The sequence below is a fragment of the Hylobates moloch genome, unplaced genomic scaffold, assembly GCF_009828535.3.
Source record: "Hylobates moloch isolate HMO894 unplaced genomic scaffold, HMol_V3 SCAFFOLD_39, whole genome shotgun sequence".
NCBI classification, from domain to species: Eukaryota; Metazoa; Chordata; class Mammalia; order Primates; family Hylobatidae; genus Hylobates; species Hylobates moloch.
The window spans coordinates 276,114-348,202 of NW_026652314.1; the positions used below are offsets into that span (position 1 = coordinate 276,114).

A 72,089-nucleotide genomic window follows, 5' to 3' on the forward strand; every position below is an offset into this window, starting at 1 on the left:
TGTGAATTAGGGAAGTTGCTTAACCTCTCTGAGCCTCAGGATCGCCATCTGCAAAACCAAAGGGCTGATGGCAACATCTTCTTCTCAGGACTCATGGAAAATTAAACAAGGGCTGCTTCCAAAGATGTCTGTGCAGGGCGGAAACTCAGCAGAGGGTCGTGTCCATTTCACACCCTTCCAAGGGCTGCAGCCTAAATGTGGTCTCCAGCCATGGGAGAGGATGACAGCTGCCCTTCTGTGGCAGGCCTTGGAGTAAAACTCCCAAACCATCCCCGGCCAGCAGAGGCTGCCCAGCCCAGCCCCTCCAGCAGGGCGGCTCCATAGACTCCAGGGCAATAGGGCCCAGAGGCTGTCCCTGTCCACTTCTGCTGCACCAAGCTGGCTCTGGGAGGGGCTGGTGACTGAGAAAGACACCACAGACACAAGTTTGATTTTTCATTAAATCCTCTAAATATTGTGAAAGGAAAATAAATCTCGGGACCCCAAAATCACTAAACCAAAGGATAAAGTCAAGCTGGGGACTGCTTAGGGCAAACCTGCCTCCCATTCTATTGCTAAAAAAAAAGATAGCTACTAAGATTCAAAAGCTACATACCTCCCTCACAAGGAATTTCCTTCTGGACAAATGACAGAACTCAAAGTCATCCCTCTGCTCGCTGAGATAAATGCATATCTGATTGCCTCCTTTGGAAAGGCTCATCAGAAACTCAAAAGAGTTTCACCGGGCGCTGTGGCTCACGCTTGTAATCCCAGCACTTTGGGAAGCGCAGGTGGGTGGATCATGAGGTCAGGAGATCGAGACCATCCTGGCCAACATGGTGAAACCCCGTCTGCACTAAAAAAATCCAAAAAAATTAGCCAGGCATGGTGGCGGGCACTTGTAGTCCCAGCTACTTGGGAGGCTGAGGCAGGAGAATGGCGTGAACCCGGGAGGCGGAGCTTGCAGTAAGCCGAGATTGCACCACCGCACTCCAGCCTGGGCGACAGAGCAAGACTCCGTCTCAAAAAAAAAAAATGCAACCTTTTGTCTCTTACATACCTATGGCCTAGAAGCCCCTCCCTGCTTAGAGTTGTCCCGCCTTTCTGGACAGAACCGATGTACATCTTACACATATTGATTGCTGTCTCATGTCTCCCTAAAATGTATATGATATGGTTTGGTTGTGTCCCCACCCAAATCTCATCTTGAATTGTAGCTCTCATAGTTCTCAAGTGTTGTGGGAGGGACCCAGTGGGAGATGATTGAATCATGGAGGTGTTTTCCCCCATACTGTTCTCGTGGGAGTGAGTAAGTCTCACGAGATCTGACGGTTTTAGAAGGGGTTTCCCTTTTTGCTTGGCTCTCATTTCTCTCTTTGCCTAACACCATGTATGACATGCCTTTCTCCTTCCACCATGATTGTGAGGCCTCCCTAGCCATGTGGAACTGTGTGAGTCCATTAAACCTCTTTTTCTTTATAAATTGCCCAGACTCGGGTATGTCTTTATTGGCAGCATGAAAACAGTCTAATACATGTATAAAACCAAGCTGTGCCCTGACCACCATAGGCACATGTCATCAGGACCTCCTGAGGTTGTGTCATGGTCATGCGTCCGTAATGTTGGCAAAATAAACTTCCTAAATTGACTGAGACCTGTCTCAGATATTTGGGGTTCACCATGTCAAAGGTGATGCTTTGTGGAAAATGTAGGTTGGCATTATGGAGAATCTAGAAAACATATACAAAGTCAAACATATTTTGAAAAGCTTATGATCAACCCCACACTGTGAATGATGGAGTCTTTTTCTCCATCCTCCACCTCTGACTTTGGCTCACTGGTTGATGATATCTTACTGTACATACTGCTTTGTATCCTGACTTTGAGCCTACCATTATACAGTCATAAGCCCAAGGAAATGGTCTCACTATTTCCCAGTTTTACTGACGAAGGTATTCAGGCTCTAAATAAGTTGGCCAAGGTCATAGAGGTCAAGTTCTTATGGAAGAGTCACTTGTAGCCTTTCCACCGGCTGCTGATGGTGATCTCCACTTCTGAGAAACAACCACAAATAATAACAAAAGAACTATTAACCCTTGGCCTTCAAAGAGCACTTTATTCTCTGAGAAGTACTTTTATTACTGTTATTTCTTATTTCTTCCTGTCCTTCAAACACCCCTGCAAGACAGACAGGAAGGCTACCAGTATTTTCAATTTGTAAATGAGGATCCAAGAAGTGAATGACTGGGCCATAGCCACAGAGGTGGAGGCGGAATAAAAGACACAGACTATGCCCTCTGCATGTCCCACTGGCTTCTCAGATGGCGCTGGGCTACCCCCCAGGGCTTAGGTAGAGTGAAGAAGAGATGAAAGTTAAGATGAGGCAAACAGGAGGTGAGAGAGAAGTTCTGTCAGGAAATTCAGAGGAGGGCTGCAGAAAACTCATCTTTGCCCGCAATGCCTACTCCAGCCGGATGTCGACACGGAGGGCTCCCCACCAACATTCTGACAGATCCTGAGCTACAAGCTTCCAGAATATTAGCAGCTGAGCTCCTCTCCCTCGGGCCAAATATGCCACCAAAAAGCTGTTTCCCAGGTGATTGATCGTAGGTTAGAACCCTAATCAAGCTCCAATTCAATTTAACCGCTGGTGATTTGAGCACAGTGCTCTGAGCTTCCATTTAAATGCAAGGGGAATGGACTTTTGGAGTGACAGCTTCAGGGGAGGCTTTCTTCCCACGCCTAGATGGAGCAGAAGCTCACACTGTGCACCCAGCAATGAACTGGGACCCTGTTGGAGGCACCTGACTCGGGCTTCTGGATTCTGTCAGGAGGCAGATGTGCCATTACCAAGAGGCCAGGCATTAGAAAGTGCTCAGCACGGTTCTCACAGGGCAAAGGCAGCCCCCTGCTCAACTCACTCATACCCGAGGAGATGTGAAGCAAAGGTCACAGAAGGCCCAAGGTACTCCTGGCACCCCTAGACCCCAAAATACAAAAGGCCAACAGCGCCATCAGGCACACACGCTCTCTCTCTGCCCCTTCGTCTCCCTCTGTCTCTTCCACTCTGTCTCTCTTTGTGTCTCTACCTCTTTCTCTCTGTCTCTCTGTTTCTATCTCTTGGTCTCTCTCTGTTTCTGTCTCTATATATTTATCTCTGTATCTGTCTCTATCTCTCTGTGTTTGTGTCTCTATTTCTCTCTCTGAATCTCCACCTCTATCTCTCCACATCTCTATCTCTGCCTCTCCCTCTGTGTCTCTATCTTTCTCTCTGTCTCTATCTCCTCCCAAGGGGGAGGAGCTCAGCTGCTAATATTCTGGAAGCTTGTAGCTCAGGATCTGTCAGAATGTTGGTGGGGAGCCCTCTGTGTTGATATCCGGCTGGAGTAGGCATTGCGGGCAAAGATGAGTTTTCTGCAGCCCTCTCTCTGTCTGTTTCTGTTTCTCTCTGTCTATCTCTTTCTCTGTCTCTTTCTATCTCTGTCTCCATCTCTCTTATCCCTCTGTGCCTTTCTGTCTCTGTCTCTATCTCTGTCTCTTTGTCTCTCTGTCTCTATTTCTGTTTCTGTCTCTCTATCTCTGTCTCTCTGTCTCTGTCTCTCTCTGTCCCTGTCTCTCCGTCTGTCTTTCAGTCTCTGTCACTGTCTCTCATATGCTGAGGAGTATTTATGCTATGTGGGCATTTGCAAGGAGCTTTTGAGTCTGAGTTATCATCTGGGATTTCTATCAGGCTCCATCTGCTTCCAGAACTGTGTGCAAACAGTAACATCCAAAGCTCAGAAAAGAGAGGACATAAAACATTTTCATTTGTTCTGACCAGAAAAGCCATATGATCTAGAATGTGTGAAAGAAAGTCAGAAAAAATAAGGGAAAACAGATTGTCAGTGCTGGTCATAGCCCACAAGAGTCTCTCAGACCCAAACAACGTGGCCCAGACGTACATAAAACAAGCCCACAACATATGCCTGTGTCCAACAGCACAGCTTTCTGAGCCACTCCTCCTTGTCTACTGGAAAAGCAAACGAACCTGGTTGAAATCCCGGCTCTACAGCTTTCTACTGTGTCATCTTGAGCAAATTCTTAACTTTTCTGAGCCTCAGTTACCTCCACTGCAAAATAGGACTAGTAATTTCTACTATGTAGGAGTATCATGAAGATTAAACCCTTTAAAAGCCTCTAGCATGGTGTCTACCATGTCACAAGGGTTCAGTAAATGGTAATGGTGATGGCTGTTGTGGTGGTGGTGATGGTGGCAAAGATGATGGCACTGAAGGTGGTAATGAGAGTGAAGGTGGTAATGGTGGCAGTGGTGGTGGTGGAGGGATGTGGTGATGGGAAGTATGGAAGAGGAGATTAAGATGGTGCTGGTGGAGGTGGTAGTTGCAGTAGCAGCACCAGCATTTTAGGAAGGCCAGGCATATCAGTGACAAACTGCTCCTGCTTTTCAGATGCATTTCTCCCTAAAAGACTTCCAGAATCACCACTATGCATTCCAATGCTGCTATGATTGGATATTTGACCCTCCAAACCTCATGTTGAAATTTCATCCCTGATGTTGGAGGTGGGGCCTAGTAGGAGGTGTTTGATCACGGGGTAGATCTCTCATGAACAGCATGTGCCATCCTCATAGTAACAAGTGAGAGTTCCTGCTCTATTAGGCCGCACAAGAGTCCCCTTGAGAGCTGGTTGTTAAAACAAGCCTGGCACCGTTTCCCTTGCTCTTGCTTCCTCTCTCATCATGTGATCTGTACACACCAGCTCCCCCTTCACCTTCTGCCTTGAGTGGTAGCTTCCTGAGGCCCTCACCAGAAGCAGATGCCTATGCCATGCTTCTTGTGCAGCCTGCAGAACCGTGAGCCAAATAAACCTCTTTTCTTCATAAATTACCCAGCTTCAAGTTGAACAATGAGAACACATGGACACAGGGAGGGGAACATCACACACTAGGGCTTGTCAGGGGGTGGGGGGCGTGGGGAGGGAGAGCGTTAGGACAAATAATTGAATGCATGCAGGATTTAAAAGCTAGATGACGCGTTGATGGGTGCAGCAAACCACCATGGCACATGTATACCTATGTAACAAACCTGCATGTTCTGCACATATATCCCAGAACTTAAAGTAAAATAATTTTTTTAAAAAATCACCCAGCTTCAGGTATTCCTTTAGAGCAACACAAACAGACTAACACAAATCCCTTCAGCCTAACTCAGACAATAGCTGGTTATGAGTCATTTCAACACAGCAAACGCTGAGCCAGGTCTGGGCTAAGGCCTGGGAGTGCCATCATGAAAAAAACATGTGCATTCTTTTGCCTTTCTCTTGACTCTTTCACTTCCTGCCTCCTAAGTACTCAGCTTTCTAAGCACAGAGAGGCTTTTTTACCAGCTGCTATGGTTTGAATGTTCATGTGTTGGAAACTTAATCCCCAATACAACAGTGTGAGAAGTGGGACCTTCAAGAGATGTTTAGATCGTGAGGGCTCTGGTCTCATGAATGGATTAATATCATTATCATGGCAGCGGGATAGTTATCTCAGGAGTGGGCTTGTTATAAAAGTTAGTTTTGCCCCCCTTGCTCTCTTACTCTCCCTCTCTTGTCTTTCTGCTTTCCACCATGGGATGAGGCAGCACAAAGGCCCTCATCAGATGCCAGTGCTATGCTCTTGGACTTACCCTCCTCCAGAAACATGAGCTACATAAACTTATTTATAAATTACCCAGTCTGTGGTATTCTATTATTGCAACACAAAATGGACAAAGACACCTGCTCTCCCTTCTTCCTCCCCATCTCCCTTTCTGCCCTGAAGACCTGATTTCTTGTTCGCTGTTGTACGTGAGATCTTACACTAGGGAAACCCAAAATGAACAACAAAAATACTGATTTTTCTTCAATATAAGCCAAGAACTTCTTCCTGCCTTGCCCTAAACTGACCTTGATGAATCTCCTCAACATTCAGAGAACAAACTCTTTTTAAAAGGTGAGCCTTGGCTCGGCCCGGTGGCTCACGCCTGTAATCCCAACACTTTGGGAGGCCAAGGCGGGCAGATCACTTGAGGTCAGGAGTTCGAGACCAGCCTGGCCAATAAGATGAAACCCCACCTGTACTAAAAGTACAAAAATTAGCCGGGCATGGTGGCACACGCCTGTAGTCCCAGCTACTCAGAGGCCTGAGGCAGAAGAATTGCTTGAACCCGGGAGGCAAAAGTTGCAGAGAGCCAAGATTGCATCACTGCACTCCAGCCTGGGCACCAAGAGCGACACTCCATCTCAAAAGAAAAAAAAAGAAAAAGAGGTGAGCCTCATAATTATAAACTCAAATTGGATTTAGAACAGCAGAGCCAAGAACTGAGTGACAAATTTTAAAAGGCAATATTGACTCAAAGCTAATTTTACCCTTATGCACACTGAAGGCTCTTGAGAGACAGAGAGATGTGTCCTGTCAAATTTTGCATAAAACACATTTTTCTATGGAGATTTCAATAACAATGATGTAAGTGAAGGAAACAGCAGATCTGGAGTCAAAGCTCTGGGGTCAGGTCCAGGTCCTTTTAGTAGCAACTCATTCAATCTCCCCAAGCCTCCATTTTCATATCTTCAAATTAGGGATAATTCCCCATGATGTAGAATGGATTGGTTTTTAAATGGTGAAGAGCTCTGCAAATGTGAGCATTTTTTTATTCTTCTGGTTTATTTGTACATCTTTCCAGAACGACCAACTTTCATTCTTCAGGCAGGGCTGTGGCTCCCCACTGTCCCTGTACAATGTCTTTTAGTCTATCTCCTTCTGTTTTCAAGCCCCTTCCTAAAAACTCAAGTGGTAATGAGGTCTGTGAAAAACTCCCTTGAATATTGAATCAGGGTCGGGGTAGGACCACACACTGCATCAGATTGTAGCCTATAATAACGGAAACTTCTGTAGATTGAGGTTGAGGGGCTAGAAAATATTTTGCTGGGGAATTTGCATACATATGTATCTTCCTGGGCTTGGCAGTCTCTTCCTGGGAAACTTTCCCACACAACAGGGAATGAAATGATTTTTTAAATCTACTCTGCACTTTTCCAACAATTCCATTCCCATTCCCATGAGCCTGGGAATTTTTAAGAGGCAAGGTGAGGAAAGCAACCTGCGAGAGATTGAAATACGCCAACTGAGCCTTATTTAGAGAACATCGCTGTACTGCAGCATGAAGGGCGATGCCTGGTATGTCACAACAATTCGAGAAATATTGGGGATAGCTGATGGCTGGGAGCCTGAGAGCCTGCACCTGTTCTTCCCTTTTCCTACAATTCTTTCTACTTATCCCTGGGTCACTTTTTTTTTTTTCCAGCAAAAACTGAACTCGGTTTCTTTTTTCTGGGAAGCCTTCCCCTACCATCACCCTGTACTCCCACCTCCTCTGAATGGTCCCAGGCAACTTGGACATAATCTGTAGACCCCTTTCATACTTTACTGGAATCACTGATTCAGTGGCATCCACTCCATTAGTCTGTGAGCTGCTTTAAAGCAAAGACTGTACTTTCTTTTTTTTTTTTTGAGACGGAGTCTCGCTCTGTCGCCTAGGCTGGAGTGCAGTGGCGCAATCTCGGCTCACTGCAAGCTCCGCCTCCCGGGTTCACGCCATTCTCCTGCCTCAGCCTCTCCGAGTAGCTGGGACTACAGGCGCCCGCCACCACGCCTGGCTAATTTTTTGTATTTGTAGTAGAGACGGGGTTTCACCGTGGTCTCGATCTCCTGACCTCGTGATCTGCCCGCCTCGGCCTCCCAAAGTGCTGGGATTACAAGTGTGAGCCACTGCACCCGGCCTAAGACTGTACTTTCTTTTGTGTATCTTCACATCTCTAAACCCAAGAAAATTGGCATGAACCTATTAATTGACATCAAGAGCTCATTTGGAATGTATTCTCCCAGAGTTCTAACTTTACAAGCTACAATTATATCAATGAAGAAATAAGCCAAAATCATGTGGAATCCCAGAAATCAGTGGTGATAAGGACACAGATAACAAAAGAACTTCTTCCACTCACCCAGGGCCTTAAAAACAATGAGCATCAAGAAGAATGACTATGTGGCCTCCTAAGAATTGGTGCTTATGCCAGAGCCTCTTCTGTGACTTCCCCAGCAGCGGGGTGGGCTGGCTGCTGTGGAGCCAACCTGGCTGAAAGACACCTGGCTTCCTTCTTTGATTCACTCCTGAGACCTGACATGTGAGAAAACTTCAGGGTCCTCCACAATGCAAAGGGGGTACTCATCCTTCACCCCTGTCTGTCTCTCACCACTTTCCAAAACATCGACTTTATTTTATTTTTAACCATGGGAAAATATCCTAAGCTTCTCATAGCCAGGTGGTGCTCCCAGAATCTTCCCCACGTTCCACCACATGTCTGCCCCGTCACTGTTAAAGTTGGGTCTGCTTGCGAGCCAAGAAATTCTCATGAATCCCAAACCAGAAAACTTGTTTCTAACACATCTTTCAGGGTTCTTGGTGCCATGTTTTCAAATCCCAACATGTAGCTGATTAGACAAACGGCGCTTCGCCTTCTTGCTAAGCAGCAGATGTCATCTGCTGACTGAAGGGAGAGTCTTTTAAAACTCATGGCACATATTAACATAGCAGAGAAAAGTGACTACACTTGCCTTCACTCAGAGAATGTAGCTGGACAGCTCCCCTGAGAAGTGTCTCACCCGGGTTTGATGCAGCCTTGCAAATAACTTCACAGCCACTTGTCCAAGGCACTGCTGGATGCTGAATAAAGGATAAAGAATTATTCCACAGAAAGCCAGACAGGGGCTTGAAAAAGCCATTGACAAAAAAGAATATACATGGCTGATATTATAGAATTGAACCATTCGTTTTGGAAAATGTACAAGTCAAAAAGCACATTTATCCACTCACTGCAGGTGGGAATGTGAAATGCTAACTTTCTGACAGATTACTTAGAAATACTGAGTTACTTAGAAATATTAAATCTGCAAAATGGGGCGGGCACGGTGGCTCATGCTTGTAATCCCAGCACTTTGGGAGGCCAAGGCAGACAGATCATTTGAGGTCAGGAGTTCAAGACCAGCCTGGCCAACATGGTGAAACCTCATCTCTACCAAAAATACAAAAAAAATTAGCGGGGCATGGTGATGTGTGCCTATAATCCCAGCTACTCAGGAGGCTGAGGCAGGAGAATCACTTGAACCTGGGAGGCAGAGGTTGCAGTGAGCAGAGATCTCGCCACTGCACCCTGGCCTGGGTGACAGAGCAAGACTCCATCTCAAAAAAAAAAAAAAAAAAATCCGCAAAATGTACCCACCCTTTGAGTCAGTAGTTCCACTTCTAGGAATCTATTCCAAGGAAATGATCAATGATTATGGTTGTGATAGACGCACAAGGGTCTATACTGCTACATTGTTTGAATAGGAAGAATCTAGAACCAATATAGTTGAACAATATGAACATAAGAATTTATAATATGTACATATGATTGAAAATTATAGAATACCATGCAGCTCTGAAAAGCCATTCTACACAATAGGGTTTGGCAAACAGTTTCAAGTGCCAGAGGGTGAATATTTTAGGCTTTGTGGGCCACAAGCCAAAATCAAGGATATTATGTGTAATACTTATAATAATGAGAGGAAACAAATTTCCACACATTTTTTGGACAAATTAAAAATACAAGAATGATTAATTACAACTTTTTGTAATACAGGTCAACCAGTGAGAATAATCAAATTCTTTCTGGACTAACAATATGTTGATGAATTGGAGTTCAAAGTCAGTTTTCTTTACCATCAAATTGATTTCAAATGTTTGTCTGTAAAAAAACAGCTGGCAGACCAAATGAAAACATACAACAGATCAGATTTGGCCCAGATCTCTGCTGTAAAGAAATACTTGCTCACATGGAAGAACGTTCACGAAATATTGTTGTGCAGAATCTGAAACAGTATAAGCAGTGTGTATAGCAGTCCTTTGTACTATTCTCCTAATATCTCCAGTTCTCTGCCTTTCTAGGCACAGAGTAGAAGTGCATGTCCCAGCCTCTTTGTGACCACATGCGACCACATGACTAGTTCTAGCCAATTTTCTCACTGTGGAAACAACCCATGTTATTCTAAGGCCACAGATTGGGAGAAAATATTCGCAAATCACATATCTGGCTTCTATCCAGAATATATTCTTTACAGTCTCAAACTCAGTAAGAAAACAAACAACACAGTTTTTTTTAATTAGCAAAAGATTTAAATAGACATTTCACCAAAGAAGACATATGGATGGCAAATAAGCATGTGAAAAGACACTCAGTGTTATTAATCATTAGGAAAATGCAAATGAAAGCTACAACCGGATACCATTTTGCACCTATTAGAATAGCTTACATTAAAAACAAAAGAACTGACAATACAAATACCAAGTGTTGGGAAGGAAAAGAAGGCAGGAGAACTCCCACATATTCTTGGTGAAAATGTAAAACAGTACAGCTGATTTGGAAAAGTGTGGCAGATTCTTATAAAATTAAATATACCATATGATTCAACGATCTTGCCCAATATATTTGCTCAAAAGATATAAAAATCTATGTTCACACGAAGACCTATATGTGAATGTTTATGGCAGCTTTATTTGTGATCATCAAAAACTGGCAACAACCCAAATGTCCTTCAGCTGGGGAACAGATCAACAAATTGCGGTACATCCATGTAATGGAATGCTACTCAGCCAGCAAAAGGAATGCAATTATTGAGACATACAATCACACGGATGAATCGTGAACATAATTTCTAAATGAAAGTAGTCAGACTCAAAAGGTTAAATATTGTATGATTCCATTTATATTACCTTGTAGAAAAGGCAAAACTATAGAGACAGAGAGCAGATGGCTGCCAGGAGCTGGGTGTAGCAGGAGTGGACGACCACAAAGGGGCAGCATGCAGCGTAGCGCAGGGCGTTGGTAGACGCTCCTTTGTCTTGATTGTGGTACAGTCGCATGATTATGCATTTGTCAAAACATAAAAAACTATACACCAAAGAAAGTGAGCTGTACTGTATGGAAAATACAAAACAGATTTTTTTTCAGTGTTTGATGCCGATTCTAGAAGGAAGGAAGGAAGGAAGGAAGGGAGGGAGGGAGGCAAGGAGGGAGGGAGGCAGGGAGGGAAGAGGGAAGGAAGGGGAAAGGAGGGAGTAAGGTAAGGAAAGGAGGAAGGGAGGGAGGGAGAGAGGGAGGGAGGGAAGGGAGAAAGGAAGGAAGGAAGGAAGGAAGGAAGGAAGGAAGGAAGGATGGATGAAGGGGAAAGGAGGGAGTAAGGGAAGGAAGGGAGGGAGGGAGAGAGGGAGGGAGGGATAGGAGGAAGAGAGGGAAGGAGGGAAGGGAGGAAGGAAGGGAGGAAGGAAGGAAGGAAAAGGGAAAGAAGGGAGAGAGGGAGGAAAGGAGGGAAAAGAAAAGAAGAGAGGGAAGGAGGGAAGAGGGGAAGCAGCAAAAGAAAGAAGGGCTGAAGGGTGGAAGAGAGAGAAAGACCACTGCATGGGCCATGTTGATGAGCAGCTCAGCCCTGCTTAGCCTTGAGATCTAGCCTGGCTGCTGCCCCTCCTTGGGCCCAGTGTGGGAGTGAGCAGAAGCACAGGCTGCAACTTGGAAGCTGATGGAGCATCACTTGCTGGTGAGGCCTTCAGGCAAAGGGAAGCCTGAAGTTACTGGAACGGCCCAGCGAGTGCCTTCAGTGCAGACCTGCAAAGGCATCTCCTGGCACCTGCCTCTGCGCTTTGCACACCCTGGTCAAGCAGCTCACTACATCTGCAGGCAGAGGTTCTGCCACATCCACCAATTCAATTCTTTTGGGCCCAATCCCGCACAGAAGCAAATGGAAGTCAGAGAAAGAGGTCAAAAGCTCGTCGCAGATTCAGCAGCCTGCACTGAACGCCTCACTGAGCCCAGGCTGAGCACAGGGTGCTCCTGCCCACCGTTTTGCCCAGTAATCTCATTCCTGAGCCACATATTTGAAGGCCACATATCCTAGTTGTCATTCTGCAGATTAAATGAGACGAAGTGCAATGTCTAACACCAAGTATCAGCAGACAAATGAATGCTGACATGTGGCTTTTGTTCCTCCCCTTGATCCTAAGGTCGGCATTCTGGACTGGTAGCTCTGGTTGAAGGTGGAAGGTAAAGCAATCAACCAATGTTTCATGAGCACCTGTACAGATGAACGTCCTGCCACCGTCTGTGAAGTGCAACCGGGTGCTCCCTCACCCCACCACTCCCAGATCCCACAGGATCAAAGAGGCTGTGTGCTGCCAAGAACAAGCCTTCAGCAGAAGCTTGATTCTGCAGAGAACCAGATCTTCGGCTCCCTGGGGAAGGGGGTGGGTCTTACTCACCTGGGGTCCCAGCGAGCTTGGCAGCAAGCACAGGGTTGGGTCCTATCTGGTGAAGAATGAATGAATGAATGAATGAAATCACACATGCACTATCACCTGTATCTATTCATACCAAAAGCAAATGATCAAAATCAGTCAATAAAGCATAGAAAACAAGGTATATCCTAGTGCAGGGCTTAATGGGCCAGCTGGTGGCCAGTCAGACTTGAGATCAAATCCCGCCCTGCTGCTCGCTGGCTGGGAGGAGCTGGACAAGCAATTTCCTCTCTGGGAGCCATTTCTTCATTAGTACAATAGGGGAGCATGTGAGATCTCCCTCATAGGGTTGCCGTGGGAATTAAATGAAGTAATTCATGTAAAGCACTTAGGACAATGCCAGGAACAAAGTGAGTATCAATGAATGGTAGCTATCATTATCACTGTCATCATCGTTATCACTATTCAGCTGTGGCAGAAGAACAGAGCCACAAAAGTTGAAGCGGTGAAGTGGATGCTGCCTGCTCTGAAGCCCGGACTCTACTGACAGACTTCATGAAAGAGGCCAAATTAACAGGTCCTCTTATGGTGTCTCCATCTCTGTGATAACAAGGAAGGGCAGGGGACAGACCATCGTAATGGTTCTTTTTTTTTTTTTCCTCCTATACCTCCCAGAATGGAAGACAACAGCAACATCAAACAGCCCCTGACTGCCGTGTCTTGCATGTTGTCCCTGGCACCCTGTGTGTGCTGTTGCTGTTTGTGCTCTGTTTGCTTATTTCTCCATCACTCTCCTGGGCAAAACTGATCCCCTCATCAGCAGCTGGGAGACAACCGGCTATGATCTCACGCCTTTGGAAGGTCAGCTCAAGAGGCAGCATCTTCCTAGCAACAGTTGCCAGGGAAGATTATGAGGGTGGACTCCACTCCCAGGGGAGAGGAAGACATGGAGGGGTAAATAATTGGCATTTGTTTAAATGGAGGGGGGCGGGAGGTGGGAGGTGGGAGGGCTTGCCACTGTGAAGGGGATATGCAATCTCCCCGGGTAGTGTGCCTCTCATTCCCTCTGTTAGAAGTTCTGGCTGGCCTTTTTGTCTTAAAGTATTAAGCCGAAAATTATTCAGTCCAAAGATTCTTAACCTTGTCAGACCCAACATCCCATTTTATGAAATGTTCATGACAATAATTCACAACATCCATTTGGCTATTCTTAAATGAAACTATAGACATATAAGCTGCCTAAGTACATAATTTTTTTTTTTTGAGACAGAGTCTCTCTCTGTCGCCTAGGCTGGAGTGCAGTGGCACGATCTCCGCTCACTGCAAGCTCCACCTCCCGGGTTCACGCCATTCTCCTGCCTCAGCCTCCCAAATAGCTGGGACTACAGGCGCCCGCCACCACGCCTGGCAAGTTTTTTGTATTTTTAGTAGAGATGAAGTTTCACTATGTTAGCCAGGATGGTCTCGATCTCCTGACCTTGTGATACGCCTACCTCAGCCTCCCAAAGTACTGGGATTACAGGTGTGAGCCACCATGCCTGGCATAAGTACATAACTTTTAAAACCAATATAATGCCCTGTAATATAAATGAGAAGTAAAGTAATACATAATACAATGAAAGTCCAGTATGTTTTCCATTTGTTCACTAATACACCTGGAAAACATAACGAATACATCAGGTGCTTACACTATGTATTCATATGTATGGTATGTTATCTACATTGGTCTTTTTTTTTTCTTCTGCCCCTCCTCTACATCTGCACTTTCTAGTAGACATTAGAGACTAAGTAATTTATAAAGAAAAGAGGTTAAATTGGCTTATGATTCTGCAGGCTGTACAGGGAGCGTAACACTGGCTTATGTTTCTGGGGAGAACTCAGGAAGCTTCCAATCATGGCAGAAGGTGAAGGAGGAGCAGGCGTCTCACATGGCAAAAGCAGGATCAAGGGGCAGGGGAGGTGCCATACAATTTTAAACAACCAGATCTAGATCACTAGAATAGCACCAGCGGATAGTGCTAAATCGCTCATGCAAAATCCACCCCCATTAGCCAGTCACCTCCTACCAGGCTTCACCTCCAGCACTGGGGATTACAATTCAACATGAGATTGTGGGCAGGGACACAGATACAAACCACATTAGTGACAGACATGAATCACCAGGAATCCAGTGGTTAGAAGTGCAGTGTTAGAGCACGATATCAGCACTTCAAACCCTAAGAAGGGTGTTGTCATCAGTGATGTGATTTCCCAAAATGTGAGCAATTCTTGGTAAAGCTAAAAGCAAAATAAAGTACACACTTTCTTCCATTTGCATAGTACTTACCTTCCTCGAAAACTCAGTGTATATTAAAACCATGAAACAGTGGATTGAGTTTATATGTAAAACAGAGTGGGATTTGAGGCCTTGCTCATTACAACAAGTTTTGTACCCATTGAATGACCAGCAGAGAAATGTCAGTGGGACATAGCTCAGGATGCCTTGTGCCCCACAGGGTCCCATGACTCTCTGGTCCCCACCAACTAATGCCAGTAGAACCCTGCCTCATTGCTGTGACGGTCAAAAATGTCCCCACGGCTGGGCACAGTGGCTCACACCTGTAATCCCAGCACTTTGGGAGGCCGAGGCGAGCAGATCACGAGGTCAGGAGTTTGAGAGCAGCCTGACCAACATGGTGAAACCCTGTCTCTTATAAAATTACAAAATTAGCAAGGGATGGTGGCGCACACCTGTAATCCCAGCTACTCAGGAGGCTGAGGCAGGAGAATGGCTTGAACGCGGGAGGCAGAGGTTGCAGTGAGCCAAGATCATGCCATTGCACTCCAGCCTGGGCGACAGAGAGAGACTCTGACCCAGAAAAAAAAAAAAAATGTCCCCACAAATTTCCCAAATGTTTCCTATGAGTACCAGTGGTCTAGTTCAATCCTCTCAATTTAAGGGTGGATAAACTGAGGTTCAGAAGAAAAAAAGTGGCTTGTTCAAGAGAAAGCCAAGATGAGAACCAGAGTCTTCTAATGTCCAGGTTGGGGATTGAACAACTAACTGAAATTTTGTGAATCATCCCTCACTCCCTGGATGTGGAGACATGACGCTATGATCACATGATGCCAATATTCATGGCTCTATTTATTATCTCCTCCTCTGTCCATTTTCAAGGTCAACAGTCCTTCTGATGGCCAGTAATTTCTGGCCATGTACTAAGTTATGAGCTGTTCTGAACCTCTGCTTTTGGCAGAAACACATTGTTTTTTAGAGAAACATGTCCTTTCTCCACTTTGGTGCTTGTGTTGTTTGGGATGGCTCAACAATACAGTCTGTTGATGCTGGGCCAGTGAAGGAGGAGAGGCTAAAGGCCACTGTGAAGAGTTTTGATTTCACTGTATGTGCAAAGGAAAGGTTTCAAGGACAAGAGTTTTATCACCTGGTTTGCCTTTTTAAAAATTATTAAAGGCCGGCCCGGCGAGGTGGCTCACACCTATAATCCCAGCACTTCGGGAGGCCGAGGCAGGCAGATCATGCGGTCGGGAGATTGAGATCATCCTGGCTAACACAGTGAAACCCTGTCTCTACTAAAAATACAAAAAAAAAAAATTAGCTGGGCATGGTGGCGGGCGTCTGTAGTCCCAGCTACTCAGGAGGCAGAGGCAGAAGAATGGCGTGAACCCAGGAGGCAGAGCTTGCAGTGAGCCGAGATCGCACCACTGCACTCCAGCCTGGGTGACAAAGCAAGACTCCGTCTCAAAAAAAAAAAAAAAAAAAAAATTAAAGGTCATGTGTTAATTAATAGTATCATTTTTAGGAGAGACATTAATTGATTGACACATGTTCAAAGGCAATGTCCAGAATGTGAAATTGAAGAAGGAATTAATGAATTTTAGAAGTATAATCAAAGGCAACCAAAAATTTTTACTTTTTCCTTCAAAAGCTAAGTGTAGTGTAGCGCCCCCCGTAGTCTAAGTTAGAGAAGAATACTCACTGCCTGTTTTTCCTTCTGTGCTCAGCGAGCCCTAACTGTACTCCCCAGTTTCACACTCCTTGAGGCTCAGCGAGTTCCTGCTTCACCTCCTTAGCTCAGCTGCAAAGTTACAAGGTTGATACAGAAACATGGTCTCCCAGGCATGTGGAACATGTAGTACATAAAGGTAAAAGACGGATCAACTGCCTTCATTCTCGATTCTGTAAGTACGCTTCCTGCATCACGTAGCTCCCGGCCACTGACTGCTTAAAAGGTGGCTGCTGTCTTTATCCAGGGCTCAGACTTTCCTGGACGCTAGTCCTACGAGCCAGGTGATCACCTTTTAATAAAGACCTTTCCTGAACTCACTCTGTTCGGTCTCTCCCATCTTTGATTGTCCCGCAACAAAATAACTGTGAACTAGATACCCAAGAAAGAAGAGACAGCTGAGTTTGTCTGGTGGGGAGGGGGCTGTGATGGTAAGATGACTTCAGACGTGGAGGTGCCCATGAAACAGCCACATGGAGATGCCCAGCGGGCCTTGAGCAAAGTGGTCCGAACTTTGGAACAGAGGGGTTGAGCTGAAAGCCCAGCCCTGGGGATGATAACCAAGGAAAGAAGCGTTGGCCACCACAGGATTAAGTTTAATCGCCCCTAAAACCATGTGCTAAATAAGAAGAAAGGAAAAAAAAAAAAAAAACAGATTAAAGATAGAACCCTCAGGAAAGTCCATGTTTTAGTGGCAAATAGAGACAAAATGCCAAGAAAGGACACTGAGAAAGAACAAACAGGAGATAAAGGAAGAGAGTGTTGTCGAAACAAACTAGCCACTGAGGACTAGGCCCCATGCTAAGACATTCACAACACACACCATCTCATTTAATCCTCACAATAGACCAAGAGCTCATGCCTGGAATCCCAGCACTTTGGGAGGCTGAGTTGGGCAGATCGCTTGAGCCCAGGAGTTTGAGACCACCTTTGGCAAAATACCAAAACCCCATCTCTACAAAAAAAATACAAAAATAAGGCAGGCGTGGTGGCACGTGCCTATAGTCCCAGCTACTAGGGAGACTGAGGCTGGAGGATCACTTGAGCATGGGAGGTCCAAGCTGCAGTGAACCAAGATGGCGCCACTGCACTCCAGCCTGGGCAACAGAGGGAGACCCTGTCTCAAAAATCACCGTCATCATCATCATCATCCCCGCAACAACTCTGACAGCAAGGTAATATTTTGGTCCCCCAATTTATCCTTCAGGAAACCACAGAAAAGAAAGGTTAGGTTACTTGTCCACGAATACACAGCTAGTAAGAGGTCAAACTAGAATTTGAAACCAAGTTGTCTGACTACAAAGACTACATGTTGACCTCCTGTTGGATTAAAGAAAAATAAGAACTAAAAATTGTGCCTTGGATTTAGCATTCATAACAAAATGCTTGGAAAAAGCCAGGTTTCGGCTCACACAGTTGAGTTGGGGGCTGTGACTCCCGCCCCCGGCAAGCATGGCGCAGGACTCAGAAGGACAGCAGGCTCCGTCGATCTCCATCAGCGATTCACAGCCTCCTGCCGTCCTCAGCACAAGCGTGAAGATGGAACATTTCTCATTATGGATTACATTATCTTCTCAATAAAGCAAAAATTGCCCCCCAAAATAGATCTTCCCAGACAAGTGAGTAAATGGACGAACTAAGAAAACATGTGTCCAGTCTATTATACAGAGCAAATGAATCTGATTTTAAAATGTGGAAAGCAAAAAATTGATTATATCACTGACATTGGTCGTTTCTCGCTCTTACCCTTAGCAATCTGGTCATCCAGACGACACAACAATTCCTACACTCTTAGGAAGAGTTTTCTGACAGGCAGCAAGAGATGAGCTCCAACTCCACCCCACAAAAGAAAACCAAGCTTGAAATAACGGAGCCAAGCCATCCCACGAGAACAGTTTCCTGCCATTTGAATGAAACTCTCCTTATAGAGAATAGATGATGTTTGTTGTTTGTCCTGGACTTCGAGGGATACTTAGCTTTGCCAGTCTCCTCCAACAGAGGAAAACTCCAGTTATGCTCAAAATCAAAACAACGATAGCCCTCTTGAGGTTGTGGTGATGGGGATTAAGAGACTGGAGAGGCCGGGCACAGTGGCTCACGCCAGTAATCCCAGCACTGCGGGAGGCCGATGCCGGTGCATCACGAGGTCAGGAGTTCAAAACTAGCCTGGCCAAGATGGTGAAACCCCGTCTCTACCCAAAATACACAAATTAGCCAGGCGCAGTGGTGGGCGCCTGTAATCCCAGTTACTTGGAAGGCTGAGGCAGGAGAATTGCTTGAACCCAGGAGGTGGAGGTTGCAGTGAGCCAAGATCACACCACTGCACTCTAGCCTGGGTGACAGAGCAAGACTCCGTCTCAAAAAAAAAAGAAAAGAAAGAACGGAGAACAGCCGGGGAGGTAGGAATGGAACCTCCTCTTTTCATGGCTGTCCTCAACACTGCAGCCCTTGCCTCACTTTGCAGCCAGCTGTGGGGAGCTGGGGAGGGCTGGTCCCACCTAGGGGTTGAGATATGGAGAGGAGCCCACTGGCCCTCGGGGACTCCAGCTTTAGAGGATTCAGCTATATACACAGAGCTCTGCATTGATTGAATGCCCAGGGGGCTTTGGTGGAGGCCTTTACAAGTATGTGCCTTGGAGGGAAGAAACGGGACACTGGGAGGGGACCACCAACTCTGCTGTGGCTGAGGGTCAGGAAAGGCCACTGAAGCCGTGACACTGAGCTGAGTCTTGACAGATAAGTGTCCCCAAGCAGATCAAGGCGACCAGGCCACATTCAGGCAGAGGGAGGCGTAGAACAAAGCCTGAATGTGGCAAACACTCGGAAACACTAGCCAGTGGTCACTCACCAACCTTAGCATGCAGCCAAGTCACCCATGGAACCTGACTCAAATGAAAGGGCTGGTTCTCCAGCCCAGCCAACAAAAAAATTCCAGTTCCCTAGGTCTGGAGAGGGGTTTGGGAATATGCATGTTTAACTACCATCCCAGGTAATGTTTATGCAGGTGGTCCCCAGAAGGAGCTGAGGAACATCACTTAGTGGGTGTACGGGCTGGCTCCCAAACGAAGAAGGCAGAGGCGTGAAATAAGCAAAGAGAGATAAACAGGGCCTTTTATTCCTGGAGGCTGAGAGATCAGGGCACAGACTGCCTTTTAGAAAGACCACTCTGAACAGTGGCAGCCTCTCCCACCAAAATATCAGCCCTTGGGAGTCTGTTTTTGCTGCCACTGTCTTGCTCCCTGAGTGTTCAGCACATAGTGGGTACACAGAAAGTATTTCTGGAATGAATGAATGAGTGAGTGAATGGATGTGCTTTGTTTGTTTGTTTGTTTGTTTTGAGATGGAGTCTCGCTCTGTTGCCCAGGCTGGAGTGCAGTGGCTCGATCTCGGCTCACTGCAAGCTCTGCCTCCTGGGTTCACGCCATTCTCCTGCCTCAGCCTCCCGAGTAGCTGGGACTTACAGGCACCTGCCACCACGCCCAGCTAATTTTTTGTATTTTTTTAGTAGAGACGGGGTTTCATCATGTTAGCCAGGATGGTCTCGATCTCCTGACCTCGTGATCCACCCGCCTCAGCCTCCCAAAGTGCTGGGATTAAAGGCGTGAGCAACCGCGCCCGGCCAAGTGAATGAATGGAGGAATAAATCAGTGAATAGTGGCAAGATAGAGGATGGAGGGAGGGTGGGGGGCTCTTACTGCAGCCCTGAGTGTGGGTAAGGACCTTTCTATGCCAGGGGAATGGGGCTAGAAAGAAGAGGCAGAATTTGTCATCATCTGGCATATTCGAGGCCATACAGGCCTCACAGTGCTTCTTGGAGGTGTTTCTATATTTCTGGCAAATTCAGAAATGTCTACAAGACCAAAGCAGTCGTGAGATATAATCAGGATTGAAAGGCATTCCAAAGCTTGTCCCCAACCCCGACCCAGCCCTGGGAAATATTATTCTTCAAGCACAGACAGCTGGGCAGTGGGATGCGGACTCTGCGTTCTCCAGACCAGAACACACCCAGGCCAGGTGGACATATTTGCGGCTCCTTCCAGCCAGAGGTTTCATTCTGGGTTTGGCAGTCATTTTGGGGTTTCTGTGTCCTAGAGACGTTGAACTCTGTACTTAATTTAGGTTTAATAGGCAGCTATTATGTTAAATAGAGACCAGCTGAACTGATTATTTAAGACATAGTTATGGTCATTTAACAACTATGCGGTTTGACTGCTACATCTCAAGAAAGGTTTTCCAGCCCCCGGCTATGATTACCATTTTGGTAACTGTCCTTACCTAGCCGCTGCTTGCCTGAGGGCCCGGAAGCTCCCCAGCCTCTTTCCCTGGTCCCCAGACTGGTCTCTTTGCCGAGTGTCGGAGTGTCCATGGAGGTCCGGGAACTGGAGCTGAGGCTACGAATGGCTGTGCAGGAGGGCGTGGCCCTGCAGGCAGGGTGCCTGCCAACCACCTGTCCACATGGCTCTGGATTTGTCTCTCAATGGGAGTATGGCTTTGCTGGAGAGCTCAGAGGCCACAGCTGAGCCCAGGAGGGGACGAAGTCACTTGGAACCCCTCTAGGAGAAGAGTCTGTGTGTAAGAAAGAAATTGGGAAGAAAACTATAAGGGTACAAATTCGCTAGAAGTTTCCCTAGTGCAAGGTTACTTAAAGGAACATCGGACCAGTGCGGATGCGACCTGTTCTAACTGGCCCACAAATTGAGGATAAGAATTCAGGAACTTGCATAGTACTTTCAACTTGCCGCAGTAGCTAAGCATCACATGAGCGTGCCCAGCTCACTGAACAGGGCGTAGACCAGTGTGCACATTGAACTCACAGCAGAGGCCCTCCTAGCTGCAACTAGTCATGTGTGAGGACTATACAACTGTCCACTAAGGACTGGAAATGTTAAAGCTGGTCTTCTGGCTCAGATGCTTTAAGAACCACAGCTTAAGTGCAGTATCTCTCACCTCATTTGCTTCCCCACGCAGCCTGCACACTTTGAGCACATAGCAGGACTTTTTAAATCTTCCTTATGTACGTTTAGAAATGCTTATAATGGGCCGGGCGCAGTGGCTCATGCCTGTAATCCCAGCACTTTGGGAGGCTGAGATGGTTGGATCACAATGTCAGGAGATCGAGACCATCCTGGCTAACACGGCGAAACCCCGTCTCTACTAAAAATACAAAAAAATTAGCCGGGCGTGGTGGCGGGCGCCTGTAGTCCCAGCTACTCGGGAGGCGGAGGCAGGAGGATGGCGTGAACCCAGGAGGCGGAGCTTGCAGTGAGCCGAGATCACGCCACTGCACTCCAGCCTGGGAGACAGAGCGAGACTCCATCTCAAAAAAAAAAGAAATACCTAAGACTGGGTAATTTATAGAGAAAAGAATTTTAATTGGCCACAGCTCTGCAGGCTGTACAGGAATCATATTAGCTTCTGCTTCTGGAGAGACTTCAGGAAGCTACCAGTCATGGTGGAAGGCAAAGGGGGAGCTTTCTTCTCACATGGCTGGAGCAGGAGCAAGAGAGAGAGATGGGGGAGATGCCACACCCTTTTAAACAACCAGATTCCGTGAGAACTCACTCACTGTTGCGAGAATAGCACAAAGGGGATGGTGCTAAACCATTCACGAGAAATCCACCCTCATGATCCAATCACCTCCCACCAGGCCCCACCTCCAACACTGGGGATTACAACGGAGCATGAGGTTTGGATGGGGACACAGATCCAAACCATATCAAGGCCACAGGACTAATGGCATTTACTGGCCAGGAGGCAGAGATGTCACGTCTTCATGCACAAACTGTTCTGCACAACTTTCAAATGTACTTACAGACATTACATGCTTATAGGTCAGGCATGGTGGCTGACCTAGATAATATGGGCAGGCCTGGTGTAATCAGTTGAAAGGTCTTAAGGGCAGAATAGAGGCTTCCCTGAAATAGAAGAAATTCTTCCTGGGGATAGCATCAACTTGTGCTGGAAAGTTTCTGCTGCCCTTCCTTCCTGCCCTGTGGACTTTGGACTTGACTGGCCAATCCCAGAATCAGGCAAGCCAATTCCTTGCTGTAAATTTTTTTGGAGATGCATACATACATATTTTTTAAGATAGAAAGAGTTTTAGTTTTTAAGTGCCTGTAATCCCAGCACTTCAGGAGGCCAAGGCGAGCAGATCACTTGAGGTCAGAAGTTCGAGACCAGCCTGGCCAACATGATGAAACCTCATCTCTACTAAAAATACAAAAAAATAGCTGAGTGTGAGCAGCAAAAATTAATTTCTCACAACTCTAGAGGCTGGGAAGTCCAAGATCAAGGCACCGGCAAATTCAGTGTCTTGTGGGGTTTAGGGTCTGCTTTCTGGTTCATAGATGGTGTCTTCTTGCTGCATCCTCATGTAGTAGAAGGGGTAAGGCAGCTCCCTGGAGCCTCTTTTATAAGGCACTAATCTCATTTATGACGGCTCTTGCGCTTGTGACCTAATCACCTTCCAAAGGCCCCACTGCCTAATACCATTACTTTGGGGATTAGTTTCAACATGTGAATTTGGGGGAGATGCAAGCATTCAGTCCATAGTGCTGTCTTTCTCCTTGTAGGCAGTTTATAGGCACATCTTGGTCAACTTTATATCCCCAGGACCTCGAATGTGGCCTGGCTCACTGGTGTTAATAGAATGATTTGCTCCCTCAGGAAGACATACAATTTGAAGATGCTCCACCTACGTGGCTTTCCTATTCTATACATTAACAATGTATGACTTCTTTGTTTATCCAGGATGTCATATATTCCTTCCCTAGAAGTAGCTTCAGCTTGGGAATTATGAGTCAGCTGTCCCTTTACAAAACAACCCAGGAGACCCAGACAGTAGAAGGGGTGATGAGAATCTGCCGGGAGGGAGCAACACTCTTTGTAGCCTACTCAGATCGGTTCCTTAGAGATTTTCTGACATAGGACTGGAAGTTTCGTGTGACTGTGAGCTTTTCCACTTAGGGACTACCCACTGCCATTTCCTGTAGGACTTTGCTTATTGGAATTTCAGGATTCACTCGGAATACACAGAAAGCGGATTCTTCCTTTTGTCCACCCACCACCACGAGGATCCTTCTTGGAGCTTGGCTGGGAGAACCCCCTGGTTTCCAGTGTGGCCCAGCCCCGTGAGCCAGTGTGTCAAGTGCCCCCGCTCCACGTGGCTGACTTTATACCCTTGGAGGAAGCTGAAACATCTCTAAGAACTAAAATAGAAAATCCTGGAGCGAATGACAGAGGGAAAGGGGCAGATGTGAATGTGTCTGCTTCCAAAACAGAGGGCACAAGAAGGAGATGACTTCCCCTGAGCTCTTTAAATTATATTTTACAGTCAGAAATTTATTTTTAATCCCGACTCAGTGCATAAACACACATATTGTGATGGTCAGTTTTACGTGTCAACATCAAACACTAAGCTGGGTGTAGCTGGGAAGGTATTCTGGAGATGTGATTTAAAGTCTATAGTGAGTTGACTTTCAGTAAAGAAGATTATCCTAGATAATATGGGCAGGCCTGGTGTAATCAGTTGAAAGGTCTTAAGAGCAGAATAGAGGCTTCCCTGAAATAGAAGAAATTCTCCCTGGGGATCAACTTGTGCTGGAAAGTTTCTGCTGCCCTTCCTTCCTGCCCTGTGGACTCTGGACTTGACTGGCCAATCCCAGAATCAGGCAAGCCAATTCCTTGCTGCAAATTTTTTTGGAGATGCATACATACATATTTTTTAAAATAGAAACAGTTTTAGGCTGGGTGTGGTGGCTCATGCCTTTAATCCCAGCACTTTGGGAGGCTGATGCAGGCAGATCACTTGAGGTCAGGAGTTCAAGACCAGCCTGGCCAACATGGTGAAACCCCATCTCTACTAAAAATACAAAAATCAGCTGGGCATGGTAGCACACACCTGTAATCCCAGCTACTTGGGAGGCTGAGGCAGGAGAATCGCTTGAACCCGGGAGGTGGAGGTTGCAGTGAGCCGAGATCATGCCACTGCACTCCAGCCTGGGCAACAGAGAGAGACTCTATCTCAAAAAAAAAAAGTTTTATATATGATTATTTATTCATTTATATTTCCTACTGGTTCTGTTTCCCTGGTGGAACCTTAACTGATACACAACTAGCAAAAGATGCTCCAGACAATATTAACCTTTCCTATGTACAACAAACTTCTATATAGTCAATGCGGGACAGTCTTCTAAATCAGTTTTTTTCCCTAGTAAAGGGTTATCAGCTGCAGTTTAAAAACCATACAGTGATAGTGAAACTTCTCGCACACACTCCACTGGAAGGTCTGAGCATGAAACAAGTCTGCATGGACACCCTTCTAAGAGGAATCCTTGAGGGACAGTGCACCCAGACTGTACCTAATGGCCCTGCCCACGTGCTGCTGAGCAAGTGTCTCTAGGCCAGATCCTGGAGGAATTTGGACGCCTGCCGCAGAAGAGGGGGAGAGGAAGGGTGTCAGAGCAGTAACCCTGGGGTCCTCTAAGAGACACAGAGAGGAAGGTGGAGGCATTGATGGGCTCCCCAAGAGGCCAGATCACTGGAGGACAGGCTGTTCCTTTCCAGGAGCAGAGAACAAGCCAAGAAAACTCTTGGCAGAAACCCAGTTGGAGACAGCAACATGGAGCCATGGGACAAGGTTTTGGCAGTGAGAACAATGTGGTTTTCATCGTTTTGAGACAGTAACTCAAAAGGACCTCACCTGCTGGGTTGATGGACTCAGGGCAAGCAACTTCGGTGGATCACATGCACCCAGAATGGGGGTGACCATCCTAAGAACATTTATGGGAAAAGAAAGCTGACGGTTTTAGTTTACCATGAGCTCAATCTGAACCAAGCATGTTTTTTTTTTAAAAAAAAAAGGAAAAAAAAACCTCTCATTAAATACCATGAATAACAAAAACCTATTGTATCACCAGGCTCAATTGCAAATAGCATGAAACACTCTACCTAGTTTACACAGAAAGACTTAATACAGTGACCTACGTCCTTGCAAAGCTGATGGAATGGCTGTAGAGCAGGCTCAGAGCTAAGCTTCCAGGAATGACTCCCAAATGACAAGCTGCTGCCTTGGTCCTGATTGAGAAGCCAGGTAATGAGGAGGCTGCTGTCTTGCCTGCTGGGACCAGGGCCACCAGACAACCTGCTCTAACTCCCTCACCTCCCCAGTGCTGGGACCTCTGCTGCGGTTGTCACAGGAAAACCCAACACTTCCTTGAGCACACAGAAGCAGTGGAAACAGTTTCACTTAATGCTGTTCACCCTCTCCTTCCACATCTCATGAGACATGTCTTCTTTGGGGAAGCCAGGCCACGGACAAGAGACAAAGATGCAAGGGACTGTGGGAAGTGGAGGCTGCAGTCTCCAGTGGGGAGCACGGCAGGTCTCTCTGCAGGATCTGTCCCACCCCCTCTTCCCACTTGCACATCTAGGAACACAGAGAAAGCAAGCAAACCAACCAAAACACCCAGACACTCACAGTACTGAAAGTTTAGTACTCACAGCTGACCTGCTAAAATCTTGGAATAAATGTAAGAAACCACTTTATTTTTATCCCTGAACCTTTTCTCTACCCACCTGCTCATCATCAGCACAGAGTTAAATGGCTTTAAAGGAAGACTGCCTAGGTTTGAATCCTGGTCTCGCCATTTGTAGCTGTGTGACCTTGAAAAAATTATTAACCTCTCTGTGCTTCAGTTCCTTTTCTGGAAAAAAAAAAAAAGTAAACTGCATAGAAAAAAAAGATAATTTCACCGATCTATATAAGTGAGTTAATACATATAAAACTCATAGCATGGTGCCCAGCATGTAGTAACACTAATTGTTAGCTATTGCTGTGATAAATTCTATGCCCATTCAAGACCAGAACTCACAGTCGCTAAAGGGCAGGAATTAATGTCAGACTGGTATGAGAGGGTGGTGGCAACAATATTAGCACTGCCATGCAAAGGACACACATACCTGTATCATGAGACAGAGTAGATTGGTGGTTACCAGGTGCTGGGAAGGGGAGGAGGAAGGAAGGACGAAGGGAGAGAAAGAATATGAATGTATTAGTCGCCACTGAACTGTAGGCTTAAGAATGGTAAAGATGGTAAATTTTTTAAAAAACATTTAGTAAAAAAATTATTTGGGACTATGTTGTATTTACAAACCAATTTTGTACAAATCATATCTTTATATGAGTCATCCTCGTTTTTTTAAAAAGTTGGGTTTATGGAGAAAACTTATGAGCAGAGAAGTGGGAAAGCACATAGAATCCTGTGAACTGTCATTGTCCCCGGCTCAGGCCAGCTGTGGCTGGACTGCAGGCCCCACGGCCAAAGCTCCAGGCAAGAAGAAAACGTCCCCGTTAAGCTCCACATTTTATGAGGCCATGGGGCAGCTACAGACACCTGATTATGTAACAAGTGAAGCTCTTGACCAGGATAGAAGAGGCACCCTAAAATGTAAAGGCCGGCACCAGCCGGTTCTGCCAATGATCTAACTCAGACCTGCTGCGCCAGCCCATGACTCTGCTGCTGAAAGGGAGGAGGAAGTAAGCCGTCTACCTCTCAGTCCGTTCCCTGGCTTGTGGGAGGTATTAACTACGAGTTCCTCCATAGGCTCCTGCTGACACCAGGATTAATGGTTTCCGAAGCATTCCATCACATCCGGGAGGGAGGTGCCAATAGGGCCCCCTCACTTATGTCGGATGGAAGGTGGCCACGTCTAACGTCATGAGCAGTCTGGGCAGAGCATATTCATAACTGGAAAAAGAAGAGTTCTTCATATATCCCCTCTGCCCTTTAACCTCTTCCCCCGGGACAGACATGTTCACGTCTTTCCAACTGAGGTCTCTCTCTCCCCTCTGGGGCTGAGCCAGATGGTCTCTCCTTTCTCCAGGGTGATGACTTCCATAAGGATCCAGGTGCCAGCATTTGTCATGGTAAGTGATGCTGGGGGCAGAAGAGGGGAGTAGAAAACAACCCAAAGCAAAGTCAGGATCCAAGTTCATGTCTATTCAGAAATCCTTAATCTGGGCACTATGAACCAGCACATGACATAACATGAATTTCCATCAATCCAGAGAACAAAGTGTGTACAAAAAGGAGAGAGGAGAGAGAGAGAGAGAGAGAGAGAGAGAAGGAAATGGTTTTATTTATTTATTTATTTATTGAGATGGAGTTTTGCTCTGTTGCCCAGGCTGGAGTACAGTGCCGTGATCTTGGCTCACTGCAACCTCCGCCTCCCGAGTTCCTGCGTCAGCCTCCTAAGTAGCTGGTATTACAGGGGCCTGCCACCATGCCTGGCTAATTTTTGTAGGGATGGGGTTTTGCCATGTTGGCCAGGCTGTTCTCAAACTCCTGACCTCAAGTGATCCGCCCACCTTGGCCTCCCAAAGTGCTGGGATTACAGGCGTGAGCCACCGCGCCCAACAAAATGATTCCTCTTTCAGTATGTCCAGCTCAAAAGAAAGGAGAGGAGTAGACTGCTGCTCCTCATGTTCTCTTTGTTCCCCATCTCTGCCTCCTGGGTGCCAAGGAGCTCAGACAGACAGACAGACAGACAAACAGGCAGACAGGGCGAGGCTATGCAGAACTCATAAATAGCTGAAGCCAGTCTGACCAGCAAGCCCTGTGTAAGTTGTCACTGGAGACACAAATTACTAAGTTTGTCTCAAAGAGAAGCACAAACGCTAGGCACAGTGGCTCATACCTGTAATCCCAGCACTTTGGGAGGCCGAGGCAGTCGGATCACCTGAGGTCAGGAGTTGGAGACCAGCCTGGCCAACATGGGGAAACCCCGTCTCTACTAAAAATACAAAAATTAGCCAGGTGTGGTGGCGCACCTGTAACCGCAGCTATTTGGGAGGCTGAGTTAGGAGAATTGCTTGAACCTGGGAGGCAAGGGTTGCAGCGAGCTGAGATCACGCCACTGCACTCCAGCCTGGGCAACAGAGTGAGACTCTGTCTCAAAAAAAAAAAAAAAAGAGAGAGAGAGAGAAGCACAAAAATTTGTGTTGACTAACAGGAATGAAAGAAAGCAAACCAGGTTTAAAGAACTGCCTCCCCTGCAAAAGGCTTTTGAGTCAGATTGTTGTCACAGCACATTCTTTCAAAGGTTCATGGAACAGATTATTCTCATATTATAAAAACTGTTCCAAAGTGTGGAAAAAGATGGAATACAATCCAATTTATTTTATCAATCTAGCGCAGTACTAATAACAAAACATTAAAAAGGACATAGCAAAAAAAGAATAAATCCATTTCAATAACAGGCTACAAAGATCCTAATTAAATTATAATTAAGTCCTAGCATTCTGAATTTGATGGCTCCTCAAAAGACATTGACAGCTTTAGCGAGACACAGTGGGCTGCATGCGCTCCTGCCATTTGCCACGGCGAGAATGCATGTGTTTCCTCTGGACCCAACGACACCTGTGAGGGTGGCTGGGATCTTTCCCTAGGGGGCAGCCCACTGGGCAGGGAAACCCCAGCAGCAGGAGGACAGATCTGAGGCTATAGGAGAGTTATCGAGAGAGTCGAAAAATCTTGTAAATAATGCTGTAATAAACATGGGAGCGTAGATATCTATGATTTTATACTGATTTCAATTCCTTTGGATATATACCCAGAAGTGGGGGTGCTGGATCCTATGGTAGTTCTGGTTTTAGTTTTTTCAGGAACCTCCATATTCTTTTCCATAGTGGCTTTACTAATTTACATTCCCACCAACAGTGGGCAAGGATTCCCGTTTCTCCACATCCTCAACAACACTTATCTTTTATCTTTAGATAAAGAATCAACCTAAGTGTCCATCAGAGGACTGGATTTTTAAAATGTGGTATATATGCACAATGGAATACTATTCAGCCGTTAAAAAGAAGAACATTCTGTCATTCGCAACAACATAGATGAACCTGGAGGACATTATGCGAAGTAAAATAAGCCAGGCAAAGAAAGACAAATACTGCATGATGTCTTGATACGTGGAATGTGAAAAAGTTGAACTCATAGAAGTAGAGAGTATAATGGTTACCAGGGGCTGGAGGGGCAGGGTGGGAACGGGGAGATGTTGGTCAAAGAGTACAAAGTTTCTATTAGACAGAAGGGGCTTTAGAGATGGATTGCACAGCAGGGTGACTGTAGTTAACGATATGGTTTGACTGTGTCCCCACCCAAATCTCATCTTGAATTGTAGCTCCCACAATTCCCACGTTGTGGGAGGGACCTGGTGGGAGGTCACTGAATCATGGGGGCAGGTCTTTCTTGTGAGTCTCATGAGATCTGATGGTTTTATAAAGGAGAGTTTCCCTGCACGAGCCCTCTTCTCTCGTCTTCCACCATGTGAGACTTGCCTTTCACTTTCCGCCGTAATTGTGAGGCCTCCCCAGTCATGTGGAACTATGAGTCCCTTAAACCTCTTTCTTTTGTAAATTGCCCAGTCTCAAGTATGTCTTTATCAGCAGCATGAAAACAGACTAATACAGTTAATCATGTGTTGTAAATTTCAAAATTGCCCAAATAGTAGATTTTAAATGTTCTCACCACACTGATGTGGTGATTCCACAATGTATACAGGCACCAAAACATCACTTATACCCCACAAATACGTACACTTATTATTAAAAATAATTTTTTACATAAAGGTCGTGCAGAACTAGAACTTTATCTAGAATATTGGGGAACAGCACCTTGGGGAGCTCTGCAGCTCTCCTCAACTAACCCGTTTAGCCCCATGTGCCCCACGAGATCCCCAACCTTCGCAGGCCTGGCACACAGGGGGCTCCGAAATCCAGGGAGAAAGAAGGTGACAGCATCGAGGGAACAAAGGAAAGTCCTCGCTCTTCCCTCCCCGCTGTGGCCCCAACATGCTGGAGGGGCTGCCTTCCAGGGAGGGGATGGCCAGCGGGACTATCTTCCAGGCCACAGGTCCCAGCTCCGGCCTGTGCAGAGGAGGGCAAGGAGGTGCAGTTTATATTGAGTTTGAGACTGAAGCATTGCACTGGGCTGAATTTGAATAACTCAGGGGACCTGGAGTGCTACAGGGCTGGGATGCTGTTGCAGGTTCGGTGACCTGGCGGACAGCACTGCCCAATGAACTCGGTGTATTTTTCTTCTTTGAATTGTATTTACTCAATTTTCTCCAAGAATATATTACTTTTATAAATACGGCCAAGCGCGGTGGCTCATGCCTGTAATCCCAACACTTTGGGAGGCCGAGACGGGTGGATCACCTGAGGTCTGGAGTTCAAGACCAGCCTGGCCAACACGGTGAAACCCTGTCTCTACTAAAAATTAAAAAAAAAAATTAGCTGGGCATGGGGGCAGGCACCTGTAATCCCAGCTACTTGGGAGACTGAGGTGGGAGAATTGCTTGAACCCGGGAGGCGGAGGTTGCAGTGAGTGGCGATCATGCCATTGCACTGCAGCCTGAGCGACAGAGCGTGACTCTGTCTGAAAAAAATAAAAATAAATAAATAAATAAATAGGAAAAAAAAGATTGAATCTGAGACTGTGGGCTCTATGGAAAGGAAAAGTTTTCCATTTAAAGAATGTATGAAGAAGGCTGTGCTATTTGACCTAAGGAACAGGAAAGGGAATTTATCACATATTTAAAAGGGTATCCTTTATAACCATCAACTCCACAAAAACATAAGCTCTAAATAATAATACTTGTGAGAAAGGATAGGCTTGTTAAGTGATCTTGAAAATGCCAGGATAAGGGTCTGAGGGCCACTGATTTCTAACCTCAGGGAGACAGATTTCTGTTCCATATAAGGACAACTTTCCATCACCACAGGATGAGACAGCATCAGCTGTCTGCCCATGTGCCACACTGGCTGCATTACCACATTCTGGGGAGCAGCCTTAGTGGCCCATACAGCTCCAACGTTCTAGAATTCCTTGCTTGCCAGGGATAGCCTACAGCTTGCTATTTAATGCTGAGTCCAGTCAAGAAGGGGTGGCCGGTAGCTGGTATCATCCGTAAGTAGTGTGAATCTAAGATTGTCTCACACTCAAATACATGAGGCTGTGTACTTGGCATGGCTCACCGTGGATATGCTGTCCTAAAAAGCTTACTTGAGGTGGTGGGGGCAGGCGCAGGATGGGTGGAAGGCAGTGGAACCCAGGCTTGGGAGAGCAAACTTCCCTTCTCCCCAGGGAGAGACAGCGGAGCCAGCTAGTGTGCCCATGGCTGGAGACAATCCCAAGCAGAGTGGTACTGGGAAAACTGCCCTCTAAAGTCAATTAAGGACATAGTGCCTCTTGGAGTAGCCCCTGGGCAGAGTTGGATGCCCAGGGATCCTTCCTTCATCAGCACTCAGGAAACAAGCGCCCTAAGCCAACGCCCAAAGCCCTCAACAATCAGCTCTTGGCAAAGCCTGGCCGTCTTCCAACAAAAAGACAAGGGACATGGTGGCAATGCGTATGACCTCACTCCCAAGCACCATCTCCTCAGGCTTCCAGCTTTCCAACTTCTCCAAGTAAGTCCTTCACCAGAGGCCACTTTCGCCCAGGTGACACTTGATTGCAAAGGTCACACACAGGGAGAGAGGGCGTGACTTTCTCTGCCTCTGTTCTTTACAATAAAGTAGTGAGATCATTTCAGGGAGCCAGGAAGTTAGGCTTCACATTTGCCGTGAAAGTGATGAGTTTGGTCAGCCTGATGTTGCCAGAACCTGCTATTCATTCATTCTATGCATTTTCGGCAGCACAGACTTCACTAAAGTAATAAAAGTATCAGGTATAGTATCAGGAGAAATCGAGTCACCAGATTCTCTGAGTTAGAGAGTTACAGAGAGATTACCCCTTAAGGCAGCAGTTAGGATGATGTGCCGACTCCTTGACAGGCATGAGAAACCCCGCCCACCCCAGCTGCTGCCCCAGCCTCCCCATCATTCCTCCAGCCCCCTGCAACCCCAGTCCTCCAATAAGCCTGTGTCTTTGCTTGGGCCCAGAGGCCCGTCTCCCTCCCTGTTCTTTGAATCATCCTTCTAGAATCCCCTAGTTTTCCTGAACTCCTCCCTGCCCACCCAAGTCACAAAGGTTTCGTCTCCAGCTGGCTGGAGCGAGCTTGCTCATTAAATTCAGCACACAAGCTCTGTCTCTAAGCAGCTGAGTTTCAGGGCTTGCTGCAATCCATCAACCCTAGGAACTTGCCCAAGACCAGTCCCAGAGATGGGAAGAAGCGCACATGACCACGGCTCCTCATCCTCCCCTATTCACAATCCTGAGGAGCCCTTCAACGTAGAGGGAACAACACCGGCTTCTTCACCTCCAAGTGGGAATAACATGGCCTTACCTCCCGGAAATGTAATGAAAGTTAAAAGTAATCTATTTCAGCTGTCTAGCATAGTGCAAAGTATCTAGTAGATGTCCAAAAACAGACTCATCTATTTGTATTTCTTTTTTTTTTTTTTTTTTTTGAGAAGGAGTTTTGCTCTGTCGCCAGGCTGGAGTGCAGTGGCGCTATCTCGGCTCACTGCAAGCTCCACCTCCCAGGTTCACACCATTCTCCTGCCTCAGCCTCCCGAGTAGCTGGGACTACAGGCACCCGCCACCACGCCCGGCTAATTTTGTTTTTGTATATTTAATAGAGACGGGGTTTCACTGTGTTAGCCAGGATGGTCTCCATCTTTTGACCTCATGATCCGCCCACCTTGGCCTCCCAAAGTGCTGGGATTACAGGTGTGAGCCACAACGCCCGGCCATCTATTTGCTTTTCTTCTGGCCAAATAGGACACCCTGGCTACTGTGCGGATGTGGCAGAAGAGATAGAGAAGAGGGGACAGGGAGGCAAGGAGCACATTAGAAGGAGACACCACTGTCCTCAGTGACAGGCCAGGCATGGCGGGGAGGGAAAAGTAAGAGTCAATGATGGTGCCAAGGCTTCTAGCCCCGTGACCACATGGTGGTGACATCATGGACTATGGCCTGGGGAGAGGCAGACTCACTTTGAGAGCTCTTTGCCGTGGTTTTTATCCTACTCCACCCCTTCTTCACTCATCAAACTCTGCTCCCCGTACCACCCCAGTGCTTCCTCCTCCAGGCAGCCTTCCTTGGGATCAGAGGGAGAAGCAATCCCTCTCTGCTTTATGAAAGGTGTCACATCTTTCCATAATCATGGACTCCCTTCCCTCTCCATTAGGTAGGAGTGATTCCCCAGGTGCCTGGGACAAGCAGACAGAAGACAGATGGGGCCGAAAAATCATGAATGAACAAATCCCACCCATCAACACCCCAGCAGGAAACAGAATCCAATACAGGTGGTTCAAATGGAGAGAGTTTCAGAGGTGTGGGCAGGATGGAAGGATCGGAGGCAGGCCCAGAGACGCACACCTGACCCCACGGACTTGCTAGTGTGCCGATGGTCCTGGCTGCCAAGGGATGGCTGGGACGTACTACGCACACAAGGTGGACGGGGCCACCACTAGCAAATGTTGAGTAGAGCACTGTAGAGACTAGAGGAGGGGGTCAGTGTGAGAGGTTCAGAGGTGGAATGAACACACCTAAAAGCGTCATTCGAATGTGGGAGTGGGGACGGCTATGATGGCACCAACGACCAAGGCAGGAAGCACAGAGGAGGATGGCAAACGGAGCGAGAGCTGAGTGAGGGGCCTGCGTTTCCTCCAGGCGGTGCAACCAGGAGGCAGATGGCTTCTATGCCAGAGGCCCGGGCTGGGAGACAGTCCTGGAGGCAGCAGGGGATGGGTGGCAGGGGATCTTCCAGGGAAAGCCCAGACAGGAATGAGCAGTGAAAAATGAGGAGAATCCCTGAGTACACCTTTAAAAGAAGGCAAGGCGTGCCACAGGGCACTGAGCAGAACACTGGGGACAGCGAGCACGAAAAAGCCGAAGGAGGAAGAGATCAGTAGCATGAAATATTCCTGAAAGAACAAGTGGCGTGAGGAGGATGGGGGCAGAAGGGACATCCCATGCAGGCCTCAGGAGGCTATTGGCTCCATTGCAGGATATATGGGCAGGCACCCGACTCTGGTGAGTGACAGTGAGACTGGCCGTAACTGCAGCGCTGGGATAGGCAGGATGGGGAACCTAGACACACATCCATGAGGGATGTGTTAGTAAATTCCACTGTGGAGGAACCTTAAATCAGCGGAACAATGTGTAGACATTAGCTATAATGAAGTAGGTCTATATATGCTGGTGTGGAAAGAACTCATTACATGAAAAGACAAATTGCAGGACAAATGGATACAATATATGGATATGATCCAAATATGCCTAAGGTAGAGAGATAGATACAAGAGGTGCACTAAAATTCATTGAGCCATATGCTGAATGGCCAAGAGTTAAAAAAAAAAAGAAATCAATATTAAACTGCAAAAAAGATCCAAACAAATATTGCCATGGAGAAGGAACTTCTGGGATCCAAAAATAAATCTCAAAGCCATTAAAAATTAATTATAATTACTTTTTTATTATTAAAAATTTAATAGGCCAGGTACGGTGGCTCACGCCTGTAATCCCAGCACTTTGGGAGGCCGAGGCAGGCGGATCACGAGGTCAGGAGATCAAGACCATCCTGGCTAACACGGTGAAATCCCGTCTCTACTAAAAATACAAAAAAATTAGCCAGGCGTGGTGGCAGGAGCCTGTGGTCCCAGCTACTCGGGAGGCCGAGGCAGGAGAATGGTGTGAACCCGGGAGGCGGAGATTGCAGTGAGCTGAGATCGCGCCACTGCACTCCAGCCTGGGCGACAGAGCAGGACTCCGTCTCAAAAAAAAAAAAAAAAATTAATAACTAAATTGTAAAAGTCTGACATTATATATTATAGGTAAAGAATTATTAATATACACACAAAAGCTAGTAGGAAGGCAGGTTCATTTTTGTCTAATTTTACCAGGATGGGGTGCTGCTAATGGTGAAAGTGACATGGAGTGATTTAGTCTCCTTCTGTCTCTAATAGTAACTGTCTGCAGAAAAGATGTATCTCCTCCTCTGTGGCTGTGGTAGGCTGGGTTACAGTGCCTTGTTCCCATCCTCTCCCTTTGCCTTATGACTCTGCAGACCCCCTCTTTAGATTGCCCTCTTCCTCACCCCAGTTGATTGAGCTGGACCATGTGAGCTACATTAGCCAATGGCCTTTTAGCAGACATAACATGATCAGAAATTTAAATGTACTTGAGTGATTTGTCATGGCCTAGAGGCATCTGCCACTTGCCATGAAAAGAACTTGCCCTGCATACCCACTGGTCCCACAACGATGGAGACATATAGAACATACCTGAACCTGACCTGAAGACTGGGGTTTGCAGCGCCCTGCAAAGTCGGGGTGAGCCTGGCTGAAATCAGCTGAACCAAAGCTGTCTTGCAGACCTGTGAACAAAAACAGGAAGTGAGGGTTGTTGTAAACCACTAAGACGCTGGTATGGTTCATTTTACATCATTAATGTAGCAACTGTCGACTAATAATACACCAATAAACAAAACACTTCCAGGAAAATTAGAATTATGATATAAATTATTTTCTACGATTTTGCCTTTTATTATTTAAACTTTTACAAATGTTTGTAGTTGCAAAAATGGTACGTTCTTTGTAAAGTTACTCTAGACTGTCTTAATATTTGAATTGACTGTTGATCTGTTTTCCTACTTATTTAACTATCTGAACATTCTTTAATGATAGTTTTGTACATAAGATGAGTAGCATCCACAATCATTAACTGTTGCAACAATTTGTCTCACAACAAATAAATACACATTTATGCTTCAGTTGATTAACAATTCAATGTGTGAAACACATAAGAGATTTTTTACTCCAAATGACATACAAATACCTCCTACACTTAAAGTGACTATTTTTGCATCAGCCCCAAATCTCAGTGACATGTCATGTTCACAATGTGGACGTTATCAACCTGATTAGATAAGAGGATGATTTCCACAAACACACAATCATTGATCAAGGGCAAGCTCAAGAATGCCAGAACTTACATCAACGCAGGCATAAAAGTAAGCCCAGGGCAGATTCCAATTCCACTTCTTGGCTTCAAAACCTTCAGCAGCTCCCCACCAAGAAATAAAGGTCAAACTTGCAAGCACTTCATTCACTGGCCTCAGTCTCTTCCCTTCGCAGCTCTTTAGGTCCCAGACACAAGGAAATCACCCTCTCTTATTAGGGTGTACCTCGTGTCTCAGTAACTTTGCTCTGCTGTTCCCTAAAGTCTAGGAGGCCCTTCCATTCGCCCATTCCTTTGAGCCTCAATTATTTGCAAATGCTCAAGTTGTAAGGGAAGTTCTCCTGGGGACTCACAGGTGGACCTTTAATTCTCTATTGTTATCTTTATCTCACTACATAGCAACTGTTTGCTAACACATCAATCTCCTCCTCTGAGTTGTGAAGGGCCTGGACTTTGGGGGCCAGGACTGCATTATCTTTACAGGCCCAAGACCTAGCACAGTGCGTCGTGGTAGATACATGTTAAGTGGAAGGGTAGCGGGGTTGATGCATAGACCTATAAACGGATGGATCTTTTCTCATAGACACCTCCAATCTTTTTAGAATAAGTACAAATAAAGAAAAGATAGCAAGACGACAATGATAATAGTAAACCAGCAATTGGACAAGTGTCCTCTGTGCAATGAGGATGGTGGGGAGGCAATTCCCAACCTCCCCCATCTTTTTGGCATGAAATCACAGTTTTTTCAGATTCCCTGCAACTGGCAGAGGTCACCTATGGGAGTCTGCTTGCCAACATTTGTCCCTGTAGCACAGGGGATGCCAACCCATGCATGCAGCCCACTCATCAGTCCTCCCCGCCTCTAGGAATGTTCCTGACATCCCTGCCGGCCCTGCCTGTCTCCTGACCCTCCTCTTTCTCAGAAGGTCACCTATGCTGGCCTGAGCTCATTATGACAACAGTAATAGGTGCCGTCATTCACCTTTGGAAGTGAATCATGCTGCCTATTGGGCAGGCCCAGGTCTGGCTTAAGAGATGTGGAATTCCACCACCCTTGTCCAGTGGATTTTTTTTGAGGCTTTTAGGACAACTAAGTCCTTTCGTCAAATGGAAACCTATTGTGCAAAATAGATACAAGATGTGGCTGTGGTTGAAGCTGAGTTGAGTCGCCCAGATCCCCCAGCTCCGTGGCCACCCAACCCTGAGTCATCTCGGCCAGGCGGCATGGCTCTGTGGCACATGGTCTACAATCCACTGCCCTCAGCTCTAGCACTGGGCTTGGGCCTTGACACCCCCCACCCCACCATCCATTACAAATGTACAAGTACCCTTCCTGCTCTCCCAGACCCCCTATAAAACCAGTGTCCTACACTGAACCCCAGTAACTTAACTGAGTCCCTGAGGCCCCATGTGCTTCTAGCAGACCTCTCTCTCTTCATGACACAAGGGTTCTATTGTGAACAGAGAGATCTCCCAGAATTACAAGGCAGTTTGAAGCCACCTGCTGCCACGCCCTTCCCCACCTCATTGCAAGATTCCCCTTATTTTACTTTTATTGCTTTGACTCATTCAAAACCCTGACATTCCTTGAGAGAACACCCCCTCTCGATCCCATTCCCATTCCTTGTCATTTGGTTGGGGCTGACTCCATCTCTCCGCATCTCAACAGGTAGACACCCAACTGGAGCCAGATCCACCACAGCATTCATCCCTGTGGACACTGTGATTGGATCACCGATGGATAAATGGTCCAACCCACACAAATGAGATTAAATCCTGGGATCTTTGCCAGAACTTTATTTCAATTAATGTTACTAAGCTACATAAAACAAGCCACCACTGCTTATAGCCACTGGACCATCGTGTGGGGAAAGCCTGTCCAAACATAGGGCCACACAGAGGAGAGAGGAAAGAGAGAGAGATATGTTCTGGTGCATTTGAGCATCCGTATCCAATCATACGTGATGCTGGCCCACCCCTGGGCCTCTCAGTAATACAAGACAACATTACTTTGCTTGAACCAGTTTGAGGTAGGGTCGAATATAATCCTCTAGCAGCTGAACTGTCTCTGACCCTGCTTTGCCCCTTAGAATATATGTTGGACAACTGCTCATTCTTGCCCAGGTAGCTTGGTGTCCGCAGCATCCTTCCTGCTGTCCCAGATCCCCTCTAAAACCAATGTCCTACATTGTACCCCCAATAACTTAGCTAGGTCCTACAGGCCCCCCACATGCTTCCTGTGGTCCACTCTCTTCAAGACACTAGGGCCCTATTGTGAATGGAGGAATCACCCAGAATTACAACGCAACACAAAGCCACCTGGACCTAGGTCTGTTGCGACATCCAGCATCTCCTCCGCCCCTTAATCCTCCATGGGCTATTGTGACAGGTAGATGAGGCCTTCCTCTCTCCAGGCTTCTCTTGCAATCAACAATGCCAACTCTTCTAGCTCTTACTTCAGTATAATTTGCCTTTGATGACTTAAAGAAAACTGAAACAATCCATTCAATAGCAAATACCAGTCTCCTTTCAACATGTTTCTTTTCAGTGCCTAATGCACGGGCCTGCCTGTAAGCTACACCTAGCACTACAGAGTAAAAGCATCAGCATCTGAGCTGATGGGGGCATTTAAATCGGTGAGAAAAGCGATTGATTGTTGACATGCTGCTGACTCCTTGGTTTAGGGTATCGATAGCTCATCAATGCCTCTTTCTGTGTGTTTGACAACTTGACTCCTTTCCTGCTGCAGACAGAACAAGTATAGTTCCAGCCACGGGAAGGAAAGAGCTTGACTATTTGGTGCATGGAGCAGGTTTTCACATAAATATACTTTTCCCTCCTAATATATTTCTTTCTTTCAAATAATCTGGGTCCCAATGGCCCAGCATGTAGTCACCATGATCTCCTAGCTTAGGTATCCATTCACCTCACAAATACCCACTCTAATATCAAAGACAGAGTTTAAACTTCCTTCCCTCTACCAAAAAAAACTGTGTCCCTGCTTACAAGATGCTCAAAGCAAGATTTTCATGCAAATCCAAGGGTTGACTCTCAAAGTGAAACAGAGTTTCTCATCCGGTTTCAAAGGATTTCGCTGTCAATGTCATCAGGGCACTGGATGGGAGAAATTTTACATGCAAACTCTGTTGACTAGATTAGGCCTGGTGTCCATTTGTCTGTAATCTCCATAGGCAATCTCATTCACTTTGGAATTCATTTCTACCCTAATGCTATTTCCCAGGTCTGGATATATGTCTGATGTGACTATGTCTGATGTGACAATGTCTTTGAGCCCCAACCTGGAGCTAGGAGCTCCCTTCCTTTAGGACATTCTCAGGTGGCCTGCAGACACCTCAATCTAAATATGTCCCAAACTGAACTCAGTATCTTCCTGGAAAATCTGATTATCCAACTTTTTTTTTTTTTTTTTTTTGAGACAGAGTTTCATTCTTGTTGCCCAGGCTGGAGTATAACGGTGCAATCTCGGCTCACTGCAAACTCTGCTTCCCAGGTTCAAGAGATTCTCCCGCCCAGCCTCCCAAGTAGCTAGGATTACAGGCACCTGCCACCATACCCAGCTAACTTTTTGTATTTTTAGTAGAGACGGGGTTTCACCATGTTGGCCAGGCTGGTCTTGAACGCCTGACCTCAGATGATCTGCCCACCTTGGCCTCCCAAAGTGCCGGGATTACAGGCGTGAGCCACCACGCCCAGCCCCCTCTGAGTCTATTGAACCACCCATGTGCTCATGCCTCATTCATGAAAATTATTCCCATCTCTTCCTAGAGCCGACCGCCCCCAAGGCCTGTTGACACTACATGCTTGGCTTCTCCTTGCCTGCCTTTCATCTTCACCAGTGCAGCAGCTTTGGCAGGGCTGGAATGACATTATACTAGCTGATCTCCCATTTCCCTCCAATCCACTTTGTCACTAGGGCCAGCATGACCTTCTCTAAAACGCAAATCCAACCCTGAGCTGCCCAGAGATGACTTTCTAGGGTAAACTCTGCTTCAGAATCCTGTGCTGCTGCCAGATAGATCTGCCTGCAGTTACCAAGACATTTCTGCTGCCTCCTGGTGCTCCTTCAGGCTGTCTGCTCCCCAGAAGGGCCACCCTCCCTGACACCTTTCCCTTCCTTCAGTGTTAACCATTGCATCATTGTATCTTCTGTGTCCCCTGTAACTTGACCATTCCTCTAACACTGCATTCAGCATATGCCTGACAGTTTCTCAGCTCTGGTTCACTTAAAAACGTGCACGCCATGCTTTCCCCCCAGCTGAATCCCCAGCATCTAATCAGCATTCAGAAAATCCCTGCAGACTAAAGATCAGGAGAGTTTCTGCCTCATCAGTAATGTTTCCCTTATTCCTAGGATGACCCCCAAATTGACCTGAGAATGCAGCTGGTCTTGGGTCACAGACCCCTGTGCACAAGAACCCACGGGGCCGTTCAGATTCCTGGGCTGAAGGAAGATGCCTCAAAAGTTTGCAGCAGAGAATTCGCCCTTTAAGGGGGGAGAGGAGGTGCTGCCAGCCCCCCCCCTACCCACGACAGCTGAGAGTGCCCCCAGAAAACTCCCTCTGCCCTCCATGCATTTTCACTGGTCGCCTAGGAGTCCCGGTTGGTATTTATGAGTGTAAGGACTGCTGCTATCACGGGCCATTTAACCTCCAAAGACACCATACTGCTTTTGAGAAGAGTGGCCTTTTACCTTCTATTTCATTAGCCAGGAGCATTTTATGGTTTAATGCTTGCTCTTCTTCTCAGATGCAGAAATGTTAGTGGCTCCTTACTGTGAAGGCCTCTTTCATTCCCTGAGGGTCATCTCACCTGGAAGTAATCTACAGGACACTGGGTTCAAGATCCTCAGCTTGACCTCTGGCAAAACCAGCAGGAGGTGGCCCTCCAGCCCCAGAGGCCCCAGCTCAGAAGACAACTCAGCTTCCAGCTGAAAATTAGACAGGGAGTAAGGGGAAGAATGAATCCTTCTCAATAAATTCCAAACTACCATGTGGTATTTTATCCTAAGGTATCATGACACACATACCTTGTGTTATAGTATTTATATTTTCAAATGAGTGCATTCATCACAAACATCACTGCACAGCCATCAGCCTCAATTCACAGCCCTGGAATCCCACAGCCAGCAGCAGGTCCAGAGTCAGGTGGTCAGACAAAGCTGCAGGGAGACCAAGGCAGGAATAGAGCCAGACACTCCATCAACCAGTCCTTCCTGCTTTGTGCCAACTCCTACTGTGTGCCAAGCATGGCAGGTTCAGTGGCAGACAAGACAGAATAGTCCCTGCCCAAAGAGTGCTTATCTGCACAGTGCGAGAAAGTCTGTGAAGTGTGTTGAAGCCAGGAGGAGCCTGATTTTCATGCTGGAGGCAAGCAGAAGTCATCGAGGGCTTTTGGCTAGAAATTGACTTATTGGCCAGGTGCAGTGGCTCACGCCTGTAATCCCAGCACTTTGGGAGGTTGAGGTGGGTGGATCACAATGTCAGGAGTTCGAGACCAGCCTGACCAACATGGTGAAATCCCGTCTCTACTAAAAATGCAAAAATTATCCAGTCGTTTTGGCACGCACCTGTAATCCCAGCTACTCAGGAGGCTGAGGCAGGAGAATTGCTGGAACCCAGGAGGCAGAGGTTGCAGTGAGCCGACGTCACCCCACTGCACTCCAGCCTGGGCGACAGAGTGACACTCTGTCTCAAATAAAAATAAAAAGAAAAAATAAAAGAAAAAAGAAATTGAGTTCTCTGGTTTGCATTTTGAATGGGCCATCTGGCAGTTAAAAATGGATTGTTGGAGAGTGACAGGAGATGCAGCAGATCAATCAAGGGCTAATGCAGTGGGTAGACCCAGCACCAAGGGAGAGCATTGAGGAAGAGATGTCAGGTGTGCCTGGAGTCACCAGTGCATATAATGTGGGGGATGTGAGGAAGAAAAGCATGCAAGATGCCCCCTTGGTTTTTCACTTGAGGACCTAGTGCAACAGTGATCATTTAGAAGATGGTAAGGGCTGAGTATAGACAGGAAGTGTTTTGGAGGAGGAGATGATTAGAGTTTCCTCCTTTGAGGCCTCAGACAAATCATGGAGCCTGTTTAAGTTCTGTGCTGGACATTTTAAGTTTGAGACATTGTGTGGCAACATCCTGGAAGCAGTTGGACATCCAAGTCTGAAACTCAGAGGGGTGAGAAGGGGGAGTCTGAGCTGGAACTAGAAAAAACCTCAGAGCCTGCAGAGTGGAAATATGAGGCTATCTTACACCCCAGGAGGGAATACGAACAATGGGATAGCCCCAGAGAGTTTCCATGAGATAGGCTTGTTTCAGGGCAAAAATAAAAAAGAGTTTCGAAGGGAAAGAATTGCCCTCTGCAATAAAGTCCAGATTTTCTGTGCATTAGAAGGTCAGCAAACCATCCATCCGTAGAACCTGTCTCCCCACCCAGCTCCAGTCCTGGTGACACTCCTTTGAGGCCTCAGACAAGACAAGTCATGGAACCTATGAAAGGCTCCAGGTCTTTGTCTGTGAAATGATGAAATGAGTGTCGGACTCGATGGTGTGACCGTGACCCTTAGCACTTCACCTGTGAGCCCAAGTCATTCCTCTGCTCACACCTGTATGCGCATGCGGTGCTAGGTGTGAGGGATGCTCAGGACTATTGAGAAGGTCCCCACATCGGGACATTCTCCTTTTTTTCTTTTTTTTGAGACAGGGTCTCACTCTGTCACCCAGGCTGGAGTGCAGTGGTGTGATCATGGCTTACTGCAGGCTTGACCTCCCAGGCTCAAGCAATCCTCCCACCTCAGCCCCACAAGTAGCTGGGACTACACGTGCGTACCATCACGCTTGGCCAACTTTTAAATTTTTGTAGAGATAAGATCTCCCTATATTGTCCAGGCTAATCTCAAATTCCTGGGCTCAAGCAATCCTCTCCCCTTGCCGGCATTATAAAAGTAAGCCACTGTGCCTGGCAGGAAATTGTTCTATAACATTGGAGAACCCGGCCATAAGTAAGCATCACGTGGTGGATGTCTCGTGAAGTGTGCCTTCTCAGTGTGCTGTCTGCTTCTCAATCCCTGCCTAGGGAAGCTGTAGGGCTCAGTGGTTCTGGTGATGGGCAAATTCTTCTCTTTCTAGGAGGAAAGAGAAGTACCTGTGATGGTGGCAATGGAGAGCCACTCATCACTGTCACATGTGCTACAATCTGTGTTGTAGGCAAGGCCACGATGGAGATTACAAGGACACTGAGTCTAAGAAAACTATCTGCTAGGGCCTGAGTTTGTAGCTCAGAGCCTGGCCATAAGATTCAAACTGCTTACCAGTCACTCAACCCAAGGGTCTAGTTCCCACCATGAAGGGTGGGGGTGGGCGCCAGGGGAGAAGAAGGGGTAGGAAGAGAGGGAGAGAAGAAAAGGAGAGGATGCTGATGCTGAAAGTAATTATAAATAACCATTAGTATTAAAATACTCACGTACACACACGCACACATATACACCACAGTTGGGAACTAAAATCCAACTTGACAAGTATCATAGTGGTGAGGAGGGAGCACGGATGTACACATGTGGTAAAATTTGGCCATTAGGAAAAATCAAGTGCTGATAAATGCTATAACACAGATGAACCTTGGACATTATGCTAGGTGATATAAGCCAGTCATGAAGGGTTACATGTTGCATGATTCCATTTGTATGAAATATATAAAATGTCTAGACATGCAAATCCATAGAAACAGAAAGTGAACTCACGCTTGCCCAGGGCTATACGGAAAGGGAAACTGGGGGGTAATGGCTAAAGGGCCTAGGTTTCTGTTGGGGGCTGAAAATGTTTTATTTTATCTTATTTTATTTTGTATTTATTTATTTATTTTTGAGATGGAGTTTCACTCTTGTTGCCCAGGCTGGAGTGCAATGGCATAATCGTGGCTCACCACAATCTCCGCCTCCCGGTTCAAGCGATTCTCCTGCCTCAGCCTCCTGAGTAGCTGGGATTACAGGCATGCACCACCACGCCCGGCTAATTTTGTATTTTTAGTAGAGACGGGGTTTCTCCATGTTGGTCAGGCTGGTCGCGAACTCCCAATTTCAGGTGATCGCCCGCCTCGGCCTCTCAAAGTGCTGGGATTACAGGTGTGAGCCACCACACCTGGCTTTTTATTTTATTTTTTTATTTTATTTTATGTTATGTTATGTTGTGTTATTTTATTTTATTTTATTATTTTATTTTATTTTTGAGACAGGGTCTTGCTCTGTTACCCAGGCTGCAGTGCAATGGCGCAATCTTGGCTCACTGCAGTCTTGACCTCCAGATTCAAGCAATTGTCCCACCTTAGCCTCCTGCGTAGCTGGAACTACAGGCATGTGCCACCATGCCCAGCTAATTTTTTTACTTTTTATAGAGACGGGGCCTTGCCATGTTGCCCAGGATGGTCTCCAACTCCTGGCCTCAAGTGATCTTCCCGCTTTGACCTCCCAAAGTGCTGGATGACAGGTGTGACCTACCATGCCTGTCTGGAAGATATTTAAAAATTGATTGTAGTGAAAGTCATACAACTCTGGAGAGATACAAAAAAATCATGGAGTTTACACTTTCAATGGGCAAATTGTATGGTATGTGAATTATATCTCTCTAAAGCTGATTTTATATATATTTAAAATAATATATTTTTATGTAACTATAGAATGTGTATTTTATATAAAAAGTAACATATATATAAGTGCACTGAAACACTTGCTCTTTTTGTGTGTGTTGAGGGTGTTATAGATATTGTCTAATTCTAAATGATGATAGATGAAACGCTGACTGTTGATTCAATTATTGAAGTAAGAAACATTCCTCTGTCACAAGAGAACAGAGACTAATCATAAAATGTTGCCCTTGAAAACCACTTGCCAAACTCATTCCATTCCTAGATTTGTTTGGGGGTTGGAAGAAATGTCATAGTTGGTTGTTTGAGAAATGCGATAAAATAAAATACATGTTTTATAATAAATGTCACTTCTGTCAATTCTGGCAGTTGCAATATGTACAAAAACAGAACTCTCCCTGCAGGGTGTGAAAGCGGGAGCTATGTTTGGAGGAGCCATGGAGCAGAGCCAGCGGGATGGAGCATGCCATGAGGGAGAAGATGCTGGAAGCCATGGGTGGGGGGCGCTGGGTATGGGATCAAGAAGACGCATGACTGGCTCCTCCTAATTCTTGTGGCCCACAATAAAGCAGGCTTGGTGGATATTAAAACTGAGCCCTGCTTGCACTTTCTGTTATGACGGTTTGTTATGACGGTTTTGTTTTATTATATTTTATTTTATTTTGAGACGGAGTCTTTCTCTGTTGCCCAGGCTGGAGTGCAGTGGTGCCATCTCGGTTCACTGCAACCTCTGCCTCCCGAGTTCAAATGATTCTCGTGCCTCAGCCTCCCGAGTCACTTGGATTACAGGCACCCACCACCACGCCCGGCGAATTTTTCGTATTTTTTAATAGAGATGGGGTTTCACCAAGTTGGCCAGGCTGGTCTTGAACTCCTGACCTCAGGTGATCCACCCACCTCAGCCTCCCAAAGTGCTGGGATTACAGGCTTGAGCCACTGCACCCAGCCTATTATCTTAACACTTGGTCCTGCCCTCGTCCTGTGGCTCTCAAACATGTGTATGCATCAGAATCATTTGGAGGGCTTGTAAGAACACAGCTCACTGGGCCCCTCCTCCACATGTCCAGGGTGGGGCATGAGAATTTACATTTCAAGCAAAGTCGAGACGATACTGGTGCTGATGCTGACACCGAAGCTGATGCCAATGCTGGCATGGCCAATCTGTGGGCCACACTTTGAGTAGCAACCGGAAGGGACCCTGCCAAATGCATTCCGGGGCCGGACGCTATCACACTGAGGATTTTTTCAACAGGGGTTTCTTCAGACCACTCTTGAGATGTTCCAGGGACAGAAAGGGTTAAGGAAGAAAGGGAAGTTCTGCCCCGAAAGACCTGCTGGGGCCCTCATACAGTTTAGATTGGATTCCAGGCTTCTTGCTTATTGATTGCAATCAGTTGTTACCCCTGTAACAAATTGCGTTAAATTATTGAAATAGTAATAGGCGCAGCTGGGTAAATAATGCACAGGACGGTGCAAGTCTATATTCATCAAGAGACTGTCCACACTACAAGTCTCCCACTGGGCCTGGCTCAAAACGATTTGTTCCCACCAACCTGGTATTTCTCAGTGCTTGACCATCTGCAGACTCCCCAACTGAAGAGAATGAAATCGCTCACGTATTTTGTACGGGTCTCTGAACAGAGTCTTCAAGGTTCGCCTGCACACATCCACGAAGTGGCCACACGGACGTGAATCCTAAGTGCCTTTAATCTGCTTAACAGCATGTATGCTAAAAGTATTTGATATCTCCTGATGGTAACGAAACTCATGATTAGAAACAAGTTACTCTCAATTACATGCTGCGTTAGAGGCAATTTAATGAATTTGAACTCAAAAAGCCTTTGTTTTCAAAATGCAAATTTGTTTTAAAAAAATTTGAGATTTGAGATTGCTTTTTTTGCCCCAGCGAAATGAGCTTTATGAAAAACAATGTTTTCTTAAGGAAGCTTTCGCTGTAATGAGGTATGGCGGAGACGAGCCGTGGTGGGGCTGATGAGGATTAAGATAGGCTCTTTAGAAAGCACCATGAGACAGAACACGCAAATCACCATGGAAACCCAGTCATGTAGTTATTGTATAATAGGTTTGCTAATTAGCCTAAAAAGGTAGAAAGTCCATGGCCTAAGGGGAGATAAGGGTGGGGGGGTATTAATGAGTAATACAGCAAGAAAATGGAGGAATGGGGCAGCCGGGAATGTCCTTCTCTCCCTGACCTGCCAGACAACGGTGACATGCAGGGCTTGGCAGTGACATGCAGTAGAGGGTCTTGCTGTCCTGTTGGAGGTGGGGACACGAGGGTAAGTCATGGGCTATTGCCCCGTCTCCCCAGCCTCGGAGGCCTGCTGCTGCCTCTCTGATGTTTCCAGGACTCACAGAGCCTCCCAGATTCTTGGGCTATGGGAGAGCTAACCAGTTAGAGCAGGCTGTGCTGCTGCTGTTGCATCCGGAAAGTCAGCCCGGCCCTGCAATCTACAAGGCTCCATATACGAGGCTGGACCAAAACCCCAAGGCAGGAGAAGGAGAGGCAAATCCATCCTGGGCGCTTGCACTAGCCAGGCCCTACCCTAGGAACTTTCTCCCACTGCAGCTCATTGGATGTGCTCCTAAAGCCTAGTCAGGACAAAACATTTGCTGGACACCAATTATGTGCCCAACACTGAGCCCTTTTTCTCTTAATATTAATGATCTCAATTCTGATGAAATATGAAGTAAGGGATAGAACAAGCTCTAGGTAAACACAAAGTACATTAAATATATGAAACTGTCACATTTATTTCAGACCTTTTTATGTCTGTTTGTTTTTTGAGATGGAGTCTTGCTCTGTCGCCCAGGTTGGAGGGCAATGTTGGCTAGAGGGCAACCTCCGCCTCCCGGGTTCAAGCGATTCTCCCCACCTCAGCCTCCCAAGTATCTGAGATCACAGACACCCGCCATCATGCCCGGCTAATTTTTGTACTTTTGTAGAGATGGGGTTTCGCCATATTGGCCAGGCCGGTCTTGAACTTCTGACCTCAGGTGATCAGTCTGCCTCGGCCTCCCAAAGTGCTGGAATTACAGGCATGAGCCACAGCGCCTGGCCCAGGCCTTTTTATGCTTTAAACACAATATTTCAGGTACAAGTAAAGTAACCTCTGAAACTCTCACCAGTAGGTAGATCCTTCCTTCTGTGTCTTTAGGCTTTTTGCTACCTAAGTGTTTATTCATAAACAAACAATATTCTGTGTTTTAAAATGTAATAATTCACATCACCTTATGTTTACATTCTGCAGCTCAATGTCTCCATTTGACATTAAGTTTGCAAGAACTGTGGGTACTGTCACGTGCAGATCAATAAGCAAGCTCAGTAACGTTGCTAGGATTAGCCCATGAATATGGTTGCAAGGCCTGGAGTCTGTATAATACACACCCTTAAGACTTGAGACTTTGAGGCCTAGAATGTGGTCAGGTGTGTGTCAGTGTTCCATGTGGGCCTGAGAAGTGTGCACCGACTCTACATGTCTATTAGACCAAGCTTGTAAGTGGTACATACTTACTGATTTGCATCTGCTGGTTTCTAGAGAGTTTTTGTTTTTGTTTGTTTTGAGACAGAGTCTCGCTCTGTCACCCAGGCTGGAGTGCAGTGGAGCGATCTCGGCTCACTGCAAGCTCCGCTTCCCCCGGGTTCACACCATTCTCCTACCTCAGCCTCCCGGGTAGCTGGGACTATAGGCGCGTGCCACCACACCTGGCTAATTTTATTTTTTTTGGATTTTTTTTTAGTGGAGACGGGGTTTCACTGTGTTAGCCAGGATGGTCTCAATCTCCTTACCTCGTGATCTGCCCACCTCGGCCTCCCAAAGTGCTGGGATTACAGGCGTGAGCCACCGCGCCCAGCCTGAGAGTTGTATTTAAAAATTTAGCAATAACACTTTACCTGTGTCAATTATTTTGACAATCACACCTTCTCAAAAACATGTATGATATGAGTCTTTCTTTTTTTTCTTTTTTGAGACACAGTCTCCCTCTGTCGCCCAGGCTGGAGTGCGGCTCACTGCAGCCTCCACCTCCCAGGTTCAAGCCATTCTCCTGCTTCGGCCTCCCGAGTAGCTGAGATTAGAGGTGCCGGCCACCACACCCTGCTAATTTTTGTATTTTTAGTAGAGACAGGGTTTCATCATGTTGGCCATGGTTGGCCAGACTGGTCTTGAACTCCTGACCTCAGGTGATCTGCCCACCTCAGCTTCCCGAAGTTCTGGGATTACAGGCATGAGCCACCACACCCGGCCTGATATGAGTCTATGGATACAGAAATATGAGGCTCAAAGCTGGGATATGACAGACTTAGGGTTGGAACCTGTCCACTTCCAAAGGCAGTCACTTCTCTTTCTCCTAGAGGTTGGTATGATCTAGCCACCCAGCAAATAAAGGCAACTGGGCCTGTGTTGAAACCCAGATCTATGAGGCTGTGAGACGAAAATGCTCAACCCCCAAACTATCGTGCAAAATCTAGCAAATAAAAATCTACTCATTCTACGTGGAAGCCAACCTGAGATAGCCATACACTGAGCGGCTCATAAATGTCACCCGAGGCCACTGCATAACATTAGCCACCTCCAAGCTCATTTCCGCTGCTTCCTCCTACATCAGATCCTATCTGGCTCTTGGAGCTCAGTGGCCTCCCTGACTGGCATCCTGCTATCCTCCACTTGTCATTTTAGCTGACCTGACCTTGCCTGCTGACTTTAAACTGGTCCCATGGACTTCCCCCAGCAGTACTAGCTCCCATGTGTGCCTCTACACACACCAGGCCCCGCGGGGGTCCCCAGGCCCACTGCCCCACTCCTCAGTGACCCCCTGGCCATCAGATGGCCCGGCAAAGGCAGGTTCCTAAATGAACAACCAAAGACCATTCCAAAATGTCTTCCCAGCTCTTAAGTCTGATTTTCTGCCTGTTACAATGGAGATGGGAATGGCAGATTCACCACGACACTAACTTAGCTTGGGGGGGCCCTCCTTTCCAAAGGCCCCTTCTAAGACGCTGTACTTAATTTTATCTTCTCAAGGAGGATTCAAAAAAATCCTAGGAACTTCAGGTCACCCAAACCTGGGTCCACCCCTGCAGAAGTGACTCTTTCTTGAAGATCTCCTCGTCAAATAGTGAGGTGCTTTGGGGAAGTTCATGGGTTTAATCCCAGGATTAAAGTTTACATGAGAGGAGCAGGCCTTTGCCCGTCTCGTTCCACTTGTGCATCAGGCTCAGAGACGTCCCCCATGCCACCTGGGAAATGCTGGCCTGGGTCAGCCCTGCTCCGCTGTGGCCTTCAAGCAGAAGGGAAGGCTTCAGCTCCCAGCTCAGCAATGTGCCTGGGCCCCGCCCTGCTCCAGCTGTGTCCACTGGGCTCGTGGGGAAGGGCCAGGACCAAGCCAGATGATCTGACATGATGGAAAGGGAAATTCTCAGCATTCCTTCTGCAGAAGACATTTGCCAAATGCAGTGCAGTGAGGGGCAGCAGGCTGGGGTTTTCTCAAGCAGCCAAATGCATCCTCAACCCTAGCAGAGTTCAGTGCGGAAAAAACTGGGTCATCTCTAATGAAGTCAAGTTTCAAGGGGAACAGGCATCCGCTGTGGAGCAGGAGGCCGGGAAGGGGAAGACCATGGGGAGGCCAAGGGAGGATACAGCACAGAGCCCTGAAATACTCTCTCAATGCACACAGACTTCCAGTTTTGGAAAAATGTCTTTATATTCCCAGAAATGACCCAACGGAACAATCAGATTACATTATTTTCTCCAGTCTTCAATGCACAGTGATGGTTCCAGATGGGAGGGGCCAAAATCCTATTTTTTAACTCTGTCTTGACTGTCACACTAACCGACCACCGGATGTTCCTCAGCAGGGACCCAAATGTTCACGTTCCTTTCTCCCCACCCACAGGGCGGGCTTGGTGGGGAAACATAGTCTGGCACTGTGAACTTCCCAAGCTAGCTTCAGCTGCTCAGCTTCCACCAGGGCACTGGAGGGGTCTCTAGAAGGCTGCCAAGAGCCCTCTCTCCCCTACAGCCAGGGGAACACTCTACGAATGACTTCCTAACAGACTCTCTAAGGAGCCTGTGCATTTTAATGACTAGAGGCCTTACATTATTATCATGTCCTCTTGACAAAGCCAAGTTTTCCTTCAAGACTCAGCTCATTGACTCCTCCACAAAGTCCTGTCCGGCCACCTCCCACCTGGAGGCTGAACCAAGCCACTACCCCCACCTCAGCATCTCTGCATGATAGCACTTATGACTGTAGAATTGCCTACTTCTTTTTTTTTTTCTTTTTTTTTCTGAGACAGAGTCTCACTCTGTTGCCCAGGCTGGAGTGCAGTGGCACAATCTCAGCTCACTGCAAGCTCAGCCTCCCAGGTTCATGCCATTCTCCTACCTCAGCCTCCCAAGTAGCTGGGACTACAGGCGCCCGCCACCACGCCAGGCTAATTTCAATCATTTATTTTTTTTGTATTTTTTGTAGAGACGGGGTTTCACTGTGCTAGCCAGGATGGTCTCGATCTCCTGACCTTGTGATCCGCCCGCCTCAGCCTCCCAAAGTGTTGGGATTACAAGCGTGAGCCACCACCCCCCGCCTTAACTGCCTACTTCAACTCCATCTTCCTCACTAGTCTTGAGGCATCACATCCCCACCCTCCCCTCCTGTTGCTCCCTCTGTCTCCACACCCTAGGGAGTCCACAGATACCTTTCCCTTACTGCCCATTCAGTCATTATGATTATGAGCCACCATTTGACAAAGAAGTTGTGACTTGGAAAGATTGTTTGTCCAAGGTTCCAAAGCTGGTAAGTATCAATACCTAGACAACACCCAGATGTGATTCTGAGTCTGATACACCTTTCGTTGTTCAGTGGCTACTGGTAACGAGGCTTTAAGGAAATAAAGATGGGGGAAGCAATAATATTTTGATAAATGCAGCTCCTCTGCCCCCAAACAGAAGAATTGAATGATAAATTGTGGCCGAAGGCACAAGAAGTAAAACAGTCACAAACTAAAATGCCTACAGAGGCCAGGCAGGGACTGTGATGCCTGAAGCAGGCCAGGAAGTGAGGATGAGCCCTCTGAGAAGGTATGCCCAGCTCCGGGCCCAGACTTTGTTCAGAACCAACAGATTGCTGCCACCAGCAACACGGGCCCATAATTGCTCATTTTATGTTTGTAGTTAGAATCCGGGCTCTGATATGAAATCTTCAATATTTTTAATGATGGCAGGTAATCCACATGTTTAAAGAAACAATCTGGGGGTTGGTGAATAAAACGCATCTGCAAGCTGAGCACATACAGGCCACCAGTTTGCAACCTCCTCGGACATCAGATCAACCAGTAGCACATTAACCTCACTCAGCTTCCTGGCTGCTGCCTCTCTGGGAGGCCTGGGGCTTCGGAGGGTTCAGACAGAATGGGCGGCCCTCAGCAGCGAGGCTGCCCACTGCAATATAGCGTCTTGCTCTTCTGCACTTTTATCCTCACAACGTGCAGTGGAATCACTGCATGATTTTCGTCACCCAGGGGGCCATTCTGATCAGTCAGCCTCCAGGCGGGATGATGATTTTTTAGTTTGTGTCTGATTTGGCATTTACTTTGCTCCTACCAGACTTTCCACCACTTTCTCACAGGATACCTTTGAGATTCTTCTTTAGGTATCCCCTGAACCTCACGGAGTAATTGCACAAGAATGAACACTTCACCAATGGGAAATGGAAGAACAGATTGCCTCCCAAACCTTCGGCCCACTCCCTCCTCCCTGTCCCTCCTTGGGCATGTCTGTCTTAAACCGGCTGACAGGCAGGCTTTCCACAGACTGCTAGAGCTCTGCTGCACCTAGCATGACTGAGCATCTGCCATGTGCCAGGCACTGTTTCTCGTCAAATCCTCGAAACAATCTTCTAGGACAGGTCCTAGCTTGGTTCTGTACTAACAGATGAGACTGAGGCTCAGAAAAGGGAAAAAAACACACTAGTAGCAAAGCTGGGATTTGAACCCAAGTCAGTGTAATTCCAGAGTTCACACCCAGTGATACCAGCTGTTATGATCCTCATTTTACAGATGGATAAAGAATTTCAAAGAGATTAGAAAAATTCCTATAAGTCACATCCAGCTGGTAAAAGAAAGAAAGAAAGAAAGAAAGAAAGAAAGAAAGAAAGAAAGAAAGAAAGAAAGAAAGAAAGAAAGAAAGAAAAACACCTCACAATTACATTAGGTCAACAATGCGCTCAGACCCAAGGGGCAATTCTAGATCCACTTCTAAATTTTAACATAGGCCTAGTTGAAATGAAAAGAAAAAAATGATGCAGCTAGGCGTGGTGGCTCATGCCTGTAATCTCAGCATTTTGGTAGGCCAAGGTGGGAGGATCACTTGAGGCCAGAAGTTCAAGACCAGCCTGGGCAACAGAGCAAGACCTCGTCTCTACAAAAAAAAAAAATTAGCCAGGCATAGTGGCCCATGCTTGTCATCCCAGCTACTCAGGCTGCTGAGACTGGAGGATCACTTGAGCTCAGGAGCTGGAGGCTGCAGTGAGTCATGATCACACCACTGCACTCCAGCCTGGACAACAGAGCAAGGCCCTGTCTCAAAAAAAAAAAAGAGAAGGAAAAATGATGCTAATAAGAACATAAGTTTAATGCTGGCTTTGCTCTAATCCCAGCTAATCATGCCTTTCACTGAAAAGCTTAAAAAGTACACATGAACTTATCAGGTTGAATCTTCGCATTTGCATGTAAATCTGATTTCTTCCCTGTTTACACGTATGCCCTTATGGCCCAGCTTCTTGATACTCCGTGTGGTCTGCAGCAATAGCAACATCTGAGAGTCTCTCAGAAATGCAGAATCTCAGGCCCCACTCCAGACCCACAGAATCAGAACCTGCAATGTTAACAACATCGCTATGTGATTTGTTTGCAAAGGAAAGTTGGAGGAGCACGTGACCCCAAGAAATCTCAAATAGCAGCAGTTTTATAAACATTTCTCTTTGGTGTATCTAAAGACAGCATGGACTAATAAAAGCCGTTTTGTTTTGTTTTTAAAATAAAAAAAAAACAAAGACAGGGATCTTGCTGTGTTGGCCAGGGTAGTCTTGAACTCCTGGCCTCAAGCAATCCTCCCGCCTTGGCCTCCAAAAGTATTGGGATTACAGACATGAGCCACCACACCAGCCAAAAGCTATTTTTTAAAATACAGTCTACCTAGAGACAATGCCCCCCAGACGAGAGCCACCTGAGTGGCCCACAGTGAACTGTCTCAGAAATGTCATTTCTCAGGTGAACAAGCCAGCTTTTCAGGGCCCTGTGTTGCACCTGAATCCTCAGCTACCCGCTTACCCAGCCACCAGTATCACCAATATCACCAGGGCGACTCTGCCTCTTCACCCACCGCACCCACCCACCCTGCCTACAACTGTTCTGGGCCTGTTGTTCCCAGAGCTGCAGGGAAGGAAGGTGTCATGGGTTTATCAAAAAAAATTGGAAAAAGGAAGGAAAAGTGGCTTTCAAATTCCTTTCTAATGACTAGAGAATAAAACTGGTCTTTGGCCATATGGAAAAAAAAATGCACCCAAAAATGAGGTAATAGGGGAATAGCAAAGAACCTCAGAGGCTGTCCTTAAACCAAACCTACGATGGGTTTGCAAATGTCCTTATAAAGCCATATTGGACATGCCACTGGTGATTCCTCGGTGGCCTGGCTGTGTGTGATAATGGGGCTGAGACCAGAACCGTGGAATCCCGGGTTACAGCAAGGTCGGAGCTGTTTCAGTCACCAGCCAAATCTACAATTAGTCCTTTGGGGAGATATTTAGGAAGGGACCCCTGGCTGGAAGAAGGACCCAAGCCGGGGAAAGCCAGGAGCCTTCTCCAGAGGGCGTTGCTCGGCTTTTCTCAAGGTTTGCTGGAATTTCATTATCCCATTTACAGAGTACAGATGGGAATTTAATAATTAATTAGGGAATTGCTCACCCCAGAGCGCGTGCCAGGGGATTATGCAAATCAGTCGAGATGGTGGCAAACGGCTGAATATTTTATAGTGTGTTTAATTTGCAAACACCACCCACTGAGACGGCTTAGGTAGGAAACCTATAATAATAATTATTATTACTCATCAAAAACCACTTGAGTTTCCACCAAACTGCCTTCCTTTCAACTGCTGCCACCAAACACTTCCCCCAAGAAAGGTAGTATTTTTTTAAAAATGAAAAACAGAAAGTAACTGAAATTCAGAAGAATATTAGGAATGAAATGAACCTGTCTAGATAAAATAAAAACTAACCTGGACCCTACCTTTTGCCAGCCTACAACTCTTGTAACACTCAAATATCTTCCAGCCTGATAGTTTTCTCCTCTAGATACCAACTGGGCTAGCAAGCTGAACACAAAAGAGAGCAATGTGTTCCTGTGTGCACTCCACACACTACTTAATGCATTAATTAAGCCAACCATTGATTCTGTAAACACCCCTATATCCTTCCTATAAATATTCCTTTGCTTAAATAATCTGGAGCCATTTCCTATTACCTCCTAACAAGCGCCCTAGCTGCTCTAGCTTGTATGGATAATAAGGGCTAGAGAAGCCCACGCTCCAGGGACTTCTAGCTAATTCCACCTGTTCCACCACCACCACCGCCACAGGTTGAAAACTCAGTCCTCTAGAACAGGATTGGCAAACCTTTTCCATAAAGGTCCAAATAGTAAATATTTAGGCTTTGCGGGCCATACGGTCTCAGTTGCAACTTCTCAACTCTGCTGCTGCAACACGAAAGCAGCCTCAACCAATATGTAAACAAATGAGCATGGCTGTGTTCCAATAAAGCTTTATTCACAAAAACAGATGGTGGGCCAGATTTGGCTGCCACCCAAACCTTCTGGCATTTGATATTATGTATTTTGTAAAGCACTCATGCAATTTTCTTTCCTTTTTTTTTTTTTAATGACTCTGAGCATATGTATATGTAAACCTAAATGTATTAAATTAAACCAGTGGCTCTAATGGGGGACAATCTGGCCCCCTGGGGGACATCTGGCACTATCTGGAGATTGGGGTCATCTTTGTGGGTGTGTGGGTTGAGCAGTCCAATGGGGTACCAAGCTTAGAAGGATCCCGGCCCCACACTTGATTTAATGCTCTGCTGTTGCTGTCTTAAAATTCTGTTGTTGTTGTTGAGATGGAGTCTTGCTCTGTCACCCAGGCTGGGGTGCCATGGTGCAATCTCAGCTCTCTGCAACCTCCAGCTCACTGCAACCTCCACCTCCCAGGTTCAAGTGATTCTCCTGCCTCAGCCTTCCAAGCAGCTGGGATTACACGTATGTGCCACTATGCCTGGCTAATTTTGTATTTTTAGTAGAAACAAGGTTTCACCATGTTGGCAAGGTTGGTCTCGAACTTCTGACCTCAAGCGATTCATCCCAAGGTGCTGGGACTACAGGCGTAAGCCACCATGCCCAGCCAAAACTCTTAATACATATTTGTACAAGAGGCCCCACATTTTTATTTGGCATTGGGCCCCACAAATTATACTGCCAGTTCTGCCAGATACACAGAAAACATTGACAATTGTCACAATGGGGGAGATGCTCCTGGCACCACCTGGTAGAAGTCAAGGATGCTGTTGAACATATCACAGCCCAACCAAGAATGATCAAAACGTCTACAGTGCCAAGGTTGAGAAACCCTGGATTAAACCATGTGAACTTGCCAATAATCTGCTATTTTTAACCTATAAATATTGTAATTTTATATGTACACTCTCATTTAACTATGTTTAACTTACAATCCAGGAAAAAAAATCCTCTCTCAATCTATGATTTCTGATTTTGTTGCCCTTTTAATCACCCCCAATTTGTGTACTCATGAATTTATCTGTTTTCTGTTTTTTTCTAGATAACTAATACACGTTCAGCATCCTAATCTGAAAATCTGAAATTGAAAATGCTCCAAAATTCAAAACTTTTTGAATGTCAACATTATATTCAAAGGAAATGCTCCTTGGAACATTTGAGATTTCGGATTTTCAGATTAGGAATGTTCAACCTGTATGTACAATGCAAATATTACCAAATCTGAAACACTTCTGGTCCCAAACATTTCCAGTAAGGGATACTCAACCTGTACAGCAAATAGCACAAACTTCTAAGATTCAGAAGCATATTCGGGCCAGGCGCGGTGGCTCACGCCTGTAATCCCAGCACTTCGGGAGGCCAAAGCGGGCAGATCACGAGGTCAGGTGATCGAGGCCATGCTGGCTAACACGGTGAAACCCTGTCTCTACTAAAAATACAAAAACAATTAGCCAGGCGTGGTGGCGGGCGCCTGTAGTCCCGCTACTCGGGAGGCTGAGGCAGGAGAAAGGCACGAACCCGTGAGGCGGAGCTTGCCATGAGCGGAGATTGCGCCACTGCACTCCAGCCTGGGCAACAGAGCGAGACTCCATCTCAAAAAAAAAAAGAAAAGAAAAAGAAAATGTGGCTCTAACCCAGCTAGCAGCAGACGGTGGCTGGGAGGGCAGCTGGTCCCTAGTAGTCTGCCTCCTTTGTCTTCTTGACCTTCCAACTCCCACAATGGCCAGGCTTCATCTCCCAGAAGAGCTGCCCACCCATGTGTCCCCTACCCCTGCTAGGAGGTGAGAATGAGCTGCACTGAGGCTGGTTGTCCTGGCTGTATGATGTTGGGGGTGGCAGCTCAGAGCTGGAGAGAAGGCTGGGCCACATTATTGATGGGGAAGTTTGGTCTCAGACGCCTGAGTGGGCCCGGCTCTCACCTCCCCAAGCATGGCTGTCATCACCCTGGCTGGTGGAGAGGACTGAGAGGAAGGAGAGGGGGCTCACCAGCTCTTCTAGCTGAACTGTTCTACCTCCCAGTGCTGCAACCGTATGTTCCTCCAGGGAACACTGGGTCCGCCAGCTACATCCCTGTCTAAATGCATGCTTGGGATGGTGAGCGTCAGGAAGGAAGGGTGCAGTATAAGCTAGGGACAAAAGAATAGGAACAGATGAGCCTTAATCCTAAATTCTCAGATTCATTAGAATAGTATGTGCCGCATTTTTTTTTTTTTTAGACAGAGTCTTGCTCTGTCCAGGCTAGAGTGCAGTGGTGTAATCTTGGCTCACTGCAAACTCCACCTCCCAGGTTCAAGCGACTCTCCTGCCTCAACCTCCTGAGTAGCTGGGATTACAGGTGTGTGCCCCTATGCCCAGCTAATTTTTGTATTTTTAGTAGAGACGGGGTTTCACCATGTTGGCCAAGCTGGTCTTGAACTCCTGACCTCAAGTGATCCACCCGCCTCAGCCTCCCAAAGTGCTAGGATTACAGGCATGAGCCACCGCACCTGCCCTGTGCAGCCTTTTTTGTTGTTGTTGTAGTAAAATGTATGTAACATAAAATTTACCATTTTGACCATTTTTCCGTCTATAGCTCAGTAACATTAAATATATTCACATTGTTATGCAGCCATCACCACCATCCATCTCCAGAAGTTTCCCATCATCTAAAACTGAAACTCTGTATGCATTAAACAGCAACTCCCCATTCCCCACTCTCCCCAGCCGCTGGCAACCACCATTCTACTTTCCGGCTCTGAATTCTACTACTCTAGTTGCCTCATATAAGTAGAATCCTTTTGTGTTCTGGCTTACTTCACTTAGCAAAACGTCCTCAAGGTTCATCTATGCTGTAGCCTATGTCCCAATCTCCTTCTTTTTCAAGGCTGAGTCATATTCTATTGTCTGAATACACCACATTGCGCTTATCCGTGCACCTGTTGATGGACACTTGGGGTGCTTCCACATTTTGACTTTTGTGAATAATGCTGTTTTGAACATGAGTGCATAAATGTCTGTTTGAGCTACATAGATTTAAAAAAATAATAATACATATTCCCAAATCCTACCCTGGGAGATTCTGTTCAGTAGCTCTGGAGACCAACGGAACCTGCATTTCTAACGAGATCCCCAGCTAATTCTAACGCCAGACCAGGTGTGGGAAACAAGTATCTAGATTCCTGAAGAAGTTGTGCTAATCCCAGCAGCTAGTTATCTCTGCTGTTCCTTTGTAATCATATGAAAGTAAGTTTCATCCACGCAAAGAGGGGTTGGGCTGAAGCAACACCTCATAGTGTAAAGTCTCCCTCTCCCAAATCTCACCCCTGATCATGAGCGCAGAAACAGCTTCCATTTTGTAAGCGTCAGCTCAACCATCTGAACAAGGCAAGCCTGATTTTCCTGTCTACAATAAGGAAACAGTCTCAGACACAGCTCGTGCACCAGGACTCACGTTCTCTCTGACCCTCAAGACCTTGCTGTTTTGCTCACGGTTTGTACTGTTCTCACTCTGCTAAGCCTACCATGGCGCTGCGGGGTGACTCTCTCAAAGTGGGAGATGCAGCATCTCTCAGAGGTGGGCTGTCCCCTCCTTCCTGGAAAGCTACCATCCACATCCTGGAACCAGTGAATATGACTTATGTTTCTCCTTCAGGAAACCTCAGCCTTCACTCTTAGGGTCTTCAATTGATTGGAAGAGGCTCACCCACCTTATGGAAGGTAATCTCTCTACTTAAAGTCAACTTGGCATAAATGTTAATCACCTTTTTCAAGTACTTTCACAGCAACATCTAGACAGACTAGTGTTTGACCAAACTGGGCACCATAGCCTAGCCAAGTAGACACATAAAATTAAGCAATTTGGAGTGCATAACTCCAAAATCTAGAGATTTATAAAAACATAAGGGGAGGGGTCAGGTGCGGTGGCTCACGCCTATAATCCCAGCACTTTGGGAGGCCGAGGCGGGCGGATCATGAGGTCAGGAGATCAAGACCATCCTGGCCAACATGGTGAAACCCCATCTCTACTAAAATACAAGAAAAAAATTAGCCAGGCATGGTGGCAGGCGCCTGTAGTCCCAGCTACTCAGGAGGCTGAGGCAAGAGAATGGCGTGAACCTGGGAGGTGAAGCTTGCAGTGAGCCGCGATCGCGCCACTGCACTCCAGCCTGGGTGACAGAGTGAGACTCCATCTCAAAAAAAAAATAACTAAGAAGCATCTCAACTTGGAGTCTACTGTTTTATGTAAAAGGAACCCAATAAAAGATATTTTCAAAGTCTTGGAAGAGTAATCCGAACATAAATAGAGGAAAAAGACTATTCAAAAAGTTGATAAAGCTTTGGAATTCAGAAATACGTTTGGGAACATTTCGATAAAAAATGAGAAATTACAGACTCCTAATTTGGTGAAAACGAACTTATTTAATTATCTTTAGATTTGTTTATAAAAGAACTGAGAGTAAAGTCAGGTAAACTTATGGACTATGAACAAAATATGCTCAAAATAATGAAATCAATCGAAATCATTCTGATGTTAAAAATTGTAAAAAAATACTTTGCATATGTTCAAAGATGAAATTCTTTAAGAGAAAGGTTCCGTTTCTAACAGAAGCGATGACTAAGCCCTTAGATTTTTACATAATCCAATTAACTGAAGGAATCTTATGAACGCATTGGGAAAAGATCTGTCTTAAAATCAGATTAAGTTGAATTTGCTCCCAAAATACTGACATCAACAAGATAATTTAAACTTATAGTACACACTATAATGAAGAAATCAACAAGGAACTGCTATCGAGCTTCATCGATTTAAAGAATTCAATGACTATTAAGATTAGTCATTCAGAAAACCCGAAGTGCCCTAAAACTTCACGGCTCATATATAAATCTTGAGAGGTTTTCTCAGTTTTGACAATGGTCCTAAATATGTGCATGATCAAATCAGAAATTAATTGGAAGTGAAACAAATTATTTCTAAACTGTTAAGAATAAAACTCAAATTTCTATCAGCCATGCCAGAGGAAGGACTGAATGATCTATTTTCGGTGTGGAAAATATTACCTTGTCATAAAAAGAGGCAATCAAAGAGTGTACAGAAAAACTGTGGAAGGATAAAAGCATTGTGGAGGTCAACCAGGCAGTTAATAAAAAGATTACATAATTTTTTTAGACAGTGCAATGATTGTGGTAGTTGAACTTTTAAAAATTTGCATTTTATTGAGTTCATCCTCATTCTAAGTAAATATTCATTTTTGCACCTAATTTTACAATCATAATTTTGTATTTTAAAGGAGGGCTGCCAAATTTTATTAGCTTCCAGCTCCACAAAAGCTGGATCTCCCCATGCCCTAGTCTGAAGGTCATACCCTATTAAGGGTTATACCCTAGCTACACTTTGCAACCAGGCCACAAACTCAAATGAACTCAACCTTTATCGGGTACCTACCATGTCCTAGACTCGGGATCTCCCCAGTCACGCCTCTCAGCTGCATAGTTCCCGGGCACGCTCTAAGACTCCCATCTAATACCACCCATCCTAAGCCTTTAAAAAACCAAAACCCAAGCCCCAAAGACCTTTGTTTGTGCTTTTATCTTTCCCAAGAAACAGTCTCATAGAACACACAAGAACACATACTTGGGAGCCCAGCTGCCTGGGCTTGAATTCCAGCAACCTGACCTTATAACTTTGTGACCTTGGGAGAATTACTTCTGTGCTCTGTGACTCAATGTCTTCTTCTCTAAACTGGGATAATAACTGTATTCGTCCCTTCTCTTACTGCTATAAAGAAATACCTGACACTGCGCAATTTATAAAGAAAAGAGGTTTAATTGGCTCACAGTTCTGCAGGCTGTACAGGAAGCATGGTGGCAATTCCTCAGCTTCTAAGGAAGCCTCAGGACACTACAGTCATGGCAGAAGGTGAAGCGGGAGCACGTTTATCACATGGCCGGAGCAGGCGGGAGCGAGAAGCGGGAGCACATATATCACATGGCCGGAGCAGGCGGGAGCGAGAAGCGGGAGGTGCCACACACCTTTTTTTTTTTTTTTTTTTTGGAGACGGAGTCTTACTGTGTTGCCCAGGCTGGAGTGCAGTGGTGTGCCCGGCTAATTGTTGTATTTTTAGTAGAGACAGGGTTTCACCATGTTGGCCAGACTGGTCTTGAACTCCTGACCTCAGGTGACCCATCCACCTCGGCCTCCCAAAGTGCTGGGATTACAGGTGTGAGCCACCGCCCCCAGTTGGTGCTACATACTTTTAAACAACCAGATCTCACAAGAACTCACAATGGTGAGGACAGTACCGAGAGGATGGGGCTAAACCATTCATGAGAAACCACGCTCCATGATCCAATCACCTCCCACCAGGCCCCACCTCCAGCACTGGGGATTATAATTTGACATGTGATTTGAGTGGGGACACAGATTCAAATCATATCAATAATGATACACATCTCAGAGTACTGTTGCGAGAATTAGGCAACTTTAAGTGCCTAGAAAATGCCTGGCACGTGTTCCCAGACACCTAGCCAGGTGTTTGGCAGAATGCCTCGCATATGATAGGTACTCAATAAGATTTGAGTTCATTTGAATCTGTGGCCTGGTTGGAAAGTGTGGCTAGGGCATGTGACTTAATAGGGTATGACCTTCAGTAAATTAATTGATTTCTCTGGTCTTGGGTTTCTTTTATGTAAAACAGTAGACTCCAAGTTGAGATGCTTCTTAGTTTTAAAATTCTGTGACTTAGTAGAGGTAAAATAATTTGTAATTTTATTACTCACCAGTGTGAACATTCAGTGAGGCTCAATAATTGTAGTTCTCTTGACAATTTCGGGATTTTTGCTCTTGACTATATGATCCTTCAAATATTTTTCTGTTAAGCAAGCAGAATGTAATAGTAACAGCATCCCAACTGTAGACTTTGTGATTATAAGTTCATAGTAGTCTTATTATTTACAGTGGTCAGTCTTTAATATCTTTACATCTTTGTTTCCCTCCCCTTGGTTTTTTTGTTTGTTTGTTTGTTTTTGAGACAGTCTTGCTCTGTCGCCATGCTGGAGTGCAGCGGCATGATCTCGGCTGACTGCAACCTGTACCTCCTGAGTTCAAGCGATTCCCCTGCCTCAGCCTCCTGAGTAGCTGGGACTACTCAGCTAGTGGAGGCAACAAGAGGACAAGGAAATAAAATGCCCCAGGTGACTCTTGATTGCAATGAAAAGATCTTAATTTCGCAAATTTACAAAACTTAGGGCCATGTGAACACTGTGCTGGAATCCCTTCCCAGGCCTTGGAAAGGGCCCTGAAACTGAATTTTCCAGGTTGAGAGAAGTTGGATGTCTGTATTAGGAGACAACACAGACCCCAGAGGCTTGGCAAGGCAAGGCAGGGTTCACAGAACACTAGCAGGTGGGTAATGCCAGGGCCAGGGCACCCAAGGGCACTGACAGAGTTTCCCTGTAGGTGATGAGGTGCCCAGGAGGAGTTTGAGTTTAGGAGTTTTCTTGCAGTTTAAAACAAAATTATGGAAGCAGGGGAGAATGGGAAATTTGAGTTTAATGCGTGCAGAGTTTCAGTTGGAGAAGGCGAAAATGTTCTGGAGATACACGGTAGTGATGGTTGCACAATGATGTGAACGTACTCAACGTCACGGAAATGTATACTTAAAAATGATTAAGATGGTAAATTTCATGTTACAGATATTTACCACAATAAAAAAAGAAAATAAATTTAAAAAATCTTTAACAAACTTTAAAAATTGAAATAAGCATAAATCCACATACAGTTGTTAGAAATAATAGAGAAATATCTTGTAGACTTTACTCAGTTTCCCCAAATGGTAATATTTTTGCAAAACTATAGTCCAGTATCACAATCAGGGTATTAATACTAATACAATCCATTCCCATCTTACTCAGATTCCCAGTTTTACTTGTACTCATTGCTGTTCGTGTATCAACTCTATACAATTTTATCACCTCTGTAGGTTCGTGTATCCATCATCACAGTCAACTATTATTCAACAATTCCAACCCACAAGGCTCTCCCCTGTTACAACCACACAAACTTCCCTGCACCCTGACCCTCACGCCAAATCCCTGGCAACCACGAATCTGGTCTCCATTTACAAAATGTTATCATTTCAAGAATGCTATATAAATGGAATCATACGATTATATACACCTTTTGGGTTTGGCTTGTCATACTTGACATTTTTTCTTGGAGAGTCATCTAATCTGTTGCAAGTATCAATACTCCACTCCCTGTTGCTGAGTAGCATTCCAGGGTATAGATGTAGCACAGTTTGCTTAACTATTCACCTGTCGAAGGACCTCTGAGCCAGTGAAGGACAGATTTTGGCTATTATGAATAAAGCTGCTGTAGACATCTGTGTACAGGTTTTTCTGTGAACACAGTTTTTCTTTCTCAGGGGGTAAATGCTCAGGAATGCAATTGTTGTGTGGTAGTTACTTGTTTAGTTTTTACAGAAACTATCAAACTGTTTTCCAAAGTGACTGTACCCGGGGCTGGGCACAGTGGCTCACGCTTGTAATCCCAGCACTTTAGGAAGCTGAGGCAGGCGGATCACTTGAGGTCAGAAGTTCCAGACCAGCCTGGCCAACATGATGAAACCCTGTCTCTACTAAAAATCCAAACATTAGACGGGCGTGGTAGCGGGTGCCTGTAGTCTCAGCTACTCAGGAGGCTAAGGTATGAGAATCGCTTGAACCTGGGAGGCGGAGGTTGCAGTGAGCCGAGATAGCGCCACTGCACTCCAGCCTGGATGACAGAGTGAGACTCCATCTCAAAAATAAAAAAAAGAACCAACCAGCAAAGTGACTGTACCTTTTCCCATTCCCAACAGCAATGTATGAGTAATGTGTTTTTTCCACATCCTTGCCAGAATTTGGTGTTGTTGCTATTTCTTATTTTAGCCATTCCTTTAGGTAAGTAATGGTATCTTGTGATTTTGATTTGCACTTCCCTTATGACTACTGGTGCTGAGTGTCTTCTTATGGGGACAGGTGTTATGCGTGGGAATGGTATGGCACATGGGAGCTTCAGAAGGGTCAAGTGAAGGTGGTTTGAGCCATTGACAATGGCCACGGAGGGCCCAAGCCAGGCTATGCCAGTGAAGGGCCAGAGAGGAGTGGGGGTGTGGGGCTCCAGAAATGCTTCAGGAAGTTGCCAAATGTGGTGACTATGGAGACAGGAAGAAGCATTGCTGAGGAAGAGGGAGGCATCCAAAGTAACTTCCCAGCTCTAACTCAGAGAAAGAAGTCTAGAAATGTTGATTTTTACCTGTAAGACACCCATGTAGCCCACAGGCATCTGGACCCGAGCGTTCAAAACAGCGACTGCCTCTGGGCTGAATGTATGGATTTGGAAGCTCAGAAGTTTCCCTCACATAAGGTAGCGGGAGGAGTCTGATTGTTTAAACTTCTAGTCTGTTGGTTCTCACATGTAGGCCACGGACTGGACCGAGGAGTTAGAGACCATCCCCCTCTGCTCCCCGGCGCCCGACCCACACGCAGACCAAACATTCTCCATAGCACATGAAACACCTCACACACCTAAGCGCGCTTTTTCAGTTGTATGTATGTAAATTGTTATGACTTCACAAATCTATTTTCTAAATTTTTAATTTTAGGTTTTCTTTTTTTTTATGACTACTTTTCAATCAGATCATAAAAGTGCTAAAACCAGTGTGAAAGCGTGCAAAATGTTGACTCCTTTAGAAGTGGCCGTGACTTCCTGCTAGTCGGTCTTCCCAGGGGCCCGGGGTCTGGTGGCTCTGAAGTGCCGGCTCTCGGATCCCTCGGTATTATTTTACAGAAACCATCTCCCGCCCGCTGTCCTTCGGGAAGAGTCCCTGCCCTTCCTGCCCAGCCCGCCCCCCTCCCCGGGCGTCCCCACCAGTTCCTCCCCCAGCGACAGGTGGCTGCAAGCCTTGCCTTTGAACTCGAGAATCCCTCTCCCCAGCCCACCGCCTCGCAGCAACTCGCAGGCCAGAGGGTCGCCCCCTCTGGGTTGTAACTGGAGCCCTCCGGGGTGAGGGCACTGCTGGGCCCCCGACCCCCAACCCCGGGTCCGCCGTGCGCTCTGCGGGGGAGCTGCCGGGCGCCCCTTGTCCAGTGCTTGCAGCTCAGCTGCGGAGTTTTGTTGGCAACCGTTAAGAAGACTCGTAAGTTACATTTCCCAAGCCCTTCCCCTCTCCAAGAGCACAACACCCGCATCCCCAGCATCATGAAAACAAGCGCGGCCACCGCGATGTGCGACACGTGGAGCCTGGAATCTCAGTGCAGACCGCGCTGCAAACGCTCAGCCGCGCCTTTGAATAAGTTATACGGCCTGCGGGGGCGTCCGACCAGATAACACAAGGAATGTGGATGCCACCCTTGCCTCTGGTAGGTATTTCACGAGGTTGCTGCTTAAATACAATTCCAAACAAATTGAGGTTGTCCTTTGGAGGCGGGGAGGGAGGACGGGAGGGAGGAAAAAGAGAAAGCTGACTTGGCCTCTTCTATTACCCGAATTGCAATCGCTGATCCTTTGTGACATAAAAGTCATAGGTCAAATCCAAGATCTTACTGCAAATCGGCGGGGATTTTTCTCCCAGGAATATGAGACTGGCCTCTTATCTCCTGATAATACCTCTAGAGTCTCCAGCCCTGAGAATTAGCGAGAATGATGACACAGGGAAGCGACAACGGGGAGCCATCACCCGCCATCGCTCTGCATCCATTTAATTGATTCTGTATGTTTTTCAGTTCAGGGCTCCTAGAGCTCCCCACCATGCATTTTTTTTTAACCTCAGGGAACATAGTGAAACTTCTTTTTACTTGTATTTATCTTTTTGCTTTATTTTTGAGTTCCCTAAATTAAAAACCCAATGTCTAGACTCTGATTATTTAACTTTGGTGGCATACATTGGCCCCTTGAATAATTTCCCTGGAGACCCACTGATTTTTAAAATGAATATAATCGGAGGAAGCCAGGAAGGAGGGAGGAAGAGGGGGTGAACTGGTAGTTGAGGGGGTATTTTTTTTCTTTTTGAACTTATATTTTAGAAACAGAAGTTACATGTGCAGGTTTGTTACAGAGATATTTTGTGTGATGCTGAGGTTTGGGGTACGAATGATCCCATCACCCAGGTTCCTTTAGTACCCAATAGGTAGTTTTTCAACCCTTGCCTCCCTCCGTCCCTTCCCTATCTAGTAGTCTACAGTGTCTTTTGGTCCCAACTTTATGTCCTTGTATACCCAATATTTAGCTCCCATCTATAACTGAGAACATGTGGTATTTGGTTTTCTGTTCCTGTGTTAGTTTGCTTAGGATAATGGCCTCCAGCTGCATCCATGTTGCTGCAAGGGACATGATTTTGCTTTTCGGTTTTTGGTTTTTGGTGTTTTTTGAGATGGAGTCTCACTCTGTCGCCCAGGCTAGAGTGCAATGGCTCGATCTCGGCTCACGGCAACCAACACCTCCCTGGTTCAAGCAATTCTCCTGCCTCAGCCTTCCGAGGAGCTGGGATTACAGGCGCATGCCACCACACCCAGCTAATTTTGTATTTTTAGTAGAGACGGGGTTTCACCATGTTGGTCAGGCTGGTCTTGAACTCCTGACCTCAGGTGATCTGCCCACCTCGGCCTCCCAAAGTGCTGGGATTATAGGCACAAGCCACCATGTCTGGCCTGTGATTTTGTTTTTTTATGACTATAGTGTTCCATGGTGTATATGTACCACATTTTCTTTATCTAATCCACCATTGATGGGCACCTATGTTGATTCCATGCTTTTGCGATTGTGAGGAGCACTACAGTGAACATACAGGTGCATGTGTTCATTTGGTAGAACGATTTATTTACCTTTGGATCTATACCCCATAATGGGATTGCTGGGTTGAATGGCAGCTCAGCTCAGTTCTTTTGAGAAATCTCCAAACTGCTCTCCACAATGGCTACACTCATTTACACTCCCACCAACAGTATATAAATGTCCCGTTCTCTCCACAGCCTTGCCAACATCTGTTATTTTTTGGCTTTTTAGCAAAAGCCAATCAGACTGGCTTAAGATGGTATCTCATTGTGGTTTTGATCTGCATTTCTCTGAGGATTAGAGATGAGCATTTTTTCATATGTTTGTTGGCTACCTGGATGTCTTCTTTTGAGAAGTGTCTGTTCATGTCCTTTGCCTACTTTTTAATGGGGTTATTTGTTTTTTGCTTTTTAATTTGTTTACACCCTTACTTTTCCTCTTCAGCTTTCCCTCCAAATCTGCTCAAGCCCCTAGATCACAGGACCTTCCCCTGCACCAAGGCAGCTTCTCCTGTGGGCTGAATGGTGCCTCCTGTCCACAGTCCAGCCAGCCCCACCCAAGGGGACACCCACCTGAATTTAGCAGCACTGCCTCCTCGTTAGGGCAGTGCCACAGGAGTCCTGGTTCCTCCACAGCTCAGCTAAGGAAGGGCCTTCCCAGCATTTGAAGTGAGTTCAGGCTTCACATCCTTTGAGGGCTTTATTCTTCGGGACGCACTGCAAAAGTCAATTTTCTATTAAAACACAACATCACAGTTACATGAAAAGCTTATCTTTTAAAGCAGTAGATCTAATGATCAGATGATTTCACAGATAACAGGGAAAAAATTGGAAAGACAAATATGCATTTGCAAGCCTTTTACTTTACCAAGAAAGGATATTTTTAGCTGGACACGGTGGCTCATGCCTGAAATCCCAGCTCTTTGGGAGGCTGAGGTGGGGAGATCACTTGCAATCAGGAGTTTGAGACCAGCCTGGCCAACATGGTGAAACCCTGTATCTTCTAAACATACAACAAAATTACCTGGGCATGGTGGTGGGTGCCTGTAATCCCAGCTACTTGGGAGGCTGGGGAAGAAGAATCATTTGTATCTGGGAGGCAGAGGTTGAGGTGAGCCAAGATTGTGCCACCACATTCCAGCCTGGGTGACACAGTGTGAGACTCTTTCTCCAAAAAAAAAAAAAAAAAAAAAAGGATATTTTTACAACAACTTTCTACTATCACTATCATTTCTTTCTTTCTTTCTTTTTCTTTTTTGAGACAGAGTCTCACTCTATCGCCCAGGCTGGAGTGCAGTGGCGTGATCTCTGCTCACTGCAAGCTCTGCCTCCTGGGTTCACGCCATTCTCCTGCCTCAGCCTCCCGAGTAGCTGGGACTACAGGCACCCACCACCACACCCGGATAATTTTTTGTATTTTTAGTAGAGATGAGGTTTCACCTGTTAGTCAGGATGCTCTAGATCTCCTGACCTCGTGATCCGCCCACCTCAGCCTCCGAAAGTGCTGGGATTACAGGTGTGAGCCACCGTGCCTGGCCTCATCATTTCTTTTCAGAAAGAATACTTGAACTCATGCACACAGTCATGCTTGCTCATGACTATTCATGCTTGTTTACGTATGCACACACACAAAAAAACAAACCCTCAGAGTAAAGAACAGCCCTTTCATTGACAATGTAGAGCTTCCTGGAAAGTCGATCACTGTTTAAGAGCACTGGCTTGGGGGTATCAGTCCCCTCCCATAGCCGTATATACGGGGACCTAGCTTGCATCCCCACCTTCTCTCACCAAAGATGCATGTGTCTCAGACCCCAGTCTCCTGCTGTGAACTTCTCCAGTAAATGTACATAAGAACGAATCAACTCCTCTGCAAGTCACACCTTCCTGAAAAACAAGAGCAGAAAAATTAAAGACTAACAACAAAAATATTGTTTTTGCTATCTGACCATTGTTAACCACCTCCTAAATATGGAAATCCCACCTCCTAAATATGGATTTCCATACTCAGTCTAAGTCCAAAGCTGTTGATTCTATCTTGGTGATGATAGAGGTTTGGCCCAAAGCTTGGCTGGCCCTGTGATGTAGCCTGCTCCAGTGTTAACTGTAGAAGGAAATGCTTTTGCTTATATTTTCTGATGAGGCCTAAATCACTCCAGATGTCCTTCAAAGACCCAGGAAGGCATCTCCCCAACTAGTCTACAATGCTTTGGGTGCTCAGTAAATACCCATGTAATTGGTTGGCTTTGGTCAGCTCTGAGCAGTTCTGCAGAATGGAGAAATGGATGCTTTCATTCTGATAAAGGTGCTGACGCCTAAGTTGTATCCCAAGCAGGAGATTCCCCACTGATATTCAGAAGCAATTTGGAAGGGTGTGGAAGCCTTTGAGAGGGATGCACCAGTGACTGGGGTTGTATAAAGCCCGGCCTCTTAGTCACTGTTGATTTTTCTTCACACAGGTTCCTCACTCCCCAGCAGCCAATTTGTATTCTAATGGTGAGGAAGGAGAGGCCCTCTTGGGAGCTTAGAGTGCATGGCAAGAATCAATTTCCCTCATTCTTGCAAATGTTCTCTCACCTGAATGTGAGTCGCTGAGGATGAAAGAGGAAACCCACAACCAAGAATAACGCCTGAAGATGATGCGCTTTTTTAAAAAAAAGAGTCAAGGAGAGGAACAAAAGAATTAGATACAATAAACAAGAAAAATGTTCAACACCATTGGTAATTTTTTAAAACATGAATTGACACGACAAGATGACTTTTTAGTGTATCCGATTGGCAAAATAAAAAATGATAATAGTCCTTTTCTGAGGGCCTGGGGAGCCTGGCACTCTCATGCCCCATCAGAGGACATAAAAACAACCGCAGTTTCCCTAGAAGCCAGTTTTGCTTCACATATCAAATCTCAGAAGTACACTATCCTTTAACTCAATTATTTCACATGTATAAATGTATTCTAGGAAATAATGAAGAATGTGCAAAGACGTCTCTATATGAGAATATTCACTAAATATTCAACAGTAGGAAGTTGTTTACACTGGTTATGGTATCTCTAAGTAATGGAATCCTGTGAGCATATAGTAATTGTGTATTCGTCGAAGTGGAAAGAAGTTCAAAATACACAGTTAAATTTTGAAAGGGTTACAAGCAGTAAAGTTACATACGTTTTTTAAATTAACTCAGTTCATTCAAAACGTATTCCTAAGCAAACAGGATACTTCAGAGATCAAGATAGGCAGTTCCCTGCTTTTAGAAAGAGTGCATTTATTGGGGCGATGGGGTCTGGGAATTGGGTAACAACAAATAAGTGTATTAGTGAGAAAACTATAAAATTGTGTTAATGGCTGTGTAGAGAATTAAAGTAGGCTGACATGATAGAGGTCATTCTAAGATTTTATACTGAAGTGTGGATTACTAAAAGCACAAAGTGTCAAGATTTCTCCAGGAAGGGAAAATAGTCGTGCGAGGCCCTGACGCAGGAGTAAGATTTTTTTTTTTTTTTTTTATACTTTAGGGTTTTAGGGTACATGTGCACAATGTGCAGGTTTGTTACATATGTATCCATGTGCCATGTTGATTTCCTGCATCCATTAACTCGTCATTTAGCATTAGGTGTATCTCCTAATGCTGTCCCTCCCCCCTCCCCCCACCCCACAACAGTCCCCGGAGTGTGATGTTCCCCTTCCTGTGTCCATGAGTTCTCATTGTTCAATTCCCACCTATGAGTGAGAACATGCGGTGTTTGGTTTTTTGTCCTTGCGATAGTTTACTGAGAATGATGTTTTCCAGTTTCATCCATGTCCCTACAAAGGACACGAACTCATCATTTTTTATGGCTGCATAGTATTCCATGGTGTATATGTGCCACATTTTCTTAATCCAGGAGTAAGATTTAAATGACATGTTTATATACAGCTGGACCACGTGGCTAAAGCAAAGTGGAAGAGGGGAAGAATGGCAGATGCAGTCAGGGAGGGGAGGTCACATTGCATGGGGCTTGGTAAACCAGGGTAAGGAGCTGGGGTTTTATTCTACGTTGCTGTAGGAAGACACTACAGGTCTCAAACAGGAGACATATCTCATTAATGTTTCTAAACTTCACTCTTGCTCTTGTGTGAAAGGATGGACTTGAGAGCATAAGAATGAAGGCAGAGGGACCAGTCAGTCATCAGTCCAGAGAAGGCTCAAAGGTGATCTGGACTAGGGAAGGAGGTACAGGAGAGAAATAGATGCAGTCAGGATTTATTTTGGAGTTAGTACCAGCGGTTTTTGCTAATGAATTGAGGGCTCCTCAAATTCCCTCCTCTTTCCTCCTTTTGCCTTCAAATTCCAGTCCTTCCCTACAAAGGTCCATCTATAGTTCCTGCCTTTGGGTTCTCTGAGATGACTTGGACCTCAAATTAAATCTCCCTTTTCTCAAGCTAACTCAAGCTGGTTTTCATTTCTTGCAACCACGACTAGGGTATCAAGCACCTGTTGTGTTACAATCCTCCCAATTGCTATTTAAGGAAGGCACAGCAGTTGAAGCAAGCCGTGGTCAGAGAGATGAGGCAGCCTG

The 72,089-nt window shown here is 46.1% G+C and overlaps 1 long non-coding RNA gene across 1 annotated transcript; it reads right to left on the bottom strand.

Annotated features, from left to right (window-relative positions):
• Positions 1 to 8,628: 8,628 nt before the first annotated feature.
• Positions 8,629 to 35,623, bottom strand: LOC131382531 (uncharacterized). Its single transcript, XR_009212076.1, has 4 exons — positions 35,559 to 35,623; positions 20,603 to 20,893; positions 12,348 to 12,393; positions 8,629 to 8,723 (listed from the first exon to the last, which is right to left on the bottom strand). It is a non-coding gene; the product is annotated as an uncharacterized LOC131382531 (long non-coding RNA).
• Between the last annotated feature and the right edge of the window lie 36,466 nt (positions 35,624 to 72,089).